The sequence below is a fragment of the Tiliqua scincoides genome, chromosome 5 (assembly GCF_035046505.1).
Source record: "Tiliqua scincoides isolate rTilSci1 chromosome 5, rTilSci1.hap2, whole genome shotgun sequence".
Classification (NCBI taxonomy): Eukaryota; Metazoa; Chordata; class Lepidosauria; order Squamata; family Scincidae; genus Tiliqua; species Tiliqua scincoides.
The window spans coordinates 12,891,071-12,963,159 of record NC_089825.1 but is presented as its reverse complement, the minus strand read 5'-3'; positions in this window follow the sequence as shown (position 1 = coordinate 12,963,159).

Sequence of the window (72,089 nt, the reverse complement as noted above, 5' to 3'; positions counted from 1 at the left end):
GGCAGAAAGACTAAAACCCTTCTATGCCTCCTTCTCCTCTTCGTGCAGCACAGTAACATATGTTCAGGAAAAGATCATGATTTGACCTTTAGATTGCACCATTTCAAAACATAGGTTGGAATAGTGGTTCCTAATCCAAGCAGCAGGACCCACTTTTTAAAATGACACTCTATCAGAACTCACGTACCTTTACGAGACTTCCCCTCCCCCCCCCCAAAAAAAATGTTTCACTGTACTAGCCAGTCTGTTTTTATTCTTTCTACTATAGTGCAGGGGGAACACCACCTTCTGGAGCATTTGTTGAGCTCCATGTTCATCGGATCAGGACTATTCTGGTGGCCTCGTTTTCATTCCCCTTTGCCTGGCCTTCTATAACAGCCAAGACATGATTGCCTACTCATGAATAAACCATGTGGCTCAGTTTTGCCTTCCATAGGGGCTCAATACACTTTGTTCGTCAGCTGGGGGAGAACCTCCTTCTTGAGAATTTGTTGGGGCCCATGTTTATATGATTGGGACCATTCTAGTAATGTTGTATTCCTCTTGGCCTGCCCTTCGAAGTAGACCGAGGCATGGTCACCTACATGATAGTAAAACATGCACATGCTGCTGTGTTTCAGTTTCCGGGAGGCTATCAGCTTGCCATTTTCACGACCCACCAAAAATTCGGTCATGACCCACTGGTGGGTCCCTACCCACAGATTGGCAACCACTGGGTTGAGAAGCATCACAATCTTTTGAGTTCTTCCATGTCACTGATTCCCTACATGCAGAAAAGTGGAACATCAGGGAGAAGACAAGACCACAGTCCTTCTCTCTGGTTGGTTGGCAACCTTTAGTCTCAAAAGACTATGGTAAAAGCCTACAGCACCTGGTATTCCCAGGCGGTCTCCCATCCAAGTACTAACCAGGCCTGACCTTGCTTAGCTTCTGAGATCAGACAAGATTTTCCCCAAGAATGTTCTGGTGTGGATACAGGAATGTTCATTTATGGAATTACCTATTTATACCTGGAAGTGGTTTTCCTTTACAGGTGAGATATGGGAGTTTGGAGCAGTAAAATCACTGAAAACTCTTCCAGGTTCTGCGCCTATATTTCTAGGAAACTACAGGCAACTGTCTGTAGTGATGAGCCAGTGGAGAAAGAGGGACAGACAATTAGTTACTACAGACAGTTGCCCTAGAAACAGAGCCACAGACCCAGAAGAGTCTCCTGGAAGCCAGAAGTGCACTGAGTGAGTTGTGCAGTATGATCTGCGATGCTGTTTCATTTTGCCTCTGAATCATGCCATATTTTCTTTTTTCATTGTGAATAAGGTGTGGAGAAATGGGAGATTGGCTAAGAGCCCTAGAAAGAGTCAAAACAGCCGATCCTTTAGTTGCTTCTACAGCAACTATAAAAGAACCAACAAGGTACTAGACCAGGGGTGGCCAAATTTGCCTAACGTGAGAGCCACATATGATAAACTTCGGATGTTCGAGAATCACAATTTTAACAAGCATTTCAATTCTTAAGTATTTTGACTCACCACGAACATTAAACTTACATATAAAATCCAGTGGACTCTCAGTTTCAACCTGGTAAATAACTATAAAGCCTAACTTTTTTAAAAAATTACCTTTTATATTAATTGTGATGCAAAAAGGAGCTCAGCCAGCATATTTCCGCAAGCTGCATATTGTATGTCAAAGAGCTGCATGTGGCTTGCAAACCATGGTTTGGCCACGCCTGTGTTAGACAATGACCTCCTGTTTTCATCTTCCTTGCTGGGGTCAGATTAACCTCCACCATATCGCAGTCACCACCACCATCCTCCTGTTTTATTTAATCTTGAGCACAATTTGCTTATGCATGCAAGACGTGTAACAGCGCGTTGGGGGGGAGGGGGGAGTAGCATCTCTTCCAGAAACTGAAGAGAGTAAAATCTTTGAAGTACACCGGTAAGCTAGTCTAGTCTTTTGCAGACACTGTTTGAGAAATCAGCTCTTTAATATTCCGCCCGCTTTGAAAGCTGCACCATTGATCTTGGGGCGATCTAAGCGAATTAGGGATTTACCAGTAGGGTGGTTTTGAAACGTATCTTTTTCAAGGGACTTGTAGCCATCTGAATCCCTGGTTGTCTAATTGGAGGGGAACAAGACTTACTAGTGCACCAGCTATTGGTAGAGCCAAATCAACCCTCTCTGACCCCTGCAGAGATTTGTCCCAACTATCTCTATTTTGTTGGATATAGCTTTTGATGCTTCATGTCTGTCTGCAGTACAAACCTCTGTCTCAGATTTGTTCCTATTTTGGATGAGATTTTTGGGGGGATGTCTTAAAAAAAAAAAGTCTTGCGCTGGGTTGTACTCTATTGATTTTAGTTTTTATTTTAGATAATTTGTATCTTGGCTTTCCAGTTAGAAAACAGCTTGAGGCAGCTTATAATGATTAAAACCAACAGAAGTCTATAACAAGAAGCAATAAATGATTTTTTTAATGCAGCAAAAATTAATCCAAATAACCATTTAAGAGCAAACAAGAAAAAAACTCAAAACCAACACATTAAAAAATGTATTTATTTACTTATTTATACACTGCCTTTTGTCCCTTATGGGCCCTCAAGGTGGCCTAGTTCTCTTTATATGCAAATTTGCTAATTGTAAATTTGCTTATCCAAGAGGGGCAGAATTGCCATCTACCTATCTGTGACTCATTATTCACAAATACTGTGCTAGTGACACATCAAAAGGCATTGGTATTGGCCCACGGAGAATCATTGGCCACAGTGTGTCCATTTCCAGACTTGCCCCACTATCTTGGGTACCATCTTGGGAATTCTAGCTGAACCTTCACAACCCAGGTGATGATGAGAGACCGATGATGAGAGGTCTCTGGAAGGATACCTGAGGGCTGTTCTATGGTTGGGGCAAACCAAGGGAAGGAGCCAAGAGACAGGTGGAGGAAGAGGAGGAGAAGTGAAGCAACCCCCGCCCCACTGCTGAACTCTGAAGCCTTGTTCTTGGACCAGCAACTTTCAACAAGTTGAGGGATAGCCAGCAAGAAGAAATCACCATCGTCACAACCTTCAATGCATCCAGAGATAGTAGGACAGAGGAGGAAGCGTCAGATGTTGGGGATGTTGATGAGCCCTCGCTATCACCCAGTCCCACAGATTTCAAGTTAAGATTCAAGTTCACAAAGTTCATAGAGTGTATGGCGTAGAGGAACCCCTGAAACCTAACCTATTTTTTCCATAGGCTCAATGATTCAGTATCTGCTAATTTGGTATCCACTAGGTTTTCCAGGAACCTAACCCTAGTGCAGGGGTGCCCAAACCCCGACCCTGGGTCCACATGCAGCCCTCGAGGCCTCTCAATGTAGCCCTCAGGGAGCCCCCAGTCTCCAATGAGCCTCTGGCCCTTCAGAGATTTGTTGCAGCCCGCACTGGCCGGACACAACTGCTCTCAGCATGAAGGCAACTGTTTGACCTCTTTGCGTGAGCTGTGGGATGAGGGGCTTCATGTCTGTGATGCAGTAGTGACAGCAAAGGAAAGGCCAGCCTTGCTTTGTGCAAGGCCTTTTATAGGCCTTGAGCTATTGCAAGACATTCATTCATTCATATAAGCTCATCTTTAATATATTCATTTATGTAAACTTATGTAAATTTATTCAAATTTTAAATGTAAATTAATGCTCTCTTTCCCCGGCCCCCGAAGCAGTGTCAGAGAGATGATGTGGCCCTCCTGCCAAAAACTTTGAACACCCCTGCCCTAGTGGATAATGAGAACTGACCATTGATCTTGTAGTGTAGTGTACTGATCTTAATCAGTAGTGCGGCCGGGGATGGGACGGGATGGTAAGTATTGCAGGAGCCGCAATGCACTGTGTAAGCATCCCCTCGTGCTCATGTTGGAGCCATTCCAGGCAATGACCGCAACACGCAGGTGCTCACAGAACCAAGCACATCTCCTGAGCATTGCTGTCACTGCCTGGAATGGCTCAGAGGGCGAGTGGGAGGGGCAACTTACCCAGTGCATTGTGGCACCTGCAGTACTTACCGTTTTACCCCCTCTATCTTCGCTACTGTGCAAACCTGTGCCAGCTCTTTAGATGGTGCAAGTCCTAGGAGAAAAAAGGGGTGGGGAGGTTGGAAAAAGAGGGTATAGAATTCAATGTGCACTTTTGCCTCTGAATCCAATGTTGTTGTTTTGATGTCAATATGCCACTATGAAGTAGGTAAAGCTGAGAATGACTGACCCAAGCACTCAGTAGCTTCTTTTGAGTAGATATTTGAGCCTGGGCCTTCTCACTCCTAACCTGGTATTCAGTGTCACAAGGGTAAGCAGACTTCATGGGTTTCCACTGCAGAACTCCAAAGAGGTCATTCCCATCAGCCAGAGACACATAGGTCCACAAAGTCATCCCAGCCACATGGGATGTTTCCCAGCCTATTTTCATGATCTTCCCGGATTAGATGGATGCAAGGGAAAATCTGTGTATTTAGTTGAACTTCTGTACATGTGAGCAAAACATGTATAATGGTATACACCTGCGCTTGGGAACCTGTACTTTCCAAGGCAACCAAGCTTGTGGAAAAAATCCCTGTTTGCATATAGTGTTATGTACATTTTTGCCATGCATATATTCAAGCATGTGTACCCATTGGCATCACTAGGGGGTGCATGGGGTGCAGACCAAACTGGGTGACACCCTCAGGCGGGTGATACCACTAGTGGCCAAAGTTGTGGAAACCTTTTGGAAAACGTGTATATATGAATAATACCATCATGTTATATATCAACGGAAAAGTAATTTCATGAAGAATGTAATGAAACAAACCATGTTGAATTGTCTGCATTCTATCAAACGTTATGGCCAATTAACCAGAAAAAGAAAACACAACCGCCTTATGTAACAAAAAGTGGATTTCTTTAATTTAAAACTGACCAATGAGATTGACTGTTCTTACAGCCAATGAGGTGTTATTATGACCCAGCAGGGAACCAATCAGGTGTTAGTATGAGTCAGGTCTCACTTTCCTGTACCAGAGCTAACGCTACAACTCTTATTCAGTTGTGTGAGTGCCAACATGTTGGGTGACCTGTAGTGTTATGTATTCAAATAAATAAATAAAGTGAATGGGAGTTACACCAACCCGAGCGATGCCACTGCATTTAGGCTGTGTGTATGATATTGTAACTTATTCTATATGATCTGGTAAGGGAAGTGGTCCATCATAGGGGTGACGCAATGAGCTCTTGTACCAGGTGATGGAAATGCTAGTGACGCCTCTGAGATCTCTACCTAGATCTCCTCTCCTCATTTGTTTATTCATCAATATGAGGAAATGCATTCAGAACATTGATATGTTTAACTGCATAACATGGCCATATTCTCTTGTGATCCCCATGGGTATATTCTTCCCTTGAGGGATAAGTGACAGCTCATAAGAACATAAGAACATACATAAGAACAGCCCTACTGGATCAGGCCATAGGCCCATCTAGTCCAGCTTCCTGTATCTCACAGCGGCCCACCAAATGCCCCAGGGAGCACACCAGATAACAAGAGACCTCGTCCTGGTGCCCTCCCTTGCATCTGGCATTCTGACATAACCCATTTCTAAAATCAGGAGGTTGCGCATACACATCATGGCTTGTACCCTGTAATGGATTTTTCCTCCAGAAATTTTTCCATAATCCGTAATCTGTAATGGATTTTTCCTCCAGAAAGCTCCATTGCCACTCTTCTGTTTGCGAAGACTTCTTTTGAACACTATTTATGGATGTGCCTTGCCTAGCACATTCTTGAACTACTGATCTATTGTCAGAGTTCCTTCCTAGCAGCTACTATAACAAATAAATAAAAGTCCTGAGTACATCATTAATTATCTTTTTATTACTCTCTTCATTATGATCCAGCAACGGCCTGTAGCCATTAATTAACTCAGCTTGCTCTCATCCACTGCTGCTATCAGATCACGTTTGCCATTCTCCCGTCATCTATTAGGGGAGCCTACATGGTGAATTATGCTGCTCTCGCGCTCTCTCTACACATTAGCCAATTGGTTCCTCCCCTTCTCATTGAGCATATTTTACACCCTTTGTGAGAGAACATGCCCCGGAGCCTTTTTAAATATAGCAGCAAGTTGCAGATCTACAGCACAGCCGCCAAGCTCAAAGTCAAAGCCCTCAAATGAAGAAAAAAAAGGAGGTGATCTCAGCTTATGAACATTTTGCATGAGCTTAAATGCCCATTCTCTTCTGAGGTGCCTCTATAGTTTGCTGTGATGGTTCAGGCACCCTTGCAACTTTCTTCCCCATTGACAATGGTGGTTTTGATGGCTAAAATCAGGTATAGAGACAGGCAGGACCATGGATTTTTTTTTAAAAAAATGAGACATTTCTAATCAGGCGCACCAAATTCTGAAGCAAAAACAGTTGAATCTGCAGCATGTATAATGTGCAAATGTGCATGATTCCATATGATTTTTCATGCTTATTTATGCATTTTTAAAGTGTTCTGTACAACTGTGTACCTTAAACAAAGGAGGAATGAGATTGTGTTTGCTGGTTCCAGCCTGTTCCCAGCCTCCCCCCTTTCAGCTATATGTACCGTGTTCAGAGCTTCAGCTGAATGGAACAGAGGTTAGGAGGGGGAAGAGCAGATATGACGCCAATCCCTTGTTCCACATTTTCATTGAAAACATGCACAAGGCTACAATGCTTCGTTCAGGCTGGTTATGTCAACCACCCATCTCCACTTTTGCTGTACACACTCATTGAAATTACTTTCTCTGATACACGGCAATCCTCGAATACATCAAAACTGTTTAATGTCCTTTTGGATGGTAGCAAGCAGCATTCCAATGTTTCTGCAAAATTCCTACTTAGATGCATAACAGGGGTAAAGCCTGAGGGGCATCTGCCTCAGGTAATGTGCAAAGGGGGGCAATTTTGTGCCTCTGCCCCCGGAGGAAGAAGTGTCTGTTGGGATCTGGTAAACGCAGACAGCTTACTCCCACTGCCCAAGGTCTCACAGCTTGGCACAGTTCCCGGGGAGTGTGTGCAGCAGCCTTGGTGGAAAACGTGCTTCAAGGACAGAAACGCAGCACAGACAGCAGGGTCCTTTACCAAACCTGTATTTACATCAGATACTGTGCAGTTCAGTACAGGCATTCAGCGTTGGTCCCACGCAGGGACCAGAGCGACTCACTGACACAGTGTTTAGAGCACAGCAACAAAGTGCTCCGCAGCCATCCATCCAACAAGCCCATCGGTCCAGCAGTGGCTGCTTTGGCTTTATACAAATGCTGGCCAATGGGTGCCTGTTTCAGGGCAGGCTTCCACCTGTGTCTGTAGTCACTCAGCAGGCAATCGACTTTCGCCTGCTGAGTGACTCGGCACTTCTTGTCTATAGCAGGCTTTTGCAGCCTCTGCTGGGGCCAAACTTTACCCAGGCCTCCTGTGTCAAACCCAGGGGCATCCTCCAGTAACTCCCAGCCAAGGGATTGGGCACAAACCTTGACAGTGTCCCCCCTACTGTAAAGTACAAAACAAAATGCAAGAGGTCTGCTCACTGACATGCAGCGTTGCTGCGGTTGAATCCTGGACTTTGGACGAATCCAGAAGTCATGGATGAGGAGGTGCTGGTGGCTGTTTCTTCGTGATCTGGCTGCTTCCTCTGTTCCTCCTTGAAGGGTGCATCCCCACAGGAAAAGAAATGGGGATGGAAGTCAGATCACGAACTGGCCACCACCAGCTCTTCCTCTTTCTCTGCAAGAACCTAGAAGTGATGTCACATGATGATGTGACATTGTGACACCACTGTCCCAGGCACCAGGGATGTTAGTTATGCCTCTGTTCCAAATATTGTGATGACTGCAGTTGTTTCATTGCCACTGGGGCGTAACATCACCACCTCGTCTGTGTCATATGAGAACCACATATTGATTTGGGATCCCCACTTCTCTGAGTGGCGAGAAGTTCCAATGGAAGCCCGACTGTGTCTGGGTTTCCTTTGGCTGACACAACATGTGTGACAGAAGGTGTCTTTTGGACATTCGCTGTATTTTTTCACATATGCAAATAGAGATGACTGGAAGCAAACAGACATTCCTACAACAGACCTCCAAAGAGCAATTGCTTCAATATCCTGTAACAAAGGCCAGTCAAAAACCTCTCTGTTTCCTTTTTCTTTGAGTTTCTGTAGCCTGGTCTACACAGTTAGCAGAGTGACAGAGCAGTCCAAGTCTCGTCTACTCAGAAGTAACTTCCATTGGGTTCAATCAGGCTTACTCCTAGGAAAGTGTGTATAGGATTGCCATTGTAAAATCCTGAGGTGATGAAATGGGCTGTGACTTCAGGTGGGGATCGGATTTTTGAATTATTTTCTACATTCAAAAAATGCTTGCAAGTAGAAACTTAGCAGAACAGGGAGCAGAGAGAGGCAGGATCTTTCTCCCTGATATGATAAGGGTGCTCATTTTTAACCTACAGAGAGTTCTTTTGAAAGGGGAAAGCATTCAAGAATGGAATTCACATTCCTGGACATCTGTTGTGGGACCAGCTATTTTTCCACCTGAGGACACTATCATCACATTCTGCCCAGGTGAGTCGATCAGTCCCTTTCTCACACACAGGTACCCTGCAGAGCTTCTTACCCCATGCAGGTGAATTAAAAGCCAATCAACGAACATTCATGTTGTTTTGGCAATTCCCTCACTCCCAGCAGGCATCCCTTAAAGCAAAAACCACAGTGACAGTTCCTCCCAGAATAGTCAGTCAAATGTAGGACAATATTTTCTTTGAATTGCTTGTGCAGCCATTCTTGAGACAGCGCCCTCGGTTTGTGAAAGCCAAACTCTGTGTCCTCCAATTCCATTTGCATGGCTGGCTCTCCGTTGGCATTGCTGAGACACTGCGGAGGAAGAATGGCGTTAACGTCAATTACAATGGGATTTGCATGTCTCAGGCTCTGGTGAACAAAGCCCTGGAAGATTTGTCCGGGCATTCCTCAGCAAGCAAGTTCACAAAGAGTTTCCTGGCCTCCATGAGTGTTTCACCAGAAGGCTGGCCTAGAAGAGGGCATTATAATGTGTGTGGCAAACAAAGGCGAACAGAGATAGCAAAGTCCTTGAAACATGTGTGTGTGTGTTCGCAACCTTCAGTCTCGAAAGACTATGGTATCGCGCTCTGAATGGTGGTTCTGGAACAGCGTCTAGTGTGGCTGAAAAGGCCAATCCGGGAGTGACAATCCCTTCCACACTGGGAGCAAGTGCAGTCTGTCCCTGGTCTGTCTCCCTGGCTATGGGCCTTCCTTCTTTGCCTCTTTGCCTCAGACTGTTGGCCAAGTGTCTCTTCAAACTGGGAAAGGCCATGCTGCACAGCCTGCCTCCAAGCCGGCCGCTCAGAGACCAGGGTTTCCCACCTGTTGAGGTCCACTCCTAAGGCCTTCAGATCCCTCTTGCAGATGTCCTTGTATCGCAGCTGTGGTCTACCTGTAGGGCGCTTTCCTTGCATGAGTTCTCCATAGAGGAGATCCTTTGGGATCCGGCCATCATCCATTCTCACGACATGACCGAGCCAACGCAGGTGTCTCTGTTTCAGTAGTGCATACATGCTAGGGATTCCAGCATGTTCCAGGACTGTGTTGTTTGGAACTTTGTCCTGCCAGGTAACGCCGAGGATGTGTCGGAGGCAGTGCATGTGGAAAGCGTTCAGTTTCCTCTCCTGCTGTGAGCGAAGAGTCCATGACTCGCTGCAGTACAGAAGTGCACTCAGGACGCAAGCTCTGTAGACCTGGATCTTGGCATGTTCCGTCAGCTTCTTGTTGGACCAGACTCTCTTTGTGAGTCTGGAAAACATGGTAGCTGCTTTACCGATGCGTTTGTTTAGTTTGGTATCGAGAGAAAGAGTGTCGGAGATCGTTGAGCCAAGGTACACAAAGTCATGGACAACCTCCAGTTCATGCGCAGAGATTGTAATGCAGGGAGGTGAGTCCACATCCTGAACCATGACCTGTGTTTTCTTCAGGCTGATTGTCAGTCCAAAATCTTGGCAGGCCTTGCTAAAATGATCCATGAGCTGCTGGAGATCTTTGGCAGAGTGGGTAGTGATAACTGCATTGTCAGCAAAGAGGAAGTCACGCAGACATTTCAGCTGGACCTTGGACTTTGCTCTCAGTCTGGAGAGGTTGAAGAGCTTTCCATCTGATCTGGTCCGGAGATAGATGCCTTCTGTTGCAATTCCAAAGGCCTGCTTCAGCAGGACAGCGAAGAAAATCCCAAACAAGGTTGGTGCAAGAACACAGCCCTGAAACAAAGAACCATTGAAAGCACCAAAGGAACATGACTGAAACAAATGAATCTCAGCAAAGGGGCTGGTTTATGGTCACTGTATCCAAGGTGCAATGGATTGCTAGTGTCATCAGTGTGAAACTGTGTGTGACCCCTTCTTTTAGTACAAACGTGTGTTTAATTACTTCCTTTTACCCAACCTTTTTATCCAATGAGGCCCCAGGAGTGGCTTAAGAGAATAAATAAATAATAAAAAGGTACAACTTTAAAGCTAGGATTGGCAACTTTTTTGTTTAAAGGGGCTGGACTTTCTGTGGTGATGTCATCATGTCACCACTGAACTTCTGGGTTGCAAACATCCGGAAGGGCAATTACAGAATTCAGCTTGGGAGGCAATTATAATTTTAATTCTCGAGAGAGCATGTCACATACAGAAGTACGTGTCTCCCTGTCTCCCATGCCGCAGGTCATAGTTTTTAATTGCTGCACGCATACACTGTCTTCTGAACCCTCAGTACTGGTGGTAGTAGTGGCAGTCAATGCACCATCAAGAGTCAGGAATAATGGGGTTGCAGCCTGGGCTGGTCCTGATTGCATCTCTCAGACTGGTAAGGTGCACCCTTTCCCCCACATTGGAACCCTGATGAGTTACAGCACCCTCCCAGTCGCCCCAAGTAGTCAGAGTTGGTTCAAGCTGTCCTGGATGTATCTTCTCCTTCCCAGGTCCAACAGGGTGGATCCTGTTTTCCATCCCAGCTAGGCAAAGTGCTGCCCCACACAAGGATCCCCTTTCTCTCCTTTGCCCCTGAATAAAGAATCCACTGCGTCAGCAGTTCCCAAACTGTGGGTCGGGATGCAACCGTGGATTGCGACCTGATTTTTGGTGAGTCTCCAAAGGGTGATGGAAAGATCAGATAATTAACTGTCTCAAGTCCTGAGGCTATTGAGAAATCAGATACTGTAGCTGCTAATTACCCTGCAAAGAGCTCAGTTCCTGCAGTTTGCAAGATTGCCGCTAACTGCCCTGCGAGGAGCTAAGCTCCTGCAGTTTCCAAGTTTGTGTAAATATAGAGAGAGAAAGTTTGTGAGTCTTTTTCTGGTTACTACTTCCGTACAATCCGGCTCGTTCTCTTAGGTCATCAGAGAAGGCCTTTTTACAAGTGCCACCGCCTAGAGAGGTACGTGGGGCGGCAGCAAGAAATAGGGCCTTCTCAGTAGTGGCACCAATGCTATGAAATTCCCTTCCCCTTGACTTACGAATGGCTCCCTTTCTTGAGACTTTTCGGCGAGGCCTGAAGACCCTTCTGTTTAAACAAGCCTTCTGAGTTCTCGGCCTTTTTAACATCTTTTCAACATCTCTTAATATTTTTTACAGGCCTGATTCTTTTATGATTTGCTGCTCAATGCTCTTTTTACCTGACTGCTTTTTATCTGACTGCTGTTTTTTTATGATATGTGTTAATATGCTTTAATCTGTTTCAGATTATGTTTTTAATCTGTTTTAACCTGTTGTAAGCCACCTTGAGTCCCTTCGGGGAGAAAGGCAGGGTAAAAATAAAGTTATTATTATTATTATTATTATTATTATTATTAGTAGTAGTAGTAGTAGTAGTAGTAGTAGTAGTAGTACAAATAAATAAATAAATAAATAAATAAATAAATATTATTTCTTTCTGGATCTCCTTTATTAAAGCCTGGTAAACATAGGTGGGTCCCAATAGATCATTGTTTTAAAAAGTGGGTCCTGGTGCTAAAAAGTTTGGGAATCACTGCACTATGCTATTGCATACAAGAATATCAGGATCGGGGCCTCTGGGTCTTAGCTAGTAAAGAGTTTGTACTTTGGAAATGGAATTGGCGGTGTATGCCCTCAGACTCTCTCAAACAATGTAGGAGCAATGATATTTTTCCCATCTTCCCTCTAGTTTTGAAACAAAACAAAAAAAATTTAAGAAACGCAAAGGGCAAATGTAGGTTCTTAAAACCTAAGTGCCATAATCAAAAGCAGTCCAAAAAAATTTCACACAATAGGAGACCAATTTGTTACCATTGGTTGCACAGCAGGCCCTCTTGTCTTTGCTTCTATTCACTTGCTGATTTTTTGATTCAGCAGAAATTGAAATCAACTATAGGGAATTACTGCTAATGTTAATGCACTTGGCTTGGTCTTTAAAAAAAAAAAAAAGCTAAGTATATAACCGCCCCCCCTCAGTTGCCTGCATCTTAAGTGAGATTTGCTAGATGTTTTTAGTGCCAAACATTGGAATCCAAACAACTTCACACTCCAGACCTGAAAATAAAGCTTCATTCTGAGGTTAGCCTGACTATTAAATTACCCAACAATTCTGTAAATAAACACGTTGTTGCCCAATTTGGCCTAGGTATAATGTTTCAGGAATATCAAGATACTGAATATTTGTCCCCTGAAGCATTTTCATGGTTCTCATTGCACGTTCACAGTTCCGCACACAAGAGTTAAATAAAGGGTTGGCAAAGTGCTGTGTGTTCATCTTCCCATAAATGTTTCCTGATCTTCTGGGGGGGGGGTGTATGTATGTAAGTTTCCCTATCCTCCACCCCAGGCAGGGTTGACACAAGAAGGATGTGCTTCTTTGGTGAGTCCTTCTTGATCCCAGGGAAGGGGAGAGAAACAAAGAGAGGGTTGCTGGCTCAGCAACCAGGATCTCCAACCAGGCCTCAGTGGGGAGGGGATTCCTCCCGGCTCCTTCTCCTCCACCACCTGTCTCCTTTCCTGTTCTCCCCAGCAGAGCCTTTCCAGGTAACCTGTCCAGACACCTCTCATCACTGCAACTGAGTGCCATACAAATCCCTGGACCCTCCCCTTCATGAACTGCCTCTCCCACATTCCCAGTTTTACCTGGTCCAGCCTGGTTGTTAAAGGGCCAGCATCATGCCCGAATGGGACCCTCATCCTGCGAGGAGCAGCCAACCCTGTGCCTTGGTGGCCTGTGGGATGGTGGAAGGACTGAATGTACAGCCATGTGTTGGCCATATGGTGCTGGTAAACATAAGGCTTGCTCAGCAGATTGTGTTCCTTAGAGGTAAGTGCTTCTGTACCAGGGGTGCTCAAACTTTCAACTTTAGGGATGCTGGACCTTTAACAAGTGTATAGAAGAGAGAATTTCAGCAGGTGTAGCTTGTCATCTGTGGGATGACAAGTTGCACCTGCTGCAATTCTCTCTTCTATACACTTGTTAAAGGTCTAGCATCCCTAAAGTTGAAAGTTTGAGCACCCCTGTTCTGTACCATTCTCTACTATTCTCTTACTCTACTGTTGCAGAGCCCTAAGCACATCTTCATGCAGCTTCCCCATCTCCACATTATTGATAGTTTCTTATTGCCTTCTTACATGCATTGAGTGATGCCAACATCAGCGTTGATATGCTCATGAAAATGTAGTACTATTATGCTCAGATATACCATGCATAGGACATGACAGACAGAACGTTAATGAACATTCCTTTTGAAACCTTGATCCCCAAATAGAAATGATAGTTTACGAGGAACGCTGGATGGTTAATAAGAGTTGGTTGGAAAGAATATATTGATTCTTATGGTTAATCATCATCATTTTTCAAAGCCAGAGATAACTTTGGTATCATTCCAGGGGAGGGGAAACTGAACTCTCTCTCTCTCTCTCTCTCTCTCTCTCTCTCTCTCTCTCTCTCTCTCTCTCAATGGAAGGACAAAAGAACACTCATGCAAGATTCTCCATAGAGGGTAAATTGAGGACCTCAAATAGAGGCTTTTGCTGAACTGTTGCTGTTGATAGTGAACTGCCAGCCAGGGTGCTTTGAATGGCCATTACTAATGCCAGGTTAGTTGGAAACCTTCAGTCTCAAAAGACTATGGTATCGCGCTCTGAATGGTGGTTCTGGAACAGCGTCTAGTGTGGCTGAAAAGGCCGATTGGGGAGTGACAATCCCTTCCACACTGGGAGCAAGTGCAGTCTGTCCCTGGTCTGTCTCCCTGGCTATGGGCCTTCCTTCTTTGCCTCTTTTCCTCAGTCTGATGACCAAGTGTCTCTACAAACTGGGAAAGGCCATGCTGCACAGCCTGCCTCCAAGCGGGCCACTCAGAGGCCAGGGTTTCCCACTTGTTGAGGTCCACTCCTAAGGCCTTCAGATCCCTCTTGCAGATGTCCTTGTATCGGAGCTGTGGTCTACCTGTAGGGCGCTTTCCTTGCACGAGTTCTCCATAGAGGAGATCCTTTGGGATCTGGCCATCATCCATTCTCACAACATGACCGAGCCAACGCAGGTGTCTCTGTTTCAGCAGTGCATACATGCTAGGGATTCCAGCACATTCCAGGACTGTGTTGTTTGGAACTTTGTCCTGCCAGGTGATGCCGAGGATGCGTCGGAGGCAGCGCATGTGGAAAGCGTTCAATGTCCTCTCCTGTTGTGAGCGAAGAGTCCATGACTCGCTGCAGTACAGAAGTGTACTCATGACGCAAGCTCTGTAGACTTGGATCTTGGTATGTTCTGTCAGCTTCTTGTTGGACCAGACTCTCTTTGTGTAATGCCAGGAGGGTGGTAGATAATTCAGTACCTAGGCAGAGAATAAATGAGGCATTAGTATCAGGTACTATTTGAATGTACATATGTAGGCATATAGAGTGTGCAGTCGACTGCATGGATGGCCAACTGGGATCCCAATAGTGAGACTTTAGTGCTGACACTTTGAGCGCACCGCCAGCACTGGTGGAACCACCAGCATCAATCCAGAGCTGGACAGACGCCACCGGGAGCAAGGGAAGAGCTCTGGATGGCAGTAAGGTTTGTTGAGGTGCCGGGTGGGGAGAGGGTAGGGAGGCTGGACAGGGGGAGGAACCGGGGCAGGAGGGGCTGGGACTCTGCCGGATTCAGTGCTCCGTGTTGGGTTGAAAAGTCCAACGCGGAGCACCTCAAGCCTGCGCCAACAAAATACCTGGCGCAGATTGAAGGAGACCTATTGTGGCGCCTGTGCCCTTAACCCCCTTATGAATGTCCCCTTCCCCTGAGGTGACTCCAGAGGTTTGAGGTGCCCATGGGATGCAGTGGTAGCCATTTTGGTGCCACTGCTCCTTTGGGTGCCGGGCAGCTTAGGACTGGGCTGTGGGTCATTTGTCATTTCCAGTCACCAAAATAATAATTATCTATTTGCCGAGGTCCACCAGATTTTTGATCAAGGCATGGGAAATTGCTCATAGTTTTATTCATCAAGAGAAGAAGAATGTTCTTAAGTTGGGAGACAAGGAACATTCTCTGCTATTCTATAATGAAGTCAGCCTTTGGTATATACCTCAACACTGATCAGCAGTGATTCTCCAGGCTTTCAGGCGGGACAATTCCTTATTCCTATATCTGACTATAACAAGGGATTAACCTGGGACTTGATACATGCAAAGTACATGAGCTCCCACTGAGCTACAGTCCATCCAAAGGAAGATGCCTTTCCAATTCTGACAGTTCTCTTTCACTGGGCCCTTGCCACTTCTGCTCCCCACCGGGCACAATAATTCCTGTTGCAATCCAACAGAATTGGCACTGATTTCTGCAAGATATGCTGTGGGTTATGTTGGCCACCAGTCTGTGGGATATAACCACATCTTCTTTGCGACCTTTATTTTATTTATTTATTTATACAGGTATTTATATACCGCCTTTCTTTGGTCATCAGATTTCTCCTCAGACTTTAATCCAAGGTGGTTTGCATAGGCAGGCTGTCCTAAACCCCCATAGGGATTTTTACAATTGAATAGTTCTAGTCTAGAACTCCTCCTTCCAGCTGGATTCCTTCCCGGTCTGGCCTCTCTCTGGCCCTTCGCCTCCCACGCTCCACTTGATGGCAATTCATCTCTGCCATTGAGGGTCAGCTCATCAGTATATCAGCGTGTCATCAGTTCTCGGGTACTTCCGGTTGTTTCGAACTGGCAGCCTCAGGTCTTCAGGCATACAAGGCGGCAGCTCTACCAACTGAGCCAGACCTCCTACCCAAAAACAATATACAACCTCCTACCTTTACAACAATATATTGGTATTGTTAGAAATGTACTTATTCCCCCCTTTGTTCTTTGTCTTAACTAGAATTATTGCAAGCAATCGGCTGCTGGAAAAATGTTTTAATCTTTTCCCCTGTAACAAATCAATCATAATAAAGATCTCTTTTTAATTTTTTTCCCCCCAAAAAATGAATGTATGCTTTCAGCCCACATGTCTCTTGGAATCTGAATAAAAGAAATACATTTCCATTCGTCCAGAGTGTTAATGTAGAGTCTAAAAACATTCGTCTTAATCATTCTTGCAATTAACTCTGCAAATGTATAGAAACAGGAAATGCAGAGATACAGTGGGCATTTCACATGATGTTCCATTTGCTTTCCATTTCCCCCCTTTCCATCTTGTCTGGGCAATATATTAATGGGCTACTTATGCTGAAATGGTCACTAATGCACCTTCAACCTGTTGGACACGCTGGCAAAGAAACAGCTCTGATAATCTCTGCACTGATTGAAAATAAGACTTGTTCCTTTATAAGCCAGTACTGAGACTTGAGAGTCCGGTGCCATGGATGATGGGCATGTGAGATATATCTTGAAGGATGCAAGAGATCAAGTATAAGGCTAATGAATGGAAAAATGAAGTGAGTTGATATCCTGTGCTAGGATCCTTTAATACTCTGTTTGGGATGAAAATTACATGATTCAGGCTAAGCTGAGCAACTTGTAAAAAACATGGATTTCAGTACAGGGGAGTGAAGAATGTATTGAACTTATCAGTTCAAAACAGTAGACAAGATGTGCCTGAGTCATGCCAGGGTTAATACTTCCACAATCATGGAAGTCGCACATGCAAAGAGAAGGGTTGCACATGCAAAGGCATTTCTGTTCATGCAAGGGGAAGGACACAGTTTCCACCAACACCCCTGCCCTGGCAGCTCTCTGCAATAAACTTCACATTATGCTCTAGGGCAGTGGACCCCAAACCTTTTAGCACATGGGCCCACTTTTAAAAACTATTGGGACCCACCTGGGTTTATCACACTTTTAAAAAAGGAGATCTAGAAAGAAATATGTATATATGTATGTAGGTATGTATAAGTAATAATAACCAGAAAAAAGACTCGCAAACTTTATTTCTCTGTATTTACACGTGCTCGCAAACAGCAGGAGCTCAGCTCCTTGCAAGGCAGTTGTCAGCTACCTTGCAAACTGCAGGAGCTGAGCACTTTGCAGGGTAATTAGCAGCTACAGTATCTGATTTTTCAACAGCTTCGGGGCTTGAGGCAATTCGCTATCTGATCTTTCCATCACCCTTTGGCGACCCACCAAAAATCAGGTCATGACCCACCAGTGGTTCCCAACTCAAAGTTTGGGAACCATTGCCCTAGAGTCACTCAACTCACTGAATTGGATTTTTGGTGAGTGTCAGGGGCTGTAGCATTGTGGGGACAGGAAAAGCCATTCTCCGAATCTGAACTCGTAATTCTTTTTAAGCCTCTGTTGCCCATAATTGTGGTGTCCAGTTAGCTCTAGAGTTTCTTCACTGTGAGATGAATGGACTTTTCACCATTGCTGACAACCATGATCATGGCCTCAAGAAATCCCTTCTCTCTTTGTAAAGCAAACAGCATATCAGAAGGAGGCCATGAAAGGAAGGCAGAGATGACTAGAAGGAAAACATATTCCACCACAGCGAATCAGTGTGCTGACACAGTAACACCATTTGCCAATGACCCTTTTTTCAGGTCATGCTTCCGGGAACAGTGACTCAAAGCTTCATCGCCAAATTGCAAGATATCGACAGTGTGCATACATTCATCAGGAAAGATAGACGACACCCAAACAATTTCTACCCACTGACATGGTTGTCCAGGAAGAGCGTCAAAATAAAAATCAACCAGGTCCCTGTTTGGTCCTCTTTGCAAAGTCTCATCCCAATCAAAGTCAATTACAAATCCATAAAAAGCAGCAATATCGTAGAAAGAGGGTCATAGAATGGGCTCCAGCAGTTTAATTAATTTAGTCCATTTGGGAGTAGATGACGGGGCTTTTTCCCCCCTCTGAAGAAGCCTTCATTGATTTGTTTTTAAATAGTGCTGACACAAGTGGAAGTAATTCAGATGAATGACAGATAAACTTGTACTTTGGGTCAAGATGCTTTAAAACCGTTCAAGCCATAATCAGCACCTATCCACTCAGATTTAACAACCTTCACTTGTATTAACAACAACAATTCTGTGGGGTTTTTTTCCCTGTAGAAAACCAGGTATCAACTATCATCTATTGCTAGTGTTCTTTGTTCTTTTTCCTCTTTCTCACACCAATCCTGGTTCTAATAGGAAAGGTTGTGCTTCTTCCTCTGGATCTGCTCTGAGACATGTGAAATATACACACATAGGGGAATCTGACTGCACAAGCAATGGCAAGGTGCAATGGCTTGTCCACACCTTGGTGGATTGGCATTTAATGTGAATGAGTAGAATTGGAATGGTCAATATGCAATAAGGAGGGGGAGTCAGAAAATGTGCAATGCAGTAGAGTTTGATCTTGATATCCATGAAGGATCTGATCCCCCATGGGGGATCTGTTTCCCAATCCCCCACAGATACCAAAACCAGTGGATAAGGGAATCCGCAGTACAGTCCACTAGTACCTCCAGAAATGACTAGAGATGTTCTGCAATTGAAGAACATCTCCAGTAATGGTAGGGACCTCAGGTTTGGCCCTACACTGTGTGATTGGAACCCATGGGGAATTAAATCAGCAGGTTCAGAATCCATGGATTTTGAAGACGGACCTGTACACACTGTCCAGGTCTGCAGCAGCTGGTGTGTTGCTAACCAGGCTTGGGACTCCTTCCTTCTGATGTGGCCAACAACAATGTAAGAATCACCACTTAGGCAACCAAAACAATATCGTGAGAGCTACGGCAGGAATCAAGGGGCATCAAATCACAGAGTTGGAAAGGATATACCAGATCATGGAGTCAAAGCGCATGCTCACACACGCTGTCCATAACTACATCCTTGATAGTAGCCTCAGCTGATTTCAGGGATGGAAACCAGGTAAAGGAACCAAGAATGCTTCTCAGAGAATGTTAATTTCACAGGGTCTGAACCATGGTTCATTGTGCTGAAGAGTGAGAAGGTACAGGGAAGAGAAGATGCTGAAAAGGAAAGCGATCGGCCTATTACCTGGCCTAGGCGGGACTTACTTTTGATCAGATATGCATAGACAAAAGAGAGGACTAGGCCTAGGAAGACTCTGATCCAGAAGGACAGCTTGAGCAACAAGTGGTGGGTCAGAGGGGCTGCACAGCCATGCTGTATTCAGGACTGAGGTCTGGCTGGAGGTCTCCTTGAGGCAAGAGAAAATTTGTTCCCTTACCCTATATAGAGCCCCAGCCTGTGCAATAGGAGGAGCTGTGCCATCAAAATTGCTGGTGCAAGCCTGAGAATAATAATAATAATAATACAGGTATTTATATACCGCCTTTCTTGGTCTTTATTCAAGACTTTCTTCAAGGCGGTTTACATAGGCAGGCAATTTAAATCCCTGTAGGGATTTTTACAAATGAAAGAAGGTTCTATCTTTCAAGAAACCACAACATTCAGATGTTTCTGTCTTGATCTGGCCGCACATTCTGGCCTCCATCCTCCCACGCTCAGAGCAGATGGCATAACTCGGCTCAGCTTGTCAGCTGCTTCAAGGTCGCACGGTGCCGGTGGCCTCGAACTGGCGACCTTGTGGATGTTATCTTCAGGCAGACGGAGGCTCTACCCTCTAGACCAGACCTCCTGCCCATGTTGGCCCATGTTGGGCTTTCAAGCCTGGGAGGGGAAATAGGATTTGGTACAGACCTGTGCCACTGATCTCACCCCTTCTTGAGTTGGAACCGTCTTCCTCTCTGCCCTCCCCACCACATTACACTCCTCCCCACCCCTGTTCTTCCCTCTCCCCACCCTTGCTCCACGTGGTGGGAGCTAACCTGCTCTGTAGGGGGCAGCTCTGGGATTCAGCACTGGTGGGGGGGCGGCAGGTTTTCCTGCTGGTATGCCCTACTCACTGGTGCCGCAAATGTACTTTGATGGGATTGTTGTCAATGCCTTGAAGACTCGAACCATACTGTAGGAATGTTGTTTTATCATATTAAAAAGGTTTCTGTCAGCTAATAGCCTCTAAGCAACAGAAAGGGTTAGTATTGTTTTATACTCAGCAATCCAGCCCTGAAGATCACATTAAAAGTCTGGAATGTGTATTTTTAATGTCCCTTTTAGAGATAAAGCAGCTCAGTTTGAAATTGTGAAGGATGACTGTGTTCTGGGTGCCTTATTCTGAAGCCAGCTTGAGGCAGTTACTGTCTGGCTACACAGATATGCATAGCGATATTGGAGAGAAGCACCTAAATAAGGTTTTCAAAAATCCCCCGTGTGTCTGTATCTGGGCAAGGGATGAATGAGTCACTTCAGATAAAACAAGCACTGATCTTAGGCTTTTGCCCATTCATGTTATCTCCCCCTAACTGGTCATCTTTCACAAATCAGAAATATTCCAGATATGTCCCTCTAGGGAGGATGTAGCAAGGAGAGGAGCTGGGCACCAGAGCACAAACTGGAGTGTAAGAAGAAAAACCATCTAATTTTAATGAAGAATGCGATGGATATCCACAACTCTAAGGGGTGGAGGAGGAAGCAGGACTTTGCAGGATCTGCTTAAAGAAAGAAATCCAGATCCTTTGACAATGTAACCAATATGTTCTTCAGAACAGTAGTGTAGCTACGGGGGGGCACCATATTGTGGGCACACTGTGTAAGCAGCCCTTCCCACTCACTATCAGAGCCATTCAGCACAGCAACAGCCATTGCTACTCCGAATTTGCTCCGATGGCAAGTGGGCCACTAACACGGTGAGTTGTGGCACCTGCAATACTTACCATACTGCCCCGTAGCTATGCTCCTGCGCCAGAATAAGCCGGATTCTCTCAGAAATCAAGCAAATTGAATACGCACATATATTATTTGCTTTTATTATATATTTGCTCATATTGAAAGCTTGCATGGTCAAAAATGAATACATTCCTCAAAAATGGATACAGGAGAAGTCATTGCTATGCTCCGATTTCAGTTGCTGACTTCTGTATGGGCGGATAGATATCAAAATGCTGTACAGAAGTGGAAGTTGTGTGCCTGTGGACACGATCACATCATAATTCCATGCTAAGCAAAATAACAGCACAAGCATGCTATGTAATGGGACCTTTGGCTGATCTGGCTTGGGTTGGAAACCTAAACCGATGATGTCACTTCTGCCCATGACGTCACTTCCAGGTTAATGACATCACTTCTCGACAGATTGTCATTCTAAAAAGTGGGTGCTAAAAAGTTTGAGAACCACTGGACTAGTACGAGGATAACTATAAAATCTATCTGCCTACCTACTTTACTTTGCTTTCAAATAACGCATTTTGCCTGAAGTCTACAAATGTCGTGCGGAACCTGGCAGTAGGAGAGGTTTTTTAATTTTCTGTATTTCTAAGCAAAGCTGCTTCAACTACGGCAATTGCCTTATTTGGCTAAACGCTCAGTTTATAAGTTGGATGACATTTACAGATAAGAGGCCCCTTTTTCCAGATCAGAGCACAGGTTACTTTAATACTGGTTTAGACAAGCATATACAGCAGACGAAACTTGTCTTTGGTTCCCCACTTCATTATCCTACCAGATTTTCCACGTTCAGCAAAAGGGTTCCCCCCCTTTTCCTTTACAAAACTCATGCATGAAAGATATTTACGCTTGTGATCCTAATGCTGTATTGATGACGAGTGGTGAATCAGGTTTTCTAGCAACCCAAAAGATAACTGCTATCAGGCATGGTTATACTGTTGGCAAAAGTTCACTGGAGCCCAAGACGTTGGGAACCAGCCAAAGACAATGAGGCACTCTTAAGTCTCACTGTAGTCAAAGGAATGTGAACCCTTATCTTTTTCACTAAAATCAATGGGACATAAATTAGCGAAAGCAGACATTACATGGCTGGGGTTGAAATCCTCCCTTTCCTTCGGTAATGTCTCCTACAGCTTGCCCCTGTCCTGATATCAGAAGGCTATACATTTTCCTATCTCCACTCACTGGAAGCCACCAAGGTGGGAAAACACACTGTCCTATGATGTCAGGACACAGGTAAATTGTGACAGACTTTAGGGAGGTGTAAGGTAGGGGTGTAGCTAGCAGGGGATAGGGGCGGTCCACCCCACATGCCACCCTTGGGGGTGACACTACAGGTGTCCAAAATTGCTAAAATCACAGTTGTTAGGAATAATACCATAATGTTATATACCATTTGATGTATAATTTACAGCAGAATGCAATGAAACAAACTGGAGTGACATTTCTTCATTCTATCAAAAGTTATGGCCAAAAAAAAACCAGAAAACAAAAACTCTTATGAAACAAAAAGTACAATTTCCTTAAAACGGACCAGTGAGACTGATTGTTCAAAGAACCAATGAGATGTTATTATGTCACAGCATGGAAACAATAAGGTGTTAGCAAGGTGACACCCTGGGGGGGTGACACCAGGGTTGGATCCACTGTTTCTGTTTGGGTGAATGTAAGCCCTACCTTAACTCCAGAGCCTAGGTCAACTAGGTGGGTAGACCTGGGCTCCTGGTTGAACTTTGGCCTCTCTGGTCAAGGATTGTTGAGTGGGTAGACCTGGGCTCCCATCCAGACTTGCCCAGATCTACTTCCCAGGTAGACCTAGACTCATTCCAACTGCCCTCTAGAGCCATGTCTTCCATATGGGTAGACCTGGGTTCCCGTGCAGACTTGGAGCCCAGATCTACCTGCTGGGTAGACCTGGGTTCCCATTCCAAGCACCCCCTGGAGCACTCTTCCAAGCAGGTAGACCTGGGATCCCATCTGGACTTGGAGCCCAGATCTACCTGCCGGGTAGACCTGGGCTCTCAATCCAGCTGCCCTCTGGAGCTGCCCCTTCTAAGCAGGTAGACCTGGGCCCCTTCTAAGCAGGTAGACCTGGTAGATCTGGGCCCCCAGTCCAACTGGCACCAGATTTCACTCCCCATTCTATCCCACCCATCACTCCCTTACCCGCTGACAAATTAATTTTGTCATATGGGGGTGACAAAATTTTATGGGCCCTGGGTGTCAAATGACCTAGCTATGCCACTGGTGTAAGGGAAATTTGTGGATGTCACAGCACCACAACTTTCTCTGAGGTGCACACATTGTCTCTGATTGAAGGGATATGAACATACAAAGCTACTTTATGCTGAATGAGGGCAAGGGTCCATCTAGTTGAATATTCCCTCTATAGATTGGTGGTGATTGTCCACAGTACCAGATAGCAGTCTGTTCCCAGCCTTAAAGATGTCAGGAAATGAACCTGGGAGAAATCCACATGTAAAGCATGAAGCAAACAGAATTTTTTACTCTATCCTTCAGGTCACTACTATCTCAGCCCCACTTCATTGTCCTGCATGTTAGAACCAGACCTAGGTCAGGGGGGACAGGACTCATCATTTCTGATACCTTCCAAGAGGTCAGCTGGAAATGAAAACCTGCTCCTGTGATTATGCAACAGGCACTGTAAGGGCTGCGGAATTCACGTCTTCGATAACTGCACAGTCAACGGAGCTATGAGTTGCTTGCAATGAATGCCACGGAATCCGTCGCGGACTGTGCCATTGTTCTGTCGCTTTAATCCAACTCACACCTGTGAAAGAGGCCAATGTTTGTTTGTTTGTTTTAAGTGATTGTTCTCTCTCGTGGATTTACAGGAAGCCATGAGGAAAAAAAAAGGGGGAGAGCGTGGGGGACTCTAAATAGAACAGTATTATTAATTATTATTAACAGTATTTATATACCGCTTTTCAACTAAAAGTTCACAAAGCGGTTTACAGAGAAAAATCAAATAACTAAATGGCTCCCTGTCCCAAAAGGGCTCACAATCTAAAAAGATGCCAAGGAATACCAGCAGACAGCCACTAGAACAGACAGTGCTGGGGTGAGGTGGGCCAGTTACTCTCCCCCTGCTAAAAAAAAGGAGCACCCACTTGAAAAAGTGCCTCTTACCCAATTAGCAGGGGTCAGTACGGGGAGTGAACGGTAACCGAAGGGGGCATTAAAGGCCCACGAAAGTGCAGGGCAAGCAGTTCCACTGGCGAAATATCAAAGAGCAAGACAGAGCATTGTGCATGTCACCAGGTGGGGGGAAACAGAAAAATTAGCGCTGCATAAAGATAATGGCATTTCGCCACATGCCACGATGCTGAGTACAGAGCTGTTTCTACCCTGTCCCCTTGCCCCCCCTTATCAAATATCCCAAACAGAACCAAAGAGTCAAGGATAATTTGAGAAGAGACCCCAAGGGGAGTCTGGGGGGGGGCAGTTGTAGTTCTGAACTTCTCTATTCAGTTTTGAGCAAATGCATGAACGGTGATGCATGCTATCTGGCGGAGACCAGGGAATGCAAAAGTAGGCTTCATTCTTCGGGGGCAAACAATTCTTGTTTTGTGTTCTTCCCAAAGCTCTAATTGTAAAGCTCTTTTCAAACGCACCAATCAGCCATGTGTTTCCAAGTCGATTCCCAGCCCCTCTGGCTTCTATTCTTTGACTGACAGGCAGTTATGAAAAAAAGTGTTTTTTCTACAAATACATACGGTATATGCAGATGAAGGATGCCAGTGACATTTGCCATCTCCCAATCCCATTCGTTGATAAAAATGGCATGGCCCTGCCGTCGGGCTGTTGTTCCATTGGTAATGGGACACACAATTCCAAGTCCCTTAAAGGGAAATGCCACCCCCCCCCAACATTAACTCAATGTGTGAAGGGTCAATGCAATGACCACAGCCAACTTTCCATCCCAGGACTTGGCTTGCACGATGGTAGCAGGCTTGTGAGAAAAACAACCGTGAAAGGTCTTAGAGGACCGCAAAGACTAGCTCATTGATGTCAGCACAAGCTTTTGTGGATTACAGCCCACATCCTCAAGGGAAAGCTTCCAGGCTGGCTGACTAGGCATGATACACACTCTCCATGTTTGGTGTTCTCTTCAAAAGGAGTTGAGAGGGATTTAAACAGAGGCCATGGTGCAGTGAGTCATAGAAGGGTAAAAGTTAGACACAACCTGCATGCAAGATTTGCTTCCACAGCTAATGGCAGACTGGGGAGGGAGATGGTTTTGATTAGGGAAACACCATAGGGTTAGAGTTGGACCCCCGTGACAGCTTTATTTTTTGGGGGGGGGAGACATCAGGAGTTTCAATTCCGTAGTTCTAGTTGTGTTATTGGAAGGGGCAGTAGCTCAGTGGAAGAGCACTTCTCTTGGTAGTATCTTCCGGTAAGGCTAGAAAAATTTACCTGCCTTGAAGCCTTGGAGAGCAACTTTCAGCCCCTGTGGCCAGTACTGAGCCCAATGGACTGAGTGTCCGTCTCGCTAGAAAGCAGCTTCATATGCTCAGAACCCCCAGGTTATGTCTAGTTTGGCCCTCAGGGACATCTCTCAATGAAGGCTCATAGCTCGAGCCAAGTGACAATGAAGGGTTGGTTTGCTTCAACTTCTGTTCCAAAGGGCTTGGTCATGCGTTGACAGTGTCTGTCCCTATCTTAGGCCTGAGGTTCCTGTTCTCTCTCATCCTCTGTTTTGAACCTCCACTCCAATTCGCCACAAACCAGAAGTGTAGCCGGGGGGGGGCAGTGCAGTAAGTATGGCAGGCATCGCAACATGCCATGTAAAATGCCTCCCCCTACGCCATTTGGGGTAGCATCAACAACTACCATTGCTGCCCCAAATTGTTCCAAGGGGGAAGGGCTGCTTACACGGTGCATTTGGCACCTGCTGTATGTGGCTGTTTTGAAACATGCATTATATTTTATTTCTCACACGTGTGCAGAAGCCTTCTCTAATCCATCTCCTGTAACACGTTGGGGGTTACATGTAGCCAAACACTGATTCAATCCAATACATATCAATGCAATTTTATTAAAGAAAAACTCCAAGATGCTCCATCTATTCTTTTCTTTTTTTTAAACAGCCTGTAAATCCCTTAACTGTTCCCATCTGTCATGTTGTCAACAGTGCGAAGCTGCTTTCCAGTTGGTCACCTCGTTTAACACAGAGGAGTCAATTTAATGCCTGTCATGTTCTCCTTGACTTTTATAAGGTTGTAAAATGTGCTCTGGTGTGCTTGTACTTTCACACCCTGGCGCGGAAGCTCCTCGCTCCGTGTGTGCAAGAGCGCATCATGGAAATGTTTTAACATGCCTGCCGCAAAGTAAAAGAACAATAATGGGAATTCATCCTTGTAAATACCCTTTGTGTTGATATATAGCGCCTTCCCTGAGATGTCCATCAAACAATGTTCCCATCCCTTGCGTGTTCTTTTGCTAAGAACCGGCAAAATGTCATCTTGACAGTTTTGAGTCTTGACAGTGGAACAAGAAAAGGTGCAGAAGAGAGCAACAAAATGACTACTGGGCTGCAGCACCTCCCTTATGAGAAAAGGCTGCAGCATTTGGGGTTCTTTAGTCTAGAAAAAAGTCTTCTAAGGTGGGACATGATTGAGACATACAAAATTATACAGGGGATGGATACAGTGAATAGAGGGGTGTTCTTTTCCTTTTGCACTACACCAGAACCAGGGGGCAGCCACTGAAATTGAGTGTTGGGAGGGTTAGAACAGACAAAAGAAAATATTTCTTTACCCACTGTGTATTTAGTCTGCGAAACTCCTTGCCACAGGATGTAGTGATGGCATCTGGCCTAGATGCCGTTAAAACGGGATTGGACAGATTTATGGAAGAAAATTCCATCACGGGTTACAAGCCATGAAGGGTATGTGCAACCTTTGGTTTTAGAGGTAGGCTACCTCAGACGGCCAGGTGCAAAGGAGTGGCAACAGCATGCACAACAGCACAACGTGAGTACAACAGCATGTACTCCCTGAGGCACCTGGTGGGCCACTGTGAGATACAGGAAGCTAGGTTAGATGGGCCATCTACAAGAGGGATCTGAAGGCCTTAGGAGTGGACCTGAACAGGTGGGAAACCCTGGCCTCTGAGCAGCCCACTTGGAGGCAGGCTGTGCAGCAAGGCCTTTCCCAGTTTGAAGAGACACTTGGCCAACAGTCTGAGGCAAAGAGGCAAAGAAGGAAGGCCCATAGCCAGGGAGACAGACCAGGGACAGACTGCACTTGCTCCCGTTGTGGAAGGGATTGTCACTCCCGAATTGGCTTTTTCAGCCACACTGGACGCTGTTCCAGAATCACCTTTCAGAGCGCGATACCATAGTCTTTCGAGACTGAAGGTTGCCAACACACACACTGGCCTGATCCATCATGGCTCTTCTTATGTTCTTACAATTGGAAGATGACAGGTCATTTTGCACATGGGAAGGAAGTATTTTATCCACAATGTGGATAAAAATCAATTCTTTTATTCTGTATTCAAACAATCGAATAAGCCAATTAACATTTTTTTTAAATCTGGTTGTTAGAAAGGATCAATATACCAATTCCTAAAATGAGAGAGGACGGTCCATGCAGCAAATAGCCCACATCAAGCAGAGCAATCTAAAGCAGCACCATTTTTGCTGTCATATTGCAATGGAACACTTCTAACCTGATTCTTCTTGCATGTGCTTTTTGTGCTGGGTGCGGAGAGCATAGAACATGGACAGCATGTAACTAATGTAGCAATGACCTACATCTGCAAACCAAAATGGTACCATCCAGAAATAACTGTACCATGTGATTTTGCTGAATCTGTAACTCAGTTCTAGTGCTAAAGCAAAACAAGGTGGTGCGTCTTGAGAATGTTTTCACACATAAGAAGAATGAGCTCTCCAAGGTGATTTTTCATACTCCTTTAGAAAATGGCATGAAGCTCTTCACAAGGGACCAGGTATTGGGGAAAGAAGGAATGCATATCTGTTGCCAAGGCAGCTGGATGGAGCCGTAGTTTAGTATCTGCTTATGTTTCGCATCCTGATGCTCAATCTTTGGCATCTCCACATAGATGATGTCTCTGGAGAAAAGGCCACCATTGGTGAAGACAATGGAAGACTGCCAGAAGTCAGTCATAATAGACAATATTGGTCTAGAAAGTCCAATGATCTGACTCAGTATAAGCCTCCCACACACAGAATGAGGATGGCACACACCCACATCACATATGCGTGTCTGAACGTGTGACAGTGGTCAGGATAGTCAGTGCTAAACTGGCAGCAGGTTTCAGACAAATATCTTTGCCAGTCCTACCTGAAGATGCCAAGGATTGACACTGGGATTGACACTGCACTGAAAATATGTGCTCTGTCTTTGAGCTATGGCCCACACCTTTGCTGCAGATCATGCTGCCTCTTCTCGTGGCTTGAGCTGGCTCAGGGTGAACATCATTACAGCACAAGTCAACTTTGATTGGTTAGATATTTTGTGAAGTCATCATATCCATTACATGGTCCCTGATTGTTTGGGAAGTGAAGAACTTTTTTTTTTAAGTAGTGCTAAATTGAGAATTGACCTTTGCAAAAACTCAGGTCATCACTATGCAAATGTGATGTATACACTATGTATACCTGTATACATGCCTGTATACCTCCTCAAAGTGTAGGCTGCCTCAAGCGAACAGCAGTGTGATTGAAATGATGTTCATTGATACCAATGTTCTGTATACAGTGTCCAATCTGTGGCGACTTTTTTTGTTCTTGGAACAAGATGCGGCAGTCATTAAACGATGAACATGCTTTCATGCATTAGATTTAGACATTCAGAAGATATAAAACTGCCTTCCTGCAATTGGTAGCCTGAAGTAGTATCTACCCAATCCCAAATTTCCAAGGAATTAGAAACTTGGCCTTATTAGCTGTGGTTTCATGACGTTGCTGCTATCAGAACTTCGTATTCCTAACCAAAGAAGCGCAGACATTGACAGCCTTGCTATAGAGTAGTTCCCAAACTGTGGGTTGGGACCCACTGGTAGGTCACAACCTGATTTTTGGTGGGTCGCCAAAGGGTAATGGAGATCAGATAACTAATTGCCTCAAGCCCTGAGGCTAATCAAAAATCAGATACTGTAGCGGTTAGTTGCCCTGCAAAGAGTTCAGCTCCTGCACTTTGCATGGTAGCTACTAACTGTCCTGCAAGGAGCTGAGCTCTTGCAGTTTGCAAGCATGTGTAAATATAGGGAGATAAATGTTTGAGGGTCTTTTTCAGGTTATTATTACTTATAAACAAACAAATAAAATATCATTTCTTTCTAGATCTTTTTTAAAAAGTCTGGTAAACCTAGGTGGGTCCCAATAAAATGTGATTTAAAAAAGTTGGTTCCACTGCTAAAATGTTTGGGAACCACTGCTATAGAGCATACACAAACTAAGGTTGCTCACTAAGATCCCAACCTTAGGGATTCCTGATGGCTGCATTTGTCCCATTATCAATGTCTGTATGTTTTTGTAATGCCACATTCCCTGCGGTGGGGGACATCATACTTTTCCTTGCTAGCCTGAGAGCCAAAGGAAGTCTATTCGAGAAGTAGGAAATGAGAGATGTGGTGATTTAATCAAGAAGCTTCGCTCAGGAAACAATGTTCAGCTAAGAAAACAATCCTGGAAATTGGACTTTGGGACGGCGCTCTGTAGATATCGCACAGAACAAATGCCTCCAGTGGGAGAAAGGCCAGAAGGCGGCTGTTACATTAACAGAGTGGATTTTTCTGAACTGTCAGGCCTCTGCGAGATGTGCTACCCCCCACTTCTTTGCATGCTCCAGTGCGAAAATGCTGAAGGGGCATAAGGGATGTCATCTCCAGGAAAGCTGGCTTGCAACCCATAGGGAAGGGAGGACTCGGAGTAGATGCGACTCATTAGACAAGAGAAAGGAAAATAGAGCATGCCACAGTTTCGCTTAGCATTTTAATTACACCAGTAAAACAGCCTCAACTTGATGCATGCTAGCTTAATCCAATACTTATTTCTGCAGTTCAGAAGCCGCCCTCTATTCATTTTGTTGATTTATTTTCCAAATTGCTATCCCGCCCTTCTGGCAGTAGCAGGCCCTCAAGGAAGCTCACGATGAAATCCAATTAAAACAAATTAAGAGACACAGAGGGCACCATCCAATCCAGCCATAACCTCCCCCCCCCACACACACACACACAGATCCCTAACAGAATTTTCTTTTCCCCCTTCCCCTTTAATGGGTGTGTATATGGGGTCATGTGCAGGCAGAGCACCAAAACACTGCAGGTAACACACAGGTAATTTGCATCAGGCAGACAGAAAAGGCTGATGGGAGCTATGGAAGGCAAGCATAGGCCTAGGCACGCATCTGGAAGGCAAGCATAATGCCCTAATGAGTTCCCTGTATGAGAACCAATGAACATTTGCTGAACTTCTTCTGTGTCTGGGGGTGTCCGTGGAGTGAAGGAGTGGTCATCGGCTTGTCTTATAAATATTATCAGAAGGTTTCACCCAGGGAACCCCTCTGCTTGTCCTGAACACCTAGGCTGGTGGCAACAGAGCTACTGTGGAACCTCCCCCCCCCCCGACTTGCCCATGACACTGTTGCTACTGCTTGTGGTCTGTACCAGTGGCATGGCTACACCCAATGGTGGATCATGCTTGCAGTGACATCACTAGGGGGGGTGCAGGACACACTAGATGAAGCACACGGGGAAGGGGTGACACCACTTCAGGCCAAAATTTTAAAAATCTTGGCATTTTTGAATAAAACCATCATGTTATATATCAATCAATGTGTAATTTCCTGCAGAATGCAGTGAAACCAACCAGGCTGAAATATCTCTATTCCAGTGGTTCTCATGCATTTAGCGCCAGGACCCACTTTTTAGAATGAGAATCTTGTCAGGACCCACCGGACGTGATGTCATGACCGGAAGTGACATCATCAAGCAGGGAAACTTTTATTCATCCTAGGCTGCAATCCTACCCACACTTAGTTCCATTTACTAGCACTGTTAAAAGAATATGCGTAGTAGCTTGTTAAAAGTACAGGTCTGTAACATCTCCCCAAACATAGTCACATATCATGGTAGCATCAAGTCTAATATATTAAAAATAAAATCTTGAAATGAATGAGGACCCACCGGAAATGGGCTCGTGACCCAACTAGTGGGTCCCAACCCACAGTTTGAGAAACACTGCTCTATTCTATCAAAAGTTATAGCCAAAAAAACCAGTGGGGGCAATGGTGCATAACTGTATCCACCGCCTGGGGAGTTGCCCTGCCCACTGCATACGACAAGGTTTATCATGGGGGTAACATACTGACCTCCTGCACTGGGAGATGCAAACCCTAGTGATGCCACTGCATGTTTGTGTCTCCTGGGAATGCCCCTTAGGACTGGAATGCCCCTCATAGCCTAACCTATTTCATAGGGTACAATAATGTTGGGGGGGGGAAAGAACCAATATACTGCTCTGAGGTGTTTGGAAGAATAAATAGTTTGATTTATATAGATGTATAAGTTTCACTGTGCCATGTGGACAACTAACTTCAATGTTACACCCATGACATGTACAGAGTGTTTACAAAAGGAAAGAATCCCTCCTCTCCAGGTCAAGGCAACCTAGAAATTCCCATACTGACACAACTGATGTCAGCAAGTGTACACACGTTTTGACACATTACGTTGCCCAACACCCTTTAATGGAAAATTTCCAGCGCACAAGGATAGCAAATAGGGATGACTTAATCAGTACCAATATTAAATATATAACTTCATTAACTGGCAGGCCACTTCATGACATGGGTCAACCCAGCTTGAACTGTGATGGGTGTTGAGTTGTGATTGTAGTTGTAGCCTCTGCTGTGTATCTTCTTTTGGTATAGTTTGATTGGTCGGTTGACACGTGGATATCCTGCAACTTTGGTTTTAATGCCTAATATCAGTACCTTGAATTGGAAATGAACTGGTAACCAGCAAAGTTGGAATAGCGCATGATTAATGCTCTATGCTTTTAACCCAAGCAAAACATCACACTTTAAATTTTTTTTTCTATGTTTATTTTTATAGCACACTAGCAGTTCTCTTGTGGCCCAGCGGTGCTTCCCAGCAAACAGTTTGGGAATCTTGGAAAAGCGTTACATTTAATGCAATCTGGAGAAACCTTCCCAGATGTTTCTGTAGCCCCCATAGGACTGCAAATTACGTTCAGGGATTACATTGTGCCATTTGCTTGAAGACAGAGAGTTCCTCAGCAGCAACACTCTCATTTTATCCAGGCCCATTAGCACCTGAATAGGTGAGATAGCATCGGAAATATTATTATTGGAGATAAAATCCCTTCCTTTTCCAAAGAATGCATTAGCCAGCTTAATGAAAATTTCTAGTGGATTTCTTCCCAGGACTTTAATTGTATAGAATATTGTATTGTTGGCCCTCAATACAATTCTATAGTTAGTATTAGGCAACTTTCTTTTTTTTTTTTTTGGCTGGTGTCTCAGAACATCTTTGAAAATGTATGATGCAAACAGCAGAAAAAAACATATGAGAGGGGATGACCTATTTCCCCTATAGTGGAGGGAGAGCAAATCTATGTAATGTGAATCTGTTTTATTGAAGTATAAAACAGTTACCTGTTGCTGATAAGAGGTATGTCTGCATTTCTGAGGTTCTATTTGCTCAGTAGTCTTGACTCCAAGAAAGCTGATTTGGGATCATACTGAATATGATGAAGCAATTCTTTGTTACAGAAATTCCTGCTTAATAGACCAAGAGTCTTGTAGATGTTCTTTAGTGGGAGTTAATGGCTGTGTTGGGGTATACAAGCATGCCTAGGATACATAGGGGCTCCATTCTGAATCCCCCCCTTCCTGCAGATACTGGAAACCATGTATACTGGAAAAGACTGCCTGGAGCCCTGCAAACACAGAGAAAGAGCAATGCAATGATCCAGCAAGTTACTGGGGAGGGGGGGTTCTTTTTTTCTTTCTTTACCTGCTTGAAGTATATCCCCTGCTTGAAGTGGATCCCCTGTATCCGTGGCATCTGTGGATAACTGAAACCACAGATACCAGATCCGTGGATACTGGTATCTCAAGATGGCTCTGGAGCCAGCAGAGATGGAAGAGATGTAATTAGTTTGTGGAACTCTTTGCCACAAGAAGTAGTGATGGCATCATGCCTGGTTGCCTTTAAGAGGGGATTGGACAAATTTCTGGAGGAGGAGTTCATTACGGGTTACAAGTCATAGTAGGTATGTGCAAGCTCTTGGTTTTAAAGGCAGGCTGCCTCTGATTGCCAGATGCAGGGGAGGGAATGGGGACGCAGGTTGTGTCTGTTGTCTTGTGAGCTCCCTCAGGCATTTGGTGGGCCACTGTGAGATACAGGAAGATACTAGATGGGCCTTTGGCCTGATCCAGTGGGGCTATTCTTTTGTTCTTAAGGGGTGCCCTTCTCCAGCTAAGTGAAGGGAATGATTTAAGGGTGTGTGTGTTGGAGGGAGGGAGGGATGGAGGAACTGCAGTGATCAGCTTCTAGGCATGATTCAGACTGAATGACAGACAGAGAAGGCCTGAGCTGGGTGCTGGCTGCACCTTTAGGGTGCAGGACTAGCTCTGTACATGGGGCAAAGGATCTGCTAGTTGGCAGGTGTGCATGCTGTTTGTCTGCATTTGCCACTCAGCTTGTATATAGTCAATTATCGCTACCTGCACACTCTGGTACTGCAGAATCCACGGGGACAAGAGTGTTACATTGTGCCATCAGCTACCCGTTCTTAGCTATCCACTGCCATTCTGAGGGTATCCACAGTATCTGTGGTCGTCCTGATGCTATCCTCTGCCATCCTGATGCTATTCATGGTGGCTATTCTGTATCCCTGATAGCCATTCTGAGGCTTTCTGCGGCTATTCTGAAGCTATCTGCGCTATTCTGAATCTATCTGCTGCTGGCATTCCTGACCTGGTTAGCCACCCTTCTCCCTAGCCCCACTGATCCCATAGAATCCATTATCCAGTATCTGCTGATTTGTTATCCACTGGGTTTCCCAGGAACATAATCCCTGCAGATTATGAGAACTGACTGTAAAAAACACATCTGTGACAAGTCTGCTGTCAAGCTACCACTGTGGCCTACTTGCAGCAAGGACTGTACCATTAAAAAGTCACTGCCAATAGGGTTGTTGAAACTGGAGATTGGGGTTTTTGCTCAGCCCTACATGTAGCTCAGCCTACTCTTCCTTTTATAGATGATGTTCTCCATTTGTAAATCAGGCAACCAATAACACTGACTTTGATGGCGATCGATGTGATCCAAAGGGAAGACGCCTTCTCCGTTTCGACGACTGAAACAAAGGTCTTGAATCTTTTGTGTCAACACTTGTCTGATTCGGCTTATGAAATGGCCGCTTCTTCAACTCTCTTGTCCTAGCCGTGGTTGTAGCTCTCGGCTGCCTTTTTATAAATATTTCAGCTCATTTATGAGGAGCTACAGAATCAACTTGCCAGTAATGTTTTAATAACTCAGAAGTACTTATGTAACCCCACTCTTTTCAAAACAAAAAGCAAATGAGGCAATTAGCTCGGCTGGCAGGGTGCCTCTCCGCTCCCTTCAGCAGCCAGGGGATGACTGCCTAGTATAAAACAGGATTTCAAAACGATAAGGACAATTGTACATTTTGCAATCCTGGCTGATGACAATAAACATGTTTCATGGAGAGACAAAATAAAGGTTCCATTGCCTTCCTAGCAATGCAGTTGGCATTGGCGTTCAGGGGGTTCCAGAGGCCCTATCCGGGATAGTCACTTAGTTAGGGTGGCGTTCAAACTTTGTCACATGAAACTCTTTTCACATTGACATGCGTGCCAAGGAACCTCATAGATTTGCCAGAGAGTTCTGGAGCTGGGACCATAGCTCAGTGGAGGAACACATGCAGAAGATTCTTGATGGCAAAGGTGGTTTGACAATGGAACATATTGCCAAGGGGGGATGGACTCTCTCTCACTGGAGAATCCTGAGCCGAGGCTTGACAGGCACCAGCTGAGAGATGCTCTAGGAGAATTTCCTACTACAGGCAGAGGGTTGAACTCACTAGACAATGACCTCGTGGGTCCCTTCCAAATCTAAGATTCTATATTTGTAAGATCTCTCTCAGCTTCAGTGTCTAGCATCTTCTGGACAGACTGGGCTATACCCCTTTTTGAAACCCTAAGAAGATGCTGCAGTCTCTGTAGGCATGATTAAGGCAACCTGAAGCTAGAAAGACCAGTGGCCTAGCTCAGTAGACGGCAGCTTTCTGTGTTCCTAAATGAGGGTTGTTATGGAGCATGCATTCACCTTCCACAGGATATGGTCAGATCTCACCACCACCCTTGCCAGTGTGCCTCACCTATCATACACTCTCTGCTTTCCCTTCAGTGGTACATTGGTGGGGAAAGTTGAAAGTGGCTGAGCCAGTTCTTCGTTCAGGGAATATTGTTCATCATTATTGACTTCCTCAGTGAGGAATGCATGATGAACTGCCATGGAACTTAAGGTTTACTCTGAACCACTCTGTGTAACAACATCTGGCAACACATTTTCACTCAGATTTTCCAGTCCACAGGAATATATGGAGCTGTCTTCTATGGAGTCTATTTTACAGTACATGCCTGAACTCGTCTGATCTCAGAAGCTAAGCAGGGTCAGACCTGGTTAGTACTTGTATGGGAAACCGCTTGGGAATACCAGTGCAGTAGGCTTATACCATAGTCTTCGAGACTGAAGGTTGCCAACCAACCAGGGCCCTCAGTATCCATGGGGGACTCATTCCAAGACACTCCTGTGGATACTGAATTCCACAGTTAATTAAATCCACAGGGGAGGGAGGGAGGGAACATGAGCGAGGTGTCTCCTTGACTCACCTGTGGGCCGCACCAGGAGGTCTCACATGGCTTCCTCAGAAGCATCCCAGATGTGACTGGAAGTCACCAGCATGAACCAGAAGCGGTCTTGGCATCCACAGTTGCTGAAATCCACAGCATAAGGAGGGCCCACTCAGTAGCGTAGCTAGAGGGGGTGCAAAGCACTAAGTATTGCAGGGAACCTCACCACAGCATGCAAGAGACCCCTCCCCTCTCCTTTGGAGGCACTTGCTTCCATTTTGCTCCCACTGACCAGAATTGAGAGGCACCCTGCAAAACTTAGTGCATTGCACCCCCTCTAGCTATGCCGCTGGGCCCACTGTATATGCTAAGTAGCAGCAGTACTCCAGCAGTTCCCTTTCCCAGCCCTATTTGGACGTGCCAAGGATTGAACTTTGGAATTCTTGCATGCAGACCATGTGCTCTACCATTGAGAAACAGCCCCAATTGAATGACAGCTTCATTGATCAAATACAAATTCCCTGATTTGGTACAGATGTTGGCCTCTCAAGAAGATCTGCATGCACACATCCCATTGCTCATGTGGACCACTCTGTCAATTGACATGATCGGTATATATGCAGCAGTGTTCTGCCTGCATTGGAGCACATCTGGAACTTTGAAGTGCGATGAAACACAGATGTGTATGAGCAGAGTGACTAAGGAAATACAAAAATCTAGAAACAGCCTGAGCAAAATCTGGGAATAAATTTCACATGAAATGCAGGGATGCTCTTATAATTCAACCCGTTCAAACTTTCCCTAGCTGGAGATCGTAATTATACTGGGATTCGTTTCTGAAGTGCAGCTGATTTATTTGGATGTTTAATAGCGATTTTAAAAAAAATTTCCAGGTGTTGTAAAGAGAATTGCTCATGCACAGTTTGGCCAAACTTTCAGGACATCCCCCACTTACATTATCAAAGCACGTGTGAACATGGGTCAAACATGCAATAAAGAATCCTGATGCATTTTGGCAAGATTCTTTTTTTTGTGCAGCGGTTGGTCAAATAAACATGAACTTCCATGCACTGATGAAAAAAGCAAACTCAGTGGGTTTTTACATGTGATTGAAACAAGATCTTTTTCTGTGGTGTATTACCAATCAGTCTGTTGGCGGTGACGGGGAGAGAAAAAAATACATGAAATGAAGGACCTGGAAGCTGGAAGCTATGGCAGATGGTCGTCCGTCCCGTCCCGTCCCACTGATACAGTGGCACCAAAATGGCTACTGCTGTATCCAACAGGGAGCGGGGTGGCAGTGCAGAAGTCTTCTCTGGGTAAGGGAAAAATTTATCTCTTATCTGGAGGTAAGCCTCTGTGGTATGTGTGTGTGGAAGGGTCTACTCATATCTGTGCTAGCTAAATAGCTGATGCAGGTCTACATGGACCCATGCCCTGAGATCAGGACTGAGAAACGGCCTACGATTTGGCAGCCACTGTTCTTGCTGAACCCACCCCCTTCCCAAAGCTGATCTGCCCACCCCCCACCCCATCACCAACCCATTTCCCTCTCCTACCTCTGTTCCACCCTCCCCCACCCCTTTCTGCCTCCCTAGCACCACTGTATCCATGTCACTGCCATCTTTGCACCATTCTGGAGCGTGCGGGAAGGCATGTAGGAAGGCATCATTGCACCAACTAACTGCTGGTGCTCCAGCAGCGGATGACTCCATGCATCTTTTATGACTGCTTTACAGCAGTCCGCACGAGTGGAAGAGGAGAACCACCATCGCCCAGCCCAGGTAGGATTGGTCTGTCCTTGTGCTCCAGTTTTGGAATTGCTTTAGAAATTCTTCTTGTCCTCTGGAGCAAAGAACAAGCAGAAAAAGCTGGAAAAGTGGAAATCAGAGCAAAGTGCAGTAACAGGATGGGGAAAATCCCTTCATCTCTACATAAAATCTGTACTGAAGTGTGCAATCCTATGCACACTTTCCTGAAAGTAAGCCCCGTTGATGAAAATGAGACTTATTTCTGAGTAGATAAGCATAGGATAGTGCTCTGCCTCTGTCAAAATTTGCCTTGATCCGCATGCCTTAGGGATCACCTTCTCCACAAACTTGAGTCATGAAGAGGAAGTTCTGGGGGATGCCTATCAGCCTTCAGAAGTAAGGGAGACAAATGCCAGGTGCAGGGCCTTTTCCGTGGAGATGCCCAGTCCATAGATGATTGCTTGCACTCAAAACTCTCTTCTTCAAATCATCTGCATTACAAAAGGGTTAGGGTATTCCATACATAAAACTCTGTATGGAATACAATGCGCCCTTTTTATCCATGGAGGATCCGTTCTTAATCCATAGCCACTTCTGGTTTAATGAACAAACCAGAAATGGCTTTCTGAGGCTTTTCTGGAGGCTTCAGAAAGCCACTTCTGGTTTAGCAAGCAAACTGGTTTCCCCCCAGTATTCATGGCATCCGCAGTGAGTCAAATTTGCAGGTGTTGGATTTGTGAATAATGGGGGTACACTGTTGGCAACCTTCAGTCTCGAAAGACTATGGTATCGCGCTCTGAATGGTGGTTCTGATACAGTGTCTAGTGTGGCTGAAAAGGCCGATTCAGGAGTGACAATCCCTTCCACACCGGGAGTAAGTGCAGTCTGTCCCTGGTCTGTCTCCCTGGCTATGGGCCTTCCTTCTTTGCCTCTTTGCCTCAGTCTGTTGGCCAAGTGTCTCTTCAAACTGGGAAAGGCCATGCTGCACAGACTGCCTCAAAGCGGGCCGCTCAGAGACCAGGGTTTCCCACCTGTTGAGGTCCACTCCTAAGGCCTTCAGATCCCTCTTGCAGATGTCCTTGTATCGCAGCTGTGGTCTACCTGTAGGGCGCTTTCCTTGCACGAGTTCTCCATAGAGGAGATCCTTTGGGATCCGGCCATCATCCATTCTCACAACATGACCGAGCCAACACAGGCATCTCTGTTTCAGCAGTGCATACATGCTAGGGATTCCAGCTCGCTCTAGGACTGTGTTGTTTGGAACTTTGTCCTGCCAGGTGATGCCAAGAATGCATACAGCATTGTAAAATAACAACAAACTGGTGGGCTTGGGCACCTTCCCTTTGAGGAAAGGCTACAGCATTTGGGCCTCTTCAGTCTAGAAAAGAGGCGACTGAGGGGGGACATGATTGAGACATACAAAATCATGCAGGGAATGGACAGAGTGGACAGAGAGATGCTCTTTACACTCTCACATAACACCAGAACCAGGGGACATCCACAAAAGTTGAGTGTTGGGAGAGTTAGGACAGATAGAAGAAAATATTTCTTTACCCAGCATATAATTAGTTTATGGATCTCTTTGCCACAAGAAGTAGTGATGGCATCTTGCCTGGATGCCTTTAAGAGGGGATTGGACAAATTTCTGGAGGAAAAGTTCATTACGGGTTACAAGTCGTAGCAGGTATGTGTAAGCTCTTGGTTTTAGAGGCAAGCTGCCTCTGATTGCCAGGTGCAGGGGAGGGCACTGGGACGCAGGTTGTGTCTATTGTCTTGGGTGCTCCCTGGGGCATTGGTGGACCACTGTGAGATACAGGAAGCTGAACTAGATGGGTCTTTGGCCTGATCTAGCAGGTCTCTTCTTATGTTCTTATGTTCAAATGGTCCATAAGCCAAATCATATCAGAAGGAGGACGTCAGAGAATATGCTACTTGCTTTGGCTTCCTTTTCGCTCTCCTTATGCCCAACATCAGAAAATCATTCAACCCCAAACTCATAAAATTTAAAGAAAAATATGATTCTAGACAGATAGAAAAATGAATAAAAGTAAGAATAAAAAGACAAACACAAAGAAAAAAAGAAAATGCACAGTCAGAGCATATAACTTGCCAATTAGAATGGAATTATAGTAATCATTTGGTTAGGTTAGAGGCCAAAGATAAAAGCACAATAGATTCCCAGAAAAAATTAGATGACTGTAAGCTATTAGAAATTAAAAACCTATATAAATCACAATGGTACAATAAATGGTATTTGGATGATAGCATTGGACTGATTGAATTAGATTTCAGTTTGTGGACAGATTCTGGAAGAAAGGAAAATACAGGCTTGCTAAATATAGGCTTGCCTGTGCGTCCATTTTTCCAGTACAAACATTGCCTGTCAAATATCTGAGCATCCTTTTCCAAACATATGACACTTCCTTATATTGAGTCATACCATTGGGCCATGTACATCAGTACCATCAACCCTGATTGACAGCAGCTTTCAAGAGGTCTAGCATTACAGTTAGATAGGATGAAGCACTTTCATACGGTATCAGATGCAGGTTCAAATCCCCGCTCAGCCACGAAGGTTCGTGGGTGACCTTGGACTAGTCACTCTCTCGCTCATTCTCGCCTACCTTACAGGGTTGTTGTAAAGACAACAGGAGGAGTGAAACTATGCGCATCACCCTGAGCTCCTTGGAGGAAGGGTGGTGTAAAAATTGGGAAAATAAATCAAATTTTGTCAAGTAATTACTGTGCTTATTATTACAGTTTTGCCACCCAGAGGCGACTAAACAGCCACCAGGTAGATGGGACTCTTTAGCCTGGGAAGGCAGCTCATCTGAGAGAAGGAAATCTCTGATCCCAAACCTCCACAGCCTTGTGGCTACATCCAGTTATGGAAAAAGCTTCAGGAGACAACCTCGAGGAAAAATCCGGAGCCAGAGTCCCTGAGGCAGTTCATGGCTGAACAGTCACGTTCTGGCAACTTCTGCAACGCCGCTGGAACCAACCGTATTGGCCTCTGCCTTTCCATTGGACCATTTCAGCGACGTGGAGAGGGGGGATTTGCTGCATGGGAAACAGCCTATCCTCCATACCTACTTTACCCAGGCTTCGCGCACTGGAGAGGACACTCTGTTCCAGAACCACCATTCAGAGTGCGATACCATAGTCTTCCGAGACTGAAGGATGCCAACAGAGAGCTACCTAGAGGACACCAGCTGGATCACCTACATCAGTCAACCAAATGTTTTTGGCAATACCTGATTAAGCTTAAGAGGGTCCTGGTTTGACCTCTGCCTGACACAGTGAATGGCTGTGTTCAAAAATGTTTTTGATATGAGAATCAGCGTGTTCTTTTACTAAAAGTATTTATTTTATGGTTAAATAAAATGACTGGAAGGAGAAAAAACAGCTGCACCTCACCCCCCTTTCAAAAATAGCCCTTCATTTGCAATCTCATCCAGCCACATGAAGAACTGTGCCAAGCTGATATGGCGACTGGAATGTTTAAAAGTAAATTGCATTTTGGTACGAGGTATTTATTAAGACCAGGTATGGCTGGTCTTGCATAATAAGAGGATCTCATTGTTCAGAGAAGAGACTTGCTTTTTCCTCAAACAGCTGTGTGACATTCGGTCACCACTTCCAAATGTCACTCAGTTCTTTTGGATATGTCAGTGATTCTCCAAAGGGATTTATTTCGGAAACTTCTAGAGGGTTTTTGGGCTTGAGAAAATGCTTGTGGCAGTCTTGAGATGTGTGACAATCTCATGACACTCGAGGCAGAAGGTCTCCTCTCATCACAGTCTCTCCTGTCCTCAGTAGCTCAAATGAGCACCAAGTCACAAGGTCTTGAGTTCATGTTTTTGGCTCAGAATGGAGGACTGAGGTGGGCAAAATGTTTTCACAGAACATGCACCCCTTCCCTCATCTTTCCTGCCCTCACTGCCAAGACCATGTGGCAAGGATCACTTCTACCCTTCTCTGACTTTTGCATCTTCTGGGTAAATTGCTGAGCTGCCCTAAGGTGAGAATTAGCCCACCAGCAGCAAAAGGTGTGATCTCCATTGCCATTACAGTCAGTCCTGTTGCAACCTGCAGTTGGGGGTGACGAAACCGGAGGGGGCATCTTGGACCAGCTCATGCCATTCTTTTGAAATGGCAGCCCAATCTTATGCAGGAGATATGCCTGTACCTAGCTTTCTTGCACACTCAGGCTGCAATACTATCCATACTTACCTGGGAGTAAGTCCCAATGACTATAATGAGACTTACTTCTGAGTAGACAGGTATAGGATTGGACTCTGAGGCTGCAGTCTTATGCACACATTCCTAGGAGTAAGGAACATTGGACACAATGGGACTTCGTTCTGAGTAGACACGCACAGGATTGCATACTATAGCCCAGGGCTATAATATACATTCTCATTGGCACTGTTTGTGACAACTGTGATACAGCCCCTTAGCTCCTTATAGCATTTGCCAACACAGTGGACAAAGCCTACTCAGAGAAAATAACTTCATGCAACACGTAGAATCAAAAGCTCATTGGGGTAGATCCCATTTACGAAAAGTTAGCATTTTCAGGGAAGAGAATTCTAGCCTTGGCATATTCATTTATCTGGTGTGCTCCCTGGGGCATTTGGTGGGCTGCTGTGAGATACAGGAAGCTGGACTAGATGGGCCTATGGCCTGACCCAGTGGGGCTGTTCTTATGTTCTTATGAAGAGATGGTTTTCTAAATGCAGGTTTTATTATTTTTTTTAAGGCAGGACAACATTCCAAGATATGATTCCCCCACCAATGCCTGAAGACTCTGCGCTGGGTCACAATTTGAATGTGCGGTTTGGCTCCCAGGCTATAGCACTGAGCAGACCTACTTGGAAGAAGGATCAGGTTTAGACTCAGGGTTTTGGTATCAGTAACTGTCACTTTCAGCATTAACTCAAAGGGATGGTGGAGTCTTTCTTTCTTACCACACTGTTAAAGCAAAGAAGATTGAGAGGGACTTCAAAGCAGCGTGGAAAGATGCTTGGGCAGCTTGTTTTAATTAACGAAAAGGCATGGCATGATGCTGTCAGATTTTTGGAATGTACAACTATGGGGCTCCTGCCAAGGAACCAAGAATTTTGCAATCTTTTCATTTTTGTTTTCCTGGTGATAGATGACTATCTAAGGACCTGTGAGCACAGTGTGATGTTCAAGCCATGCCCGCAATTAGCGACAGGTACAAAGGAACTGTACTTGCACTAAAGGATGATATTTAGAAATATATATATTTCTGTGAAATATATTTCACAGAAGGGGGGATCTGTATTACCTGCTTCAAGTATTTGTGCCACTTTTAATATGAAAAAAACAGTTCGCAATATCATGTTTGTTGGACCCTCGCTTCACTGGCCACCTACTGCCACATCTCCCTCTAGACCAGCAATTGTCAATGTTTTCATTTCTCACAGTATACTGACCTCTGTGGTCCTCTCTATGGTCTTCACCTCTTGTGATGTTACTTCTGGCTTCCAGGAGACTCTTCCAGGTTCTGTGGCTCTGTTTCTAGGGCAACTGTCTGTAGTAATGAATTGTCTGTCTGTCCCTCTTCCTGCACCAGCAGAGATTTTCAGCAATTTCCAACCGCTATGCTCCAAATGTCCTTGGCACACTTGCAGACCTGCTGCAACAAGCCGGTTGGAAATTGCGGCTCTAGACGGCCTACAGAACTTGTGATCCACCAAGCCAAATGAAGCCCACCAGCCTTGCAGTATGGGAAAAAGCTCCCTGCAAGTAGAAATCTAACATATCAAGAAATAGGTTGGGTTCAAACCTTTCTCCCAGCTGTGGTATGAAACATGGATAAGGCTTTAGCAATGACAAACGTAAGAAAATAAAAAGAGCACCCTGGTTCTCAGATTGGCCCACCAGATGTTCTGGGAAACTCACAAGCTGGAGATGAACTCCTCTCCCACCTCTCCCCTGCTTCCATGCTGCCTCTGAACCCTGGCAAGGAAGCATGAATCCGCCATAACTAGTATGCACTGCTGAAACAGAGACACCTGCGTTGGCTTGGTCATGTCGTGAGAATAGATGATGGGCGGATCCCAAAGGATCTCCTCTATGGAGAACTCATGCAAGGAAAGCGCCCTACAGGTTAGACCACAGCTGCGATACAAGGACATCTGCAAGAGGGATCTGAAGGTCTTAGGAGTGGACCTCAACAGGTGGGAAAGCCTGGCCTCTGAGCGGCCCGCTTGGAGGCAGGCTGTGCAGCATGGCCTTTCCCAGTTTGAAGAGACACTTGGCCAACAGTCTGAGGCAAAGAGGCAAAGAAGGAAGGCCCATAGCCAGGGAGACAGACCAGGGACAGACTGCACTTGCTCCCGGTGTGGAAGGGACTGTCACTCCCGAATCGGCCTTTTCAGCCACACTAGACACTGTTCCAGAACCACCATTCAGAGCGTGATACCATAGTCTTTCAAGACCGAAGGTTGCCAACAAGAGTAACCACTGATACACTTGTCCTCTATGTATATTTTAACAACTTTTTCCCCAAATATTTCCTCCCTAAGCAGCTTCTGTGGCAGTACCTTGGAAAGAATACATTTAAATATTTATTTTTACACAGAAGTACAGTATGCATGGCATGCACAAATCTCTCTATGTCTAATGTAGTGGTTCCCAAACTTTTTACCACCGCAACCCGCCTTGTACTCGCGGCGGGTCATGACCCGATGCTCAGTGTTGCACCACAAACTATTCTGGGAGCCTCCAGAGGCCGCTTCCAAGTCGTGACGGGTCTATGACCCATTCTATTGGCCTCTGCAGGCCCCAGAGTGTCTTATAGAAGCAAACTGAAGTTGTGGAAGCAACTCAGAAGTAAACCGGAAGTTGCTTCTGCTGGACGTTCTGGGGTCTGCAGAGCCCAGTTGAATGGGTTGTGGGTCCAGTGTGACCCGGAAGTGGCCTCCAGTGGCTCCCAGAAATACTTTGTGGAGCAACATTGAGCATCAGGCCACGACCACCCACACATCTGGTTGCTCCCATCTGTGGGTCACAATTCACAGTTTGGGAAATACTGTGAATTTTTATTGGTCTAATAAAATCAAATTCACTGAGACCCAGATCCCTCCAGGATGAGTCTATCAAGACTAGTCACTCATGGATACACTTCAAATTCACTGGAGACCAGGAGGGATCTGGAACCATGCTTGCAGTCAAGGTGAATTCGGCACCATATCGGGAAGGGCAAATGGGTGGGTGGGCTTTCCTCAATCCTGGACCGGCATTGCTCGCTGAAATGACTGGAGTTCCACATTCAGCACAGTCCTGTGAGAATTCCACCCTGAATGTGATGATATTGAGCAACAGTGTAGGTTAGCTATACCCACAAGAGGTCAGAAGTAATCAAAGTAGGCTTATACTTCACTCACACATATCCCAACATCCCCAAAACATGCATACCCTCCATGAATATGCCAGCCACATGAGTCAATCAATGTAATATTTTGGTTTTGCAGAATATAGCGTCTTGGTAGGGGGGAGGTGAGTGTGCTTCTTTAACAAGGTCACTGGAATCGTTGAATATTTCCAACAGCATTTGCACTTACACCTAGAGAAGGAAACAAATGCAGCTATTTAGGGCAAGCTAATGAGAATGAAAATGTATGCCTTCTTTACAGACTCTTTCAAAAGCAAGCCGCTGGAACTTATTCCGTGAGACCATGAAAGGACAATTATGAAACAGCAGCAGTTGTAATGTTTCGAGACCATTCTGGTTTGTTAGATATCCTTTTCAAACTTGATGCCTTGAGAAAAAGGGTGGGGGAACCCACACACTCAAATCAACTGTCCTTTAAGGTGATACATTTTAGGACTTTCCGCAATCTCTGTCAGTAGGGTGGAGGAAATTTTAATAGGATATTATCCCTTAATGGCCATGGAAAGCACCACATGGTCGGCATATATGCAGGAAGATTTGTTGAAGGATAGATTAAGGAAACAATCCTATCCTATGATGGAACAGGCAAGCCAGGAGGCTTGCGCTGTATCCAGCGCATAATAGGGGCCAAAAGTGGCTCAGCCAGAGGCATGGGGAAACTTTTCCCCTTGACTCTGGGAAAGGTGCCCTTTCCCCTAAGGGTCTCCTCGGACGTGTGCCACCTCTTGAGGTGGCGCAAGTCAGAGGAGAGCGGAGCGGCTTGAAGCCACTCTGATCTCCCTGGGAACGAGGGTTGGGATCCGGCATAACCGCCGAATCTCAGCCCTGCCTCCCGCTCCCCGCTCGCCCACAGGGCTGCCCACTGTCCACCCTCCCCCCGCCTAGGAATGCCTCCCTCCCTCCTCCTACCTGTCCCCCCCGCCTACCTCAGAGCCTTGCATCGGCCCAGCTGGGCCGACGCGAGCCTCGGCGTCTCCATCGGTGTGGAGTCTTGTTCCAGCCTCCGCAGGCCAGCGCACTTCTGCACACCAGCCTAGCCAACTCCCAAGGAGATGCAAACTTGCCTTACAGCATGTCTGCAACCCTCCTGGGCCGGTGCAAGGGACTTGCGCCAGACCAAGCACGGGTTGGGATCGTGCCCTTTAGCTGATGAGTATGTCCCTAGAAAGAGCAAAGGCCAATAAGGAAACTAATAAAATATCTGCTGACGGGGGATATTCCTGTATGAAATGGCCTGCCTCCTTTGGTCACCTGTAGAGCTTCTGCTTCCTATCTGCCTTCATTTGCATAGGCACATTGGTGGGGAAGAACACATGACAGGGCCTTTTCAGTTGCAGCATCCAAACTCTGAAATTCCTGGCAGTTATATGTCTGTTGGTTCCCCTCCTCGGTTGGTTGGTTGGCAACCTTCAGTCTCGAAAGACTATGGTATAAGTGTACAGCACCTACTTTTGATGCCCCCTCAGGCGTCTCTTTTCTAGGCTGAAGAGGCCTGCTATGGCGTTTGGGCCTCTTCAGCCTAGAAAAGAGACGCCTGAGGGGGCACATGACCGAGACATACAAAATTGTGCATGGGAAGGATAAAGTGGATAGAGAGATGCTCTTTACACTCTCACATAACACCAGAACCAGGGGACATCCACTAAAATTGAGTGTTGGGAGGGTTAGGACAGACAAAAGAAAATATTTCTTTACTCAGCATGTGGTCAGTCTGTGGAACTCCTTGCCACAGGATGTGGTGACGGCATCTGGCCTGGATGCCTTTAAAAGGGGATTGGGCAAGTTTCTGGAGGAAAAATCCATTATGGGTTACAAGCCATGATGTGTGTGTGCAACCTCCTGATTTTAGAAATGGGTTATGTCAGAATGCCAGATGCAAGGGAGGGCACCAGGATGAGGTCCCTTGTTATCTGGTGTGCTCCCTCCCTAGGGCATTTGGTGGGCCGCTGTGAGATACAGGAAGCTGGACTAGATGGGCCTATGGCCTGATCCAGTGGGGCTGTTCTTATGTTCTTAACTACAATTCCCAGGAGGCCTTGCAGGTCTTGTTGTCTGGTGTGCTCCCTGGGGCATTTGGTGGGCCGCTGTGAGATACAGGAAGCTGGACTAGATGGGCCTATGGCCTGATCCAGCGGGGCTGTTCTTATGTAGGATTGGCATCCTAGCTATCATCCTATCACTGCATAGGACCGGCATCCTATCTGGTGTGGTGACCAGATGGCCCAGAAGAAGAAAGTAAAATTATGTATTTACCTCCTCATAAACTGCCTGGCTGCCAATGGCTCTCCTTGGGCCTACTGAGCTGGTGGAAATCCGAGGAGTGGGAGGGGGCACTTACATGGCAGGTTGCAGCACCTGCAGTAATTACTGTGCCACCCCCTACAGCTATGCCACTCCCCCGTGTGTCATCAGCCAACTCCTGCATCACCAGAATAGCCAGTCAAGTGCAATTTGATGGTGTTTCCTTGCACCGAGTCAGACCATTGGACCATTTGCTCAGTATTGTCTACCAGGGTTGGGCTGGCTATCCAGGGTTTCAGGCAGGGTCGTTCCCCTTCTCTGAAGATGCCCATGATTGATCCTGGGGACTTATTTCCTCCCACAGATGAGTTCCATCACCCCCATAGAGATCATATGATCCCAGGGAGCTGATATGGTGCTACTGCTCGTTCTAAATCTCTCAAATCTACAGCAGCTGGGCAAAATCACTGGGGAAAAACATTCCATGGGCAGCCCAATCCTAATTTGCACTGGAACAGGCAGGCTGGTGGCCTGCGCTGTATCCAGCACAAGTTTAGGGCTGCTCATGGGTCAGCCTGAGGCAAGAGGAGACCATTCTCCTTACCCAGGGAGAGCCACAGCAGCCCCAATTGATCTACTCAGATCTGTGCCTAAATTGGTGGTGCAAATCCGAGCAGCCCTGGACTGCCTCGGGCTGCCCGGAAACAGGGCTAGGATCTGACATAACTGCCGGATCCTGGCTCCACTCCTGCTCCCCACCTGCCCTCTCTCCCCTGGGAATGCCCAGCGCCCCAAAACACCTGCCCCAAAACACCTCCCTCTTGCCTCCACCCTACCTTTCCCACATGCCCCCTGAGCTGACTGAGCTCAGCCAACACAACTCACCTGTCGATGGGTACTGTGCTGGCGTGAGGAGGCTAACACACATCTATATGCCAGCCTATCTCCCCTTATGTTGACACAAAAGTACTTAACGGCACTTTCATGACAACACTGGGCCAGAGTAAAGGACTTGCGTCGCCCCAAGGGCACCTTTGGATTGTGCCCTCACCCTCTCATGCTTTCCTGCTGCTTGCCTCTCTGCTTCAGATATTGGCCACCTCCATGGGTGCCATCCATCTGCTATTTTCAGCTTCTGCTTAATAAAATGTGGCAAACACTTTTGATGCATCTGGTGTAAAAGGGGTTTTGAACAGCATTTTTTCAAACCATCTTTGGTCGGCCTCCAGGAGCCATAGCTGAGTGATCAAGCGTCGCTATTGCACCAAGGCTGTCACAGGTTCAATCCTGGCATCTCGAGGGTTGACTGGGAAAGACCTCTCTCTGGAACCCCGGTGACCTTCTGTCAGCCAGTGTTGAGCTTGATGGATCAAGCTCAACCTTATGAGATACCTCTGTACGTTTAATATTTTCACGCAAAACTACTCCAAAGAAAAGAAAAACAGCAGGGGTAAGATTGGCCCTGAAGCCGAATTAAAGAGCTGCTTAAGCTAAACACACTTTTACAGCTGAAATGATAGCAGATTTTCATTTTGTTTAGCTGCAAATGGCAAATATATGCCGTGGTAGATAAATATTTGCCGTAAACTAAAAGCCCGCCTGGCTCAAGTGAAACAATTTTCAGGTGCATTAATTTCTGTTCCGTTGTTCACTTATGCATTTAAGTACAGGAATCAGATGAAAAAGAAAAGGTTTCTCCTCCCTGTCTCCCCCCTCCCCCAAATGTAATTGATGCACTCCCAATAAACTTCTCTGTTCCTGGTTGTTATGTTCCATCGCTAGACGAGTGTTCAATAAACAGAGCAACAGAACACTTTTAGTATTAAGTGACTAATAAAGAAAGAGTTATGGAAGCATGTTATTAATCTCGGTGCGTGGCGAGGGGCTAGGAGGGAGAGGAACGAATGTTTCTTATTAGCAATCTGGGTAAAACATGACTTCCCAGAATATCGGATTGTTTCACAGAAGTAACAGCCCGACTATGGCCGACGCTTTACTGGGAAATGGATAGAGTGATCAGTAGCTTAATTAGCCTGAACACCATCTATTTGAACTGCTTAAAACTACAGGAGAAATTAGAATCCGCACTGGAAGGAATGCCAAATGGATCCGCAGTGGATTTCCTGGCTGGCACACTTGCTGTTTTCCCCTTCCAGATGCCAGCAGAGTCTGCATTCAGACTGGCCCTTCTGCCTGCCGTATTGTGAGGTTGGCAGTCACTGTGCAATAAGGAATTCGTAAGGAATTGCGGTGTCCACTCAATCACGGGCTCTGATGCCGTCTGTCAGAAATTGTTCAGCAGCCCCCCTTGTCTTGTTGGGGTGTAGCCACAGAGGGGACTGCTGGAGCCTGCCTCCTTCAGGGCCATTCCCAACTTCACCTTGAATTGCAGATGTTTCTGATTTCCCAAACCACCAACTAGATCTCCTTCGCTGGATCACTGGCACCCGTTTCTGCAAAGCATCACGTCTTCAGTTTCAGTTTGTGGAAAAGTTCTGGGAGAATCCTGATCCTTGCTGCATCTTGTAAGAGGTTTGCCCCATCATGTGTAAGTTGCACACTAGTAGTCATTGGTAGCCAGGGGGGGGGGGGAAGAGAAGCTCAGGCCTAATCATCCTACAGTGGCCATTCTGTATGTAATCAAGCTGCATGCTGTTTGCTGTTCCCTTCCCACCCTCTCATTGCCACAGTCTGGCCCCAGCTGGTTGCCATTTGGGGCTGAGTAGGAATTTTTCTGTTTGCCCGATTGGCCAGTGGCAGACAGTTTTTTTTTGCCTACCCTAGACGAGGGCTGAGATTTTTTCCTTCTTTCTTGATTAACTGGTCACTTTGTTCTGTGGGCTTGAGGGCTTGAAGTTGGCTTTTGGTGTGCACCCTGAGGTCAGCGAAGGCAGGGCAGGACCCACTCCCCACTCCTCAGTTGCTCCCCAGCCCAAGGGGGTGGCAGGGAAGTTCCTGGCCTAGATCACCTGGCCTCCCTCAAATGTTCCCCATCTTGAACAGGCTGGTGTGATTTGGCTACCTCTTCCCCTTATAGGGTTGACTGTGATAAGTTCACATGTCCCTGGCAAGGGGACATGGCTTGCAGTCACGCAGCAATCACCCACCTGGGTCTTGTATTTTCCTTGTCAGCTTGGAGAGGGGGGACATCTCTCTCAAGTGTTTTTTGAGGCCTGCATTCATCAGATCAGGACCATTCTGGTGGCTTTGCCTTCCTTTTGGCCATACCCTTCAAAGCGGGCTGAGGCATGCTTGCCTACTCATGAGTAAACACCCCTTCAGTGAGTTGCCTCTGCACTACAATCTTCTTTTCTTTACTGCTACCAGTCTCATGCTTCCCCGCTCTATCACTATCTCGTGTGGTTATTGGGGAGTTTTTAAAAGGAGTAATGGCATTTTTGCAAATATGTACTATTTCAATTCGATGCCACTAACATTTTCATTTAGAGCACATTTTCCAAAATGCCATAAGAACATAAGAAGAGCCCTGCTGGATCAGGCCAAAGACGCATCTAGTCCAGTTTCCTGTATCTCACAGTCGGCCACCAAATGCTTTAGGGAGCATGCAAGACAACAAAACACAACCTGCGTCCTGGTGCCCTCCCCTGCACCTGGCATGCCAAACAAAAAAGAAAGCTTGGCATTGTCTGAATTTTACTTTTTTTTTTTTTTTAATGGAAGCCAAATGTTACCAAATAAGGCCCCTTGATAAAACAGAGTAGATGAGAGTAAACAAGACTTACAATGTGATGTGGTTTATTGGCTTGTTGGAGGTCATCTTTGGTTCTGGAAATGTGAGTTTGGTCTTAAGACAAACACAAAGAATTTGTAAGTATTCCTCATATGTAATCCACTTATAGTTTCTATGTTTAAAAAAAGCTAATCTATCAAAGAAATTGATCATCAGATGTCACAGAATGTCTGTTGGAAAGGCTTCTATTGATTTGAGAATTCACTGCTAAAATAGAAGCATAGCAAGAGAATCTCAAGTCAGCGTCTTGTGGAGGATGGGTCATTCCAGCTAATAGCTAGGCAGGAGGTATGGTCCCAAGGTTGAGTTGTTGTCCTGCCTGAAGAGCTAAGTAGGATCAGCTGCGGGTGCAATCCTAACCCCTTATGTCAGTGCTTTCCAACACTGACATAAAGGCAATGCAGCTCTGAGGTAAGGGAACAAACATTGCCTTACTTTGAGGAGGCCTCCTTGAGTGACAGCCAATTGCAGGATGCAGCACATGTCCCATTGGCAACATAAGAATAGCCCCACAGAATCAGGCCATAGGCCCATCTAGTCCAGCTTCCTGTATCTCATAAGCAGCCCACCAAATGCCCCAGGGAGCACACCAGATAACAAGAGACCTCATCCTGGTGCCCTCCCTTGCATCTGGCATTCTGACATAGCCCATTTCTAAAATAAGGAGGTTGCACATGCACATCATGGCTTGTAACCCATAATGGATTTTTCCTCCAGAAACTTGTCCAATCCCCTTTTAAAGGCATCCAGGTCAGATGCCATCACCACATCCTGTGGCAAGGAGTTCCACAGACCAAGCACACGCTGAGTAAAGAAATATTTTCTTTTGTCTGTCCTAACTCTCCCAACACTTAATTTTAGTGGATGTCCCCTGGTTCTGGTATTATGTGAGAGTGTAAAGAGCATCTCTCTATCCACTTTATCCTTCCCATGCATAATTTTGTATGTCTCAATCATGTCCCCCCTCAGGCGTATCTTTTCTAGACTGAAGAGCCCCAAACGCCATAGCCTTTCCTCATAAGGAAGGTGCCCCAGCCCCGTAATCATCTTAGTCGCTCTCTTTTGCACCTTTTCCATTTCCACTATGTCTTTTTTGAGATGTGGCAACCAGAACGCCACAGAACGCTATGCCAGTGATGGAAAGCACTGATATAAGGGGCTAGGATTGCGCCCTAAGTCAGTAATTTTCAACATTTTTCATCTCATGGCACACTTACAAGCCACTAATCAAGTTTTTGACAATAGACAAGGCCCACCATGCTGTCAGTGGCGGGCTCAAATTCCCCATTGGTCCTGCTAATAAATGGCCTTCCCCCAAATTCCTGTGGCACACCTGTGGACCACTCACGGCACACCAATGTGTAATGGCACAGTGGTTGAAAATGGCCAAGTCGTGCCTGTGGAGGGTAAACCAGAAGCAACTAACAAGCTGTCATAACCCGCTGTGAGAGGACCGAGTAGCTGACGAGCAATCTCAAAGCAGAGGAGTATAGAGGAGTCAGCTGGCAAGAATGGATAACAGCTTGAGAACCTACTTCAGCAAGTAGTTGCCGGAGGAAGCTCAAGGGCATGAGAGCTCAGAGCCACAGAGATGACCACACTGTGGATGGAAACATCTGAAGAATAAATATGTGAAAAGAACAGTATTTGTAAAAATCCCGTTTGAAAAAGTGGGGTTTATGCCAGCCTGCCTATGTAAACCACCTCAAATGTTTGAGAAAGATGGTATACAAATACTGTAATAAATAAAATAAAATCAGTAGAACCTATCTATTAGAACCTAATAGAACCTAATAAAAATAAATCTATAGAACCTATCTAATAGAACCTAATGGAACCTAATAAAATCAATAGAGACAATTTAATTCTGAATGCCAGATGCTGGGGACTGACAAAGGGGAAGGGTTGTTGTGTCATCATGCTTTGCTTCTCTGTGTATGACTGAGTGGGAAATTAATGCAACATTAATCACTACAAAGACATATGTACCCAGGAAAGCTTTCACAGGGAGTGATGCTTATCAAAAGCAACTCTGACGCTGTGATTGACACCCAGTGCAGTTGCTTAAGTTTCATCCATCATGTAAATGTCCTCAGGGTATGTCTTCACTAGACTTTTCCCCTCCACTTAATTGACTGCCAAATAACTCAGACACTCCTCAAATATTTGAGCCAGGATACAAAACATTTTATGATTTACCTTGGGGATGAGCCGGGAGCAAACATTTGAGTAATAACCAGATAGCCTTTACAAAGGGCAAAACTTCTTAGCAACCAGTTAACCCTAGGGCCAGGCTGAATCACAGACAAACCTGGATATGCGCATTTTGCAGACTGGGAATCTGCAAGCAAGAATCTGAACTAAAGCCAACTCGCTCTGCTTTGATTTATCTTTCTGTTTGCACCTCTGCCTGGCTCCCTTATGTAATAAGGTGACTTTGACACCTGCAAACATAGGCTGTGTTTACCCTCATAAATTACATCAGTTTTTAACATAGATAGTTATGCCTGAAAGTGGTCCCACAACAGAAGCAGCCACAATTAACTGGTGATATGCGCTAGTTAGCAATCTGTTGAAAACAGCCAGGATGTGATTGACAGGCAGCCCAAACCTGCCCCCCACCACCAGCAGCAATGCAGTCGCACCAAAAAATATGCATGCTATTGCGGGGGAGGGGTGATCAGACGGGTTGCAGGAGGTGAGCGAAAATGCGCTGACCTCCAGGTGGATTGCCTGATGTTCAGTTGGTCTCTTTGGACATGGGGAGGTTTTGAAAAGACAGGGTAGAATCTAGCTGGTATGTTTAGTTCCCAACCTGGTTGTGTTCCTGAGTTCAGCTCATTAATTCCTTGAAGGCAGCAATTTTCATCCTCTTCCTTCTCATGGCACACTAACAAGGCACTAAAACGCTCAAGGCACACCATCAGGTTTTGGACAATTAACAAGGCACACCATGCTGCCAGTGAGGGGCTCACATCCCCCATTGGCCCTACTAATAAATGACCTTCCCCCAAATTCCTGTGGCACACCTGTGGACCACTCACAGCATACCAATGTGCCATGGAACAGTGGTTGAAAATGGCTGCTCAAAGGGAGAAGTTATCATTCACTCCCATAAGGAGACCTAAAGTGCTGTGCAGCCGTGGACCTCCGCAGCCCCGCGTCCGGGGCAGAGCTCTGCAATGGCGCCCCCCTGCAGGTTACGCTGCCCCCTCCACACAGAAATCTGCCCCCCCAACTCACCAGAGGCTCATGGAGCCTTGCGCGACCTCCAACTGCGTCGGGAAAACCTCTATGAGGTTCCCCCCCATCAGAGAGCCTCAGAGAGGTTTCCACGGAATCCTAGCAGCTGCTTCCTGGGGCTGCTTCCTGGGGCTTTTGCCCCAGAGAATATGGGAGGTACGCAACTGGTGCTTTGCTTGGAGGCATTGCTGTAGTGAGTGCAAGACCCCTGACTGTGACCCCTAAATGGAGTTCCACCAGGGGGTGCAAATATCTCTGTTTGCAGAGATGCCTTGCATCTCAAGGATCCTTGCAGTATACAAGCACATACTTCTCCCATCACATTCACTGGCACTGTGCTAATATAGTACCTGTGGTACGTCCACCTACTATGTCCCTGTGTTGTCTCTTCTGAGCTCTCAATGATTTAGGGAGAGATCTTTCCCAAGCCTGCTCCCTGCAATGCCTTTGAGCAGAGTCATAACTTAGGCAGAACCTGAGGGGCACATGCCCCAGGCACTACGCAGGAGAGGGGCGCACAACTGCCCCAGGCTCCACTCAGCCACCTCTGGGTTCTACCAGAGGGTGGGGTGCTGCTGGCTCATGTGCCCCTTTTCTTCACCTGTGAAGACTCCCAACCTACACAGGAAAAGGAATGTGGTATGTGAAGCCACAGCAGTGACCACCCTGACTTCTGGGGAGAACCCAGAAGTGACTGCTCAAGGCAGTCACCTCCAGGTTCTCCACAGAGGGCAGAGTGCTCCAGGTTCAGGGGAGAACCTGGAAATGATGGCCCAATGCCCTGGGTGTCAGGCAAGAACGATACATCTCTACTTTTGAGACTCCAGGGATGAACCTGGGGTCTTTTGAATGTATGGCATGTCCTCTTTCATGGTGTCATTACAGGAGATGCAGGATAAAATACCTAAAGTTGAACCATCACTTTTTGAAATACGGTATCTACTCCACATCTCTTTTGCGTCTATGTTTCTGTCTCAGATTTGCCACTCAGTGGCTTGACTGCCTTTTTATCCAGGTTGCATCTTTCCTACTTTCACTTAAAGTCCAGTCCGAACAAAACCCAGTCCAGTGTCAGGATTCAAACTGGATCTGTGGACCAGAATGACAGTTTTTTTTTATCTCTTTCAAAATGAACCAGATGTCTTCTTCATGGCGTAGCTTTGATTAAAGCTTATTTGGAATTTTTTCTATTTATTTCTTTATTACCTCTGTTATCGAGTTCCTAGGAAATGTGTGGGTTTTTTTTTTATTATTGGCTTGTCCATTTTATGGCATGTGAAAGAATCATCTTCGATCTTTCACAGTTTCCAGTTTTATTGTTATAGCAAAGCCTCTTTATTGCCTTTTAGCATATTTCGAAGAGTGGGAGGAGGGCGGGGGCTCTAATCTGCTCATCTTCCTTCTCTAGTATTTCTCTCTCCCCCCCCTTCCCTTTAGTACAAGCTTCAGCTATAATTGGCCTTTGAAGTCCAGTTTATTACTGGCGAAGTGTTACAGCAAAACAGCTACAAAATGGTTCGAAACAACAATTTCAGGATCAATATCAAGAGGTGAAGGAACAGGCCATGGGGGGGGGGCGGAGAGCATTTTAAAGAAAGGAAAATGGTCTGTTAATAGCAGCTTATACTGGATTCTGACTCTTCCTTTTTCAAGCTTTCTAAATGAACAGTGTATTATTTATGTGTTACGTTCCTGTCCTGTTCCTCCTTCTAAGAAGCTCAAAGCAACATGCTTATTTCTTTCCCCTTCAGTTAGATCCTCACAATACACCTTTGAGTTAGGTCAGGTGGAGAGACAAAGACCCACCTAAGGTCACCCAGGGTCCAATCCTGCCTAACTGGTGTGCTGGCGTAATGTGTGCCCTACTGTAAAGTGCTTTGCAACAGCACGGAGGGTGGGCGCACTAGCACAAAGGCTGAGTCCTGCACATCCATCTGGCACAGCATGGGACCCCGCTAGAACAGATGAGATCCCCGCAAGACCATGTAGGGGCTGGGAGAGGGTGGGAGGAAGGTGGGGACGGAGTAAAATGGGGCCATAGGAAGGACAGCGATGGGGGTGGGGTGAGGTGGGTGGGCCTAGGAGGGGAGCAGGATCAGCTCAGAACTTTTTGTGCACACATTTGTTGAATGTACACCACCCATACATTTGTAAAATCAAATTTTTAACAGTCCCTGGGGTTTTAACATTCCTGAGTATGTACTAGCCCCCAGCGTCCATGCAAGGCCTCCCCATGCCTTAGACCAGGGTCTCCAAACCCCGGCCCAGGGGCCAGATGGGCCCTGCAGCAAGCCTCTATCCAGCCTATGGCTAGCATCTGATCCCCTGACAGCCTCTGGTCCAGCTGACCAAACACAACCAGAGTTGTGCTTGTGAGGTGGGGGAAGGGGGGTCCATTTAAGTGTGTGCATTATTTCTTGGGCTATGTTGGTGCTTGGAGAAATCCTGGACATTTGAGCCCATTCATTCACTTATTCATTCATCTAAGTTCCATCTCTAATGTATTTATTTAAATTTGATATTTAATATTTTTTTTCCAGCTGTCAACACTGTGCCAGATATTTGACGTGGTCCTCTGACCTAAAGGTTTAGAGGCCCCTGCCTTAGACCACTTCCTGGACCCCAGAGGGTATTAAACACTGGAGAACTACTGGAAAAGTGGCACTCCCATGTGACTTGGAGGCCTGGAACCCAGTGTCCCGTACCCCCGTAGCTCTTTAGCTACTTTAATGCAGCTCTGCACCCCAAACGGTCCCTTGACTCTTAGCAAGCTCTCTTTCTTAGCTTCCATTCCAGGCTCAAAGAACGCATCAAATTCCCACCCCCACCCCCCAGCCACAAACCTGCTAGAAAATACTTTTCTTCTTTTCCTATACAGACCACAAAAAAGGGCTGGTGAAAGAATGGCCATCCTCTTCAACTTTCAACTTCAGCCTCTCCCCCCTCCCCAAGCCATGCCATGCTCTTCTGCCATCTTCCATCTTTTAGGGAAGTCCCCCATTTGGAGACATGTTAGATTTCACACCTCTGCCTGTGATTTCTTGGGTTCCCAACCAGTCCTCTACAAAACAAAGCAGCTGCTCAGTCAGTAGTCATGATCATCACTTCCACACCATCAGTTAATTTTGCAACACCATTTAAAATTTAATAAAACTGAAGGAGATAATCTCATTCCACAAAGAACTACCTTTAGAAGGGGAGCAGAAGTTTACTATAGTTCAATTCAGGCAATGGCTTTTCAAAGAAATCCTATTTTCCAATCTGTAAAATACAGGGGGGGCCCCCATCACTGTGTACTACTAAAATGCACAATTCTGTGATCCAGTGTACATGCCTGATCTCGTCTGATCTTGGAAGCTAAGCAGGGTCAGGCCTGGTTAGTGCTTGGATGGGAGACCGCCTGGGAATACCTGGTGCTGTAGGCTTATACCATAGTCTTTCGAGACTGAAGGTTGCCAACTACTACTACTACTCCTGTTTCATATCTGAAAGTTATGCCTATATGTCTGTTGTGTGTTTTTTATGATGGTTTTATAACACCCTCCCCCACTGGGGATGCAGTTGAAGATATGCTATATAAATGTGTAAAATAAAAACAAAACTGTTGAACCCCCAACAGCAGGAGCAACTCAAAAAAGAGCTTTTGAACAGGCAAACAAACAGGCAGTGCTCAAAAGCACATTAGGAACATGGGGGGGGGAATTATTTTTCCAAAATGATATTGTCACTGGACAGTCCCAGACGCTATCACTTAGCAAAACATTACTTTTACTAGAACACCATGTGGGAAAAGGGGAGAGGGAGTGGAGACTAGTCTACGTTTCATGGAAAATGGACAAGGTATAATAAATCATTGTTACAATGGTAAAATACACACTTCCACTTAAATTAAATACATGCACGCTGATCTGTAACCAAATTAGTGCCCCAATTAAATGGGGGGCTTATGACAGTGGACCTACTAGTGACCCACTGCCATAAATCACCTTGCCACTGCACAAATGTCACACTGCTGCGGTGCACTATGGAGTCACTGGCAGAAATGGCTGGATGGCATGCACCAGAACCATCCACTCCACCAGTACAGGTAGGGTGGCAGAGGGGGTAGTGTGTGGGCAGGATCAGTTCAGAGCAGGATCGGTTCAGGGCAGGATCGGGGTGAAGTGACCAAAAATGGAAAACAGTTTGATGGCAGGAAAGGTCAAATTTTGGTGGCAGTCATGCACAGTGGAGTGTGTCCCTTTTCCCTGGCTCAGACTCACCCCCTGAGGCTCCTTGGACTTAATTCAGCAACATAGCTGGCATAAGTCCAAGGAGAGCCATTGGCAACCAGGTAGCCTATTAGGAAGTAAATTTTTTAAAAAATGTTACTTTCCTTTTCTGGGCTGCACCACACTCCATGCATGTTATGGACTGGTGGGGAATAGGACTGGGCTGTGAATCTGGTATTATGTACTACAAGAACAAAGTTGACCATTAGGTTTCTTGCTCCCTTCAATCTCCTGCTTAGGCTGCAAGCTGGTATCATATTTTTGAATCTTGGTCCAAAAGCGCTGTGCGGCCTTAACTATTCAGCAGCTACTGGTGTGGGCCAACAAATGCCATAATTCAAGGGGGAAAGCCCACATGCCACTGCTATCATTTGCATCAGTACAGATCTTCCCCAAAGAGGCATTTTCGTTTCTTCTTTTTTCCCAATAAAGTGCTTAAAAGGATGATTAATGCAGTTGTGAAATGAACTAGATTAATTAAGTCAGTTATGTCAAGATAATACAGCATTTTTTCAGTGCGCTTGACAGCATAATTTAGACTCTCTTCATTCCCAGATGAAGAAAAAATAAAATAAAAGACTGTGAGGTATAGACTTCTGACAGTGAATTAGTATGTATTTTAAGAAAATTTACAGTGACTATGACTGTACAGGATATTTTGCAGTGAAGATTTCACCACTTAAAATAGGTGGATTATAGTGGCTGGGGTACTATAAGAAGTTTGTTGTCTTTGCTGGAGCTTTCCCACATGCACCAGTGGAGTGATGGAAGCCCACTGGACCAGGTAAGTTCGTCACAGGGGTTGGGACAGGGCAGGGAAAGGGTGGGGAGGGGGTCGAAAGGGGTGGGGGAGGTTGGAAAGGGGTGTGATGGGGTTGGGATGGGCTGATCGGGCCCTGGAGGGGGCTCAATCAGTGGCACCAGCATGTGCTGAATTCCAAAGCCCTACCTGGGCTTGAGCCACCTGCATGGATCAACATGGACTTGTACCATGGATATTGCTGGCACAGGTTTGAGTTGAACCATTGGGGTTGCTGGGACTTTCAAATGTATTTGCTGCTAACCTTCTCTCATCCATCAGCTGTTGTTCCTTTTCTGTCTATCTTCCAACAGGGCCCAATCCTTTCCAACTATCTAGTGCTGATGCAGCCACAATGCAGCTCCGAGGTTTTGGAGCCTCTGTGACTGCCACCCCCCAAAGGTAGAATGCAGCACATGCCCTGTTGGCATGGCCGTGTCACTTCTGGAAAGTTGGATAGGATCATCCCTAAGTTACGTGATGATGCTTTTGCTTCTGCCACCATGTTGCTTTTTAAAACCCTCTACCCAATTTAAATTTTTGAAGTTGACCTGAAGATTGCCTATCTTTTGGGATTGCACTTCTGGAGGTACATATCTCATTGGGAGCCATTAGCTATTAGGAAATACCAATTCTCACTGGTATATTTCTTTGCTCAGTATGGAGATGATTTTATCCTGTGTTTGTATTAAGTAGCCCTATGTACATGTAGGAACTGCTGGATTGGGGTTCATGGATGCAATACAGCAGAAACATCTCCTGCCCAATGAACCCTTGACATGAACTGATTTGGCTATCCTCTCGCAGAACCTGTTTGATAGGCACTTATGCTAGAAATGTTCCTGATTATGATCTTTTGCGAAGTACCACATTACGAAAAGAGTTCATCTGTAGCATGCTCTTGCAAAAACACTACAATAACATTCAGACCTCAGAACGCATATATGCGGCTAAATTATAGAGTTACAACATCATATTTGGATTGGCCTTTAATGAGCTCGAGTTGACATGAATGACCTATCCAGAGAGTTCAAAGCCGAACTAGCTAGTAAACTGGAACGCTCAACTAGCCACTCTAAGAACAGCTGTAATGTATAGCTACACTGCCCAATTCCCTCTCAGTCTTGTGTAACAGTCCCATAATTTGGAATGCTTCACAGATGTTGCTTTCATGTGGTAAGTGTGCACAGTTTAAATGTGTGCATTCAAGCACATTAACAGCAACTACTATAATGAACGGAGTGTGGCTGCTGCCACAACATATCACAAAAGCACACCTATGTGCATAATTTTTTTTTAATGGAGTTCCATATGACTTATCATGCCTAACAGAAAGTAAAATATCTGAGGGGTTTCAAAAACTGTTGCAGCTTTTGAAAAATCTGTTGGTTAGGTTTCAGTGCATGCTGATTTCTGATTGGACCTCGCTGGGAGAAAGAAAGGCATGCGACTTGGGCCAATGGAGTGAAGGTTTAACCCTGGACCATAAAAATCTCAGATGATCTATTTACTTGGGGTCAGATCCAATTATTCTACTAATGTCCTATCCCCTGTTCAGGCCTTGATCTGTCTTCACAGGTCCACTCAGACTTGCACCAGCAAAATTGCCGACACAGGTCCAGACTCTTTTGGGCAGCAGAGACTTGCACCAGGCAAGATAACAAATGTTCCATCATCTGATCTCTGGGACTCTCACCCCTGTACAGGATGCTCCACGTCAAGTGACATGTCTGCATTGGCTGAGTTGAGAGGTTAGATAGGGCTCTGAGGTGCTTTGTTGGAGGTACAGGTATTCCCGTGTTCCAAAAACTACTCCAGGAATTATCTTGGCAATTTAGGGCACAATCTCAAACGACTAGATGAGCTGGTGCAGGTCCCCTGTGCTGGATTCCAAGTGTCACAGACGTGTTGTAAGGCATATTTGTGTTGAATCAGGAGTCTGCTGTGCTGGCATGGAGGCCCGTGTCAACTTGGAAGAGCCAGATATGGACCCTGCACCAGTCCAATGGGGTACGTTTTGTCGGGCAGCACAGGGGATAGGGGAGGGTGGAGGGAGGTTGTTTCAGGGGAGGGGGCATTTTTGGACATGGCAGGAAGGAGGTGAACTGGGCCCAGGAGTTGTGGAATCAGTGGTGGCAGTACGCACTGAATCCTAACCCCCACTCCCAGGCCTCAGAGCTCTACAAGGGCTGCTCAGATTTGAGCCAGCTCAATAGGGATGGTGCCACTGTGACCTGCCTGTTCCAGCGCAGGTTAGGATTGGGCGGTCAGTATTTTAAGAATGCCTTAATAGGTCTCTTACGAGAGAAAGAAGAGGAACAGCTTTTTCAGAGCAAAGATGTACAAATACATTTCAAGTATTTTCCATGCTTGCGGCACTTTAGAAAACGTATTTGATTTTTGTCTGTTCCCAAGCAAGTTCTTGGCGTTAGCGTTTAAATGGCTGTTAAAATGTAGTCTTTAATTGCCTGTGAAATGCTTTTAAAATGTTGCCTTCTTCTTCAGAATGACTTAAATACTTTCAAATAATCAAACTGTTAATTAGGAAGGTGCTCGGGAAAAAATAAAAAGGGTGCTTTTTGGTGGGCCCAAATCATCACCATCATCATCAACAGTATTTATATACTGCTTACCAACAAAAAAAAAAATTCACAAAGCATTTTAAAGAAAAAAAAAAATCAAATAAATAATGAACACAAACCATGGGTGCCTTGGATGCCCTTCGGGAGAAAGGCGGAATACAAATCTAATAGATAAATAATAAATAAATGGGCCTGAATTTTGTTGCATCACAGCCCGATCCTGAGTTGCCCAGCATGCAGGGATGTTGTAGCACTAAAATGGCTGCTGCGGCATCCTATGCATGCCAGGCAGCCACCAGCAGCTCCTTGGGGGAAGGGGACATTCATACCCTTCCCCCGGGTAAGGGAAGTAGCCTCGCAATGGGGCTACTTGATTTTGTGGTGTCTCTTTAGCAGGCGCAGAGCCAAGGAGTCCTGTATCAGGCCACGCAGCCCAACACGGGTCTCCAGATCTGGCGGAACAGAGCTCTGCCATACCCGTATCCTCCTGCCCTGCACCCTCACCCTGCCACACCTTCCCCCTGCCCTTTGCATGCCCCGGAACACTTCCACCCTGCCTCCCCCCAGCGCTTGCATGGAGTGCCAGACAGTGGACTATGGGCTCAGCACTGGAGATGGTCCAGCACGGGCTAGCCCAGAGTGATAAGGCTTGCAAAAGTGCCTTGCAGACATTTGTGACTGGTAACAAGCCAGTGCACATGAGTCTGGATTGGGCCATCACTTGGCAGAGGAAGAATGGAACAACTGATAAGATGACTTTAAAGAATATATTTGTGATTCACATTGAAGGTGATGAGACTAAATGCTCAAACTAGGTCTGCTATTGAAAGTGGCAGCCCCATGTCATGGTCTAGAGGTCTTTCCTAGTCCTGCCGCCTGAGATTCCTTTTAAACTGGATACTTGAGAACTGAATCTGTTGTGCAACACACATGCTCTACCACTGAACCACAGGCCTCTCCCTGGAAAAGCATGCCATAATGATGAACGTGGATATGAACATCCAAGAGCACTGGGAAGCAGAATAGAGGTTGATGATTCCAAAGGGACATGAAATCCGACATTCTTTTTCTTTTTTTCTTTTTGTAAATTAAGCACTGAGACAGTATACAAGACTTGGAGGACACATCAGACATTGTTCTGTAGAGCATATCGCTCCTGAACAAAATGAACGACTGTTCTGATTGATCCAGCAGCACTAACTCAATTGCGGTAGTGGTGGTCACAAAGCAAAAGCTTCTGGCATAAAGGGCTTTAACAGCTTTTCATACTCGCTTCTCTAGCTTTCTTTCCTTGATGTTTTTCATCTGTCCAAAATCATTAATGGCACCAAAAGGTGAGGATGATGATGACGGTGATGAATGAAGTCGAAGGCTGACAAATGGAAGGCAATTAAGGATGGAAGGACAATTTGAATTTTTTTTTTCTCACACCTACTCAGTTTCAAATGAAGTGTGGCCATCCACAGCTGAATGTAATTAGCTTGTGTGTGTGTGTGTGTGTGGAAAGATAATGTGTGATGGTTTGAAAAGTCACTGCCATATTAGCTATGCAAAAGTGATGGGCTGGAGACCAGTGCGTGGAGCCCTGGAGTCCAGTCCTATGTGTGCCATAAAGCAATCAGCACCAGTTGCAAAAGGCACTCCAAATGTATGCCATTTGGCACACTGTTGGCAGCACCAGCGGGAAGGCCTGATCTTTCCCACGCACTCTCGTGCTTATTCTGCTACTCACCAATGGAAGTAAGTTGGCGGGAGAGGCAGGAGGGGTAGCAAGGAGGGTGAGGAGGGGGGAAGGGCAAAACGGGGCAATGACAGGGCAGGAGTTGGGTAAACCAGGCCTAGGAGGAGAGTAGGATTGGTGGCACTGGCACAGCCGATATCCTAGTCCCCTTTCCGGACTTGATCCTGCAGTGCAAGTCTGTTTCAATGATGCTCAGTCGAGATTTCCTTTCTTGGGATACAGCCCATAGTCCAAATTCTAAGGCTAATGTCCAGAAGGAGGGGGAGGAGGAAATGTAAATGGTGCCCTTCCTCAAGGAAGGTGCCCTTCCATTTTTACGTAAGAACGTAAGAACAACCTTGTTGGATCAGGCCAAGGGTCCAGCTAATCCAGCTTCCTGTATCTCACAAGGGTTCACAAGATGCCTCTGGGATCACCAAAGGCAACAAGAAACCTGCATCCTGTTGCCATTCCCTTAATATGGCATACAGAGAAATGCTACCTCTAAAACCCAGAGTTTGCATACAGTAATCATGACTTCTTTGTACATCTGATAGATCTTTCCTCCACAAATCTGCCTAACGTTAAAGACATCTAGGCCATCACTCTCTCCATTCTATGTATAGTTTTATACATCTCAACCATGGCCTTCCCTAGATGAGTCTGTTAGAGATAATGGGCAAAACACAGAGATAGCAGGAGCGCAAACCGGCAGCTGCAGCGTGTGGTGCTCAGTGCACAGGGAAGAATGCCAGGAAAAGGAGGCAAGACCCAGGGAAGTACCAGCACCAGAGTCCATTTACAAGTCATAAGAACATAAGAACATAAGAACAGCCCCACTGGATCAGGCCATAGGCCCATCTAGTCCAGCTTCCTGTATCTCACAGCGGCCCACCAAATGCCCCAGGGAGCACACCAGATAACAAGAGACCTCATCCTGGTGCTCTCCCCTACATCTGGCATTCTGACTTAACCCATTCCTAAAATCAGGAGGTTGCGCATACACATCATGGCTTGTACCCCATAATGGATTTTTCCTCCAGAAACTCGTCCAATCCCCTTTTAAAGGCGTCTAGGCTAGACGCCAGCACCACATCCTGTGGCAAGGAGTTCCACAGACCGACCACACGCTGAGTAAAGAAATATTTTCTTTTGTCTGTCCTAACCCGCCCAACACTCAATTTTAGTGGATGTCCCCTGGTTCTGGTATTATGTGAGAGTGTAAAGAGCATCTCCCTATCCACTCTGTCCATCCCCTGCATAATTTTGTATGTCTCAATCATGTCCCCCCTCAAGCGTCTCTTTTCTAGGCTGAAGAGGCCCAAACGCCGTAGCCTTTCCTCATAAGGAAGGTGCCCCAGCCCCGTAATCATCTTAGTCGCTCTCTTTTGCACCTTTTCCATTTCCACTATGTCTTTTTTGAGATGCGGCGACCAGAACTGGACACAATACTCCAGGTGTGGCCTTACCATCGATTTGTACAACGGCATTATAATACTAACCGTTTTGTTCTCAATACCCTTCCTAATGATCCCAAGCATAGAATTGGCCTTCTTCACTGCCACCGCACATTGGGTCGACACTTTCATCGACCTGTCCACCACCACCCCAAGATCTCTCTCCTGATTTGTCACAGACAGCTCAGAACCCATCAGCCTATATCTAAAGTTTTGATTTTTTGCCCCAATGTGCATGACTTTACACTTACTGACATTGAAGCGCATCTGCCATTTTGCTGCCCATTCTGCCAGTCTGGAGAGATCCTTCTGGAGCTCCTCACAATCACTTCTGGTCTTTACCACTCGGAAAAGTTTGGTGTCGTCTGCAAACTTAGCCACTTCACTGCTCAACCCTGTCTCCAGGTCATTTATGAAGAGGTTGAAAAGCACCGGTCCCAGGACAGATCCTTGGGGCACACCGCTTTTCACCTCTCTCCATTGTGAAAATTGCCCATTGACACCCACTCTCTGCTTCCTGGCCTCCAACCAGTTCTCAATCCACGAGAGGACCTGTCCTCTAATTCCCTGACTGTGGAGTTTTTTCAGTAGCCTTTGGTGAGGGACCGTGTCAAACACCTTCTGAAAGTCCAGATAGATAATGTCCACGGGTTCTCCCGCATCCACATGCCTGTTGACCTTTTCAAAGAATTCTATAAGGTTTGTGAGGCAAGACTTACCCTTACAGAAGCCATGCTGACTCTCCCTCAGCAAGGCCTGTTCGTCTATGTGTTTTGAGATCCTATCTTTGATGAGGCATTCCACCATCTTACCCGGTATGGATGTTAGGCTGACCAGCCTATAGTTTCCCGGGTCCCCCCTCTTACCCTTTTTAAAAATAGGCGTGACATTTGCTATCCTCCAATCTTCTGGCACTGTGGCCGTTTTGAGGGACAAGTTGCATACCTTAGTCAAGAGATCTGCAACTTCATTCTTCAATTCCTTAATAACCCTTGGGTGGATGCCATCAGGGCCCGGTGACTTATTGATCTTTAATTTATCAATGAGGTCTGAAACATCTTCTCTTTTAACCTCTATCTGACTTAACTCCTTGGTTAGGAGGGGCCGTTCAGGCAGCGGTATCTGCCCGAGGTCTTCTGCCGTGAAGACAGATGCAAAGAACTCATTTAATTTCTCTGCCATCTCTAAGTCTCCTTTTATCTCCCCTTTCCCTCCCTCACCATCCAGAGGGCCAACCGCTTCTCTGGCGGGTTTCCTGCTTCTAACATATTTGAAGAAGCTTTTATTATTCCCCTTAATGTTGCTGGCCATGCGTTCCTCATAGTCTCGCTTTTTTCTCGCTGTAAAGTCGTATTTACAAGTAGAAGGCAGTTCCAGAAATCGGCAAGCAGGCGCAGTCCAGCAAACAGTCCAAATAGTCAGCAAATCAGGTATCAGTCCAGCAGAGATTCGTGCAGCAACTCACTCCTACAACTCACACAGTGGAGTGTGCTTGTTGGACATTTATACTCCTGTCAGCCAATGGGAAAGGCCATGACCTCATCACTGAGAAATGTCATTGCATTGTCCTGGGTGGGGATTGCATCAGCTTTTTCCATCTCTCCTTGTTCTGTGCAGTGACTCAGCACTTTGCCCTGATTGGTCCTTGCCCCCTTGTCTGACAGGTAGGCTTACATTTGCTTACACACAGCAGCAGTCTGGTAGGCCTGCCTTACCCAGCCACCAAATTGCCTTACTGTATGGGGCACATACTGTAACAGAGTCCTCCCTTGATGAGTCCTAATGCAGTTACCAAGAAAGATAGCATTACCTAGAAAGCAAAGAATAAAGTCTACATTCTCACTGGGGCTGCAAGTAAAATCCATTCAAACAGTGAGGAGCTACTTTCCAGCACCACTCAAACTGAGCACTAATTAATATGAAAAATTAGCCTTTGCGAGCAATTTCTTGTTCCTGCCATTTCATGTCTGCATCTCTTTGTGCTTTATTTTACAGTCAATGCCTTCCATTGTTTTCCGAACTGAGCTGCATACTGGGAGCAAAGACAAGGAAAGGTGAGGTTCAGACAATTTAATGATGCTGTACAATAATCCAACACACCATGATTTGCCTTGTCAACCTCATACACTTATAATAAAGAAAAAAAAATAGGACTGGTACATTCTGAACCAAGGATGCAGATGACAGGCTTAGATTTCGGAATCAAATTGTTCGGCATTGAATTCGGAAGGGCTTCTGCCAAGCTCCCCTGCAAACTGCCTCTGAAACGGTGCGAGAGAATCCTTCCATCTCTATGTTGATCAAGCACGCTGATCAAACACACTGATCTGTCCTGAAGTCCCAGAGAAACAACAACACATTGGGGAGGCAAGGTTAACTATTTACTAAAGAGAAACTAAACGGAGGTCAACGGCAAAGGCCACAGTTTCAAAGTAATTTAATCCTTTCCATTCCACCCTGTCACCTTAATCTTGACGAGATTCAGGATCAAAAGCAAAGCAAACACTTGCCAGGTTGTTTGTTGGGTTTTTCTCCCCTTCCCACCATGCTATATAGACTTGGTGTGTCATTTTTCAATTCATCCAGAGTTCAGTCTCAGTCAAGAAGGGCTTGTAGCTCAGTGACAGAGGGCAGGCTTTGCATATAGACAGTCCCGCCGTTTCCATTTGAAGAGGGTCACAGGGCTGGGAGAAGTGTCTTGGACAGCGGCTGCCAAGCCCGATTTGGGCTGATCGGAGACATTTTGCTCCAGCAAAATTTGGGAAGTGTGGTGAGAGTTGGGGGATGGAGAAAACGGAGTAAATTTGGAACGTTTGAGTAAGGCTGCTGACCTCTAGTTAGTGGTAGTGGTGGGGGCCCAGGTTCTTTTAATCCCCTTCTAAAAAAACTCTTACACCACTACCGAGTAAGCATGGGAATCAGTAGAACTAAGAGAAGGAACTAAGAGAGGAACTAAGAGAGGGTGGGTGGAGTAGACCACCCCATCTGCCACAACCCTGGGTGGGGCGGGGGTGAATGGCGCACTGCCAGAGCCTTTAATGAGAGGAGATCTGTGCTGCATTTGGAGGCAGATAAACCCTCCTGCCTGCACACATCTTCGAACAATTGTCAATGGTGGCCCTCCCCCCTAGAAGCAATTCAGCAGTTGCAAAATGACATCATTGCATCACAACCAACCTACTTTGAGCAGGCCGCAGTGTCATGCCTGCACACCAGCAGAACCAAACCTACAGCTGCATTGCAATAAATGGGGGAATGTCACCACCGCGGGGGGAGGGATGCTCTAGCAATGCCACTGATAGGAACCTATATTGGCCACTGGGGAAGGGTGAGAGGTCAAATGTCCCAGGCACATTTTCTGCCCACCCCTCCCCAGATCCCTGTATTTCCCAGGTTTGTCATTTTGAGGACAGAGAAGGTTGGCAAGGGGCGAACTGCGCCCGCTCACTTGTCCGTGGGGAACTCACTGCTCAGCCATCCTCCAGGTAAGCTGAAGGGAAAGGGAATGGGGAAGTTGAGGGGGGGGGTCAAGCTGAAGGTGGTTTGGGGAGTCACAAAAAGGATGAGCTGGGAAGGGGAGAGGAAAAGGGCAAAGAACGGAAGCAGGCCGAGTTGGGCGAGGGTGAAGCATGTGCGTGCAAAGTACATACCCAAGTAAGAGGACCCAGAACTGAGCTGTGCAGCAGTGCACCCTGGTGCCAACCTTGTGTGAAATAGCTACAGTAAAGTTTTTTCTCTGTAAACCACTTTGTGAACTTTTAGTTGAAAAGCGGTATGTAAATACTGTTAATAATAAAGGAACAGGACATCAGCTGCTGTCATCACTAATTAGAGGTAAACCCCCACAACACAAAATGGAAAGAAATTGAATCCCCCCCCCCCATCTTCCCAAAACACCTCACTAGCTTCCCATTTCCCTGCTTGCAAATGAGGTGGCAAAAATGGGGCCCCTGCTAGAATCAGAACGTATCCAACTAGCAGGCAATGTGGGGTTTGCGGCTCAGACTCAGCACAATCTGGGAGGAGGTGCAGCTGCAGCCAAAACCATTCACCCTTTATTGCCTCCTTCTTTCTCATCAGTGACGTGCAAAGAAACAAAAGCCACATATCGGTCGTTTCCCTGCAAGGATGAACCTGTGAAGCTATCGTGTTTCTCTAACCATCACCAGAAGAAAAAAAAGGCAGAAGGGTGAGACATAAGATAAAGACGCTTGTTCCATTGGAGTTAAGGCCACCTGTCTTTTGGCTCCTTGCAGCCATTCAACCTGGCTGCATCTGACATGAAACACTGAGGCCCTCTCCATTAGCCTGGCTCAAGAGTATTGGCCAAAATGTGGTACCCATTCGGAGGAGTTGTGGCCCTGTAGGTAGTGCCAAGGTTCCTGCTTCTGCGTCCTGCTTCACCAGCATGACTCACAAGTTCCACCTAGGTAGGCAGTGATTAATTTTGTACATGCACATCAGATTCAACACAGGATACATATTGGGAGGAAAAGATATCAGCCAAGTTTGCACACCTGCAAATACTGGCCTTTGTGCATCAAATTAGCTTTATGGTACATTAAAAGCACGCTTTAACGTGGTTTTTTCACCAGTGTGCTAACAAACCCTCAATGGCAGCATCAAGAAGCTGCGTTGTCAGGGAAACTTTTCAAAAACGCAGATTTTGGGGAGATCATTTTCTAGGAATCTGGCACAGAAATTAAATGGCATCTGGCACGGAAAAAGGTTGTTGACTGCTTTGTGCAGCACCAATCCATGTGTGTTAACTTGGAAGTAAGTCCCTATGTGTGCAACAGGAATTCCTAATAATTGTGTTTAGGATTGCGGCTTAAGGTTGGGCACATGTGTCAGGGAGTGGCCTCCCTAGAACACATCAGGACTTACTTCTGAATAAATATCCATTGGATTGGATTAACGGCCCAATCCTATGAGTCTATAGGAATGGATCACCCGATCCACTGGCTTAAGTACTTTTATGGCATTGTAAATGTCATAAATGTTGTACTGCTGTCACGTTCATCAGTGTTGCCAGCATAAATGGCCGATTGCTCTGTGCATAAGATGGAGCCAGCCCATGCCACAGCAGGTCAGGTGCTGGTGGGGGCAGATTGTGGGAGGTTCAGGGGAGGTTTGGGGAAGGAAGAGGAGCAGATGGGAGAAGTTTGGGGACAGTAGGGGGTGGATCTTGACAGCAGCAGTGCATGCTGGATTCTATCTCAATTTTCCCAGCATGACACACCCCCTGCCTGTCCTTAGACTTACACCAGCAAAAGAGCTTGGTGACAGTCTGAGTAAACCTGTTTATGGCCAGGTGCCCTCAGAGAGCTAAGTAAATAATGCCTCTTCCAAGCCATCTGGTTCCCCTTCACCACCATAGCGTGCAGTGTGCCCTCCATCAGCATGGCTAGATAGCGTAAAATGGTGGCATTGGGCTAGTCTGTCTTTCAACAGATTAACAAATTCAAATAAAATTAGATGCATTCAACCAAAACCCTGTTGGTTCAGAAAAAATTGTGTTGCAACATATCCAACGTTAAAACAAGGTTGCAGAGCAACAAACCAGTCTCAGGTTGGAACTTTTAACACACTAGAGAGTATTCATCCTTCTGTTTCAGTTTTCTTCTCTAGTCTCTAACGTGCCTACTTCTGGTCAACATTCATTTCAGTTTTACAATGCGTCTATTGTCATCCTATCCCTCTGTTGCTTTGTTTGTGTCGTGCTATTTGCGGCACACAAAGGCAAGTGTTCACAACAGCACTTGCCAGCTTGCCATTGGTGAGAACATTTTTTATTTCTGTTGACATTCTTTAACCTTCGCAGAAAAGCCTGGAGAAAGGTGGGAGAACCTCACAGACTGCATACTAACTTTAGAAAGAACTGGATAGCAGCATGGTGTCCCTTCCACTTTCTTCTTTCTTCTTTCTATTAGTTTATGGGTGGGAAGATTCCCATTCTCTTCTCCAAGCTCAGAAGAATTGTAGGGGATATCCCTGATCTGGTGCTCTGATGAGTACCTGACTTCAGAAAACCTTGGAAGTGGTTTTGGATTGGCCCCCAAAGCTGTGATGGAATTTGGAGGTATTTTGGAGGTACCCCAAAGCAGAGCCGTAACTAGGACAGAGCCTGAGGGGCATCTGCCCCAGGTGCTACACCAAGGATGGGCACATAATTGCCCCTCGGTCTCCACCCTAGTTACGGAGAAGGTGCCAGTGGCTTTGTACCCTCATTCCTTCTCCTTCAAAGGGGACTCTCAAAGGGGGCGTGAAGCCACCACATTGAGTGCCTTGTCGTCTGGAGAGAATCTGGAAGTGACTGGCTTGTGCTGCAAGTAGCACAAGGCACTTGTGGGTTCTCACTGAAAGAGGAGGCACTGGTGGCTTTGTGCCCCCTGTTCCTTCTTCTATTTAGGAGGCTCCACAGGAGAAGGAATGGGGGGTGCAAAGCCACCAGCATCCCATCCTCTGAGGAGAACCCGGAAGTGGTGTAATGAAATCATGACATCATGACATCTCTGCCCCACCCCGGGGCAATGCATTACACCTCTCCCCCCAAAATTCAGCTTGACAACATAATCTGAATCCCTCCCCTTCTCTTTAGTGAAGGGTTGGGGCCAGTGGTGTATCTTGGGTATGGCAAGTGGGGACATCTGCCCTGGACACCACTTGAAAAGGGGCCCAGGGGACAGACTTACCCATATTTAACCAACAGTGTGTT